Raw genomic sequence first — 70,565 nt, forward strand, 5'->3', positions numbered from 1 at the left:
ATCCCCAGAAGGTGAGTTTAGGTAGCTCTGTTGAGTTACAATCCATGAAACATTATGTTAACCTTAACCCTATGAAACTTAATGGACTCCTTAATTCAGGGTGACTTACAATATGTCCAAACAGAACTGAATATTTATCAGCATCATTATCATTCATTAAAAATAAAGTGGTATTAAAGACAGTGACAGTGACACAATAATGCTGTTTTTATTGTTTTTCTGGGGGGGTGTTAACTACTGCCTCTTTCACAAATTTTCTGAACTGCTTTGCCTGACATCTTCCCCTCTTTTCTGTAGCGTAAGGTGCGTCTGCGCTACAAGCTGACCCTGTTACATGGAGACCGACAGCTGAGTGAGACAGCAGAGATAGAGAACTTCCCCGACTGGGCCTCTTTGATGGGCCTCTAAACACTTCATAGAACATTTTGCTGTGAGAAACCTCACACCTGTACAGGATGTAGACCTGAAATCTAGATTCTGAATCCAGAACCAGTAGGTGCACCCAGTGATGTAGTGGTGAATAAAAAGGTAGGTAAACTATGACCTGACCTCCAGTTGATCATCATAAGGCAAACAATCTCCAAAATAAGCAAAAATTGGTTATATTTTCGGAAAGGGTGTACCTAATTTTTTTTTTATTTTTTTTTTTATATACCAATATTATTTGTGTCTATGTCATGCTGTGTGAGACGCATTGTCAAGGAACCTGTTTTAATAAATGTTCGAAAAAAGAAAGGGTGTACCTGATAACAACTGAACAACTGAATAACTGAAAACAAATATTCTGTTGCTTTCTCGAACTGCGTGCAATTGCTGCCTCCTGCCTGTGTGTTTGTGTGCATGTTCAAGCCCGTGTTTGACTGTGATTATACAGCATGTATAATACAGCATGTATAATCACATAGTGCTATTTCTGTTTCAGATAGTACGTTTGTGTGTTGCCATGTAGCCGGTCACATGTCTGCATATGATTATTGCTATTTATTTGCCTCTGTGCCTTTGTGGCATCCAAAATTTCCAAAGAGCCTTGAGATACAAATGTGATGCCTTTTAATATGTATTTATTTAATTAGGTTCTGTACCTCAAAGGTGCATCATATGCTTACCTTGAGGAATGTATGTGTATATGTGAGAGACCCTCACACATTTGTATTTGCTTGTATTTATGGTGTTTTTGATTACAAGTGATAGTTTTCTTGTTTAAATATGGTGTGTCTGATGAGAAGTCAGTGCTACCAGTGCTCTGATGCCAAATGACTAATACAGGTGTGAAATAGCATCTTGACTTGAGCCTGTATTCTTAAAGTAAGGTAAAATTGGAGTGTTCATCTGGGACCAGCGTTAACTCATTAGTAACAGTTAAATTCACAGTCATGTGAACAGACCAGTGTTGCCTGGTCAGTAGTCTTATTCTGTGAAGCTTTATTCAGTTCAACTTGAGAATCTACTCTCTGGGGACTTGTGAACAGTTAAGTGTGGATAAGAACAACCTGCAACAGCTGGCTTATAGCTATTACTGTCAGATTTATACAAGTTCACAAAGGATGGCACTTAAGGTTGGTTGGAGGACTCTGGATGTCTTAAGCCCAATTTTAATGTCTCATTGAATGCTTGTCTGTCTGTCAGCTGCTCTGTACCATATGAATCTGTATGACTTTATCAATAAATAAAAATGCTGTCTGTAACATTTTGAGACTAACAGTGATTGTGGCAACACCTGTAAATTTTTATTTTAATTTTAATTTGTCCACACTAACAAGGTGGACAAAGGTCAGCCTTTCTGTGTCTGCCCTATTAAGTGCTAACCAAGACAGGAAAAAAAAGATTTATGGAGATATAATCACCTATAACTATTGTCTTCAACAGACTCTCATGCATAATTCAATTTCAAGTCACTCAGTCTTTCAGTGAAGTCCTCCTTTGTCTTCCATGCCCTTCTCAGCATGCATTAAAAGAGAAGGGCCCTTCTAACACCCCCTTTCATCAGGAAGGCATAATGGTAGCCAGGTAGCATGGAAAGATCTGAGACCTGCTAGCGAAAACAATGTAACCAGCAACTTGTATTTCATTGATCAATCATATTTATTGTATGACATCAGCAGATTAAAATACATGTTTATTATGTACATATATGTAACAGGGGTGTTAGATAAAGTGCCAAATACCGTTTTTACAAAAAAAAAAAAAAAAAAAAAAATGGGAATGGTGGAAGACCATCACACCCCCTACCCTGGTCCCACAGTACATTGCTTCATGGACAAGTAGCCAACTGGCTTTGAGGAAGGGTGAATTGCTAGGTGCTGGTCACGGGACAGTTTGGCATGATCCATCCTGGAATCACAGTCACAATCTGGGAGTAGTGAGACTGTCATGACCATCATAAGACTTTGTTGTGGGGGATGAACACATGGGGTTCCAGCATGAACCCACAGCGGCACATTATGAGTCAGCCTCTTAAGCTGCGCTGCAGATCCAACTGGTGAAAAACATGTTGGTTCACGCACCTGTGTTGTTACAGTACTCCAAATGACAACAGATTCAGAAATCCAGCACTGCAGCTTTAAGGTTAGTATGTGAGGAGTTTAAACTGTTCCTAGACCAGAGCCTGAAGGTGCAACTGTACTCTGCAATCCTGTTCCCAAGTGAAAACAATTTATAGCAAATATAAGAGAACAGACTACAGCTTCCAAAGGTTCAAGACTTTTTTTGCTTTTTTTTTTTGTTTTACTTTTCCGACAAAAATGGAAGAATAGTTAACATCCTTTTAACAGTTGTACAAGAGTCTTGAGTTAATGGTCAGTGTAGAGTTATCCTCTATCTTCCTTATAAATATCTGTGTGGGTGTGTGTGTGTGTGAGAGAGAGAGAGAGAGAGAGAGAGAGAGAAAGAGAGCGAGAGAGAGAGAGAGAATGGGTAATAGTCCATGTGATCAGGAGAACAGGCATGCACTTGTTTGCATGTATGTATTTCAGGTTTTAGATTCTAGGGTGCTACAAAACGTTGATAAAACAGGTTCCCCTTTATCCCCAGTCCCCTATGGCAGTGATTGATGTACAGATGCTAGGTGATGAAGACTGTAGTCTTTTTATCACTACCGATCGACCTGGAAAACACTGCTTCAGAATCGTTTGTAATCCACATGGTGCAACAATCTGGCTGTCTGGGAAGGCAAACGCTCCAGCAATGGTATTTGAAGGGATTCCAAATACTGTAAGACTTTGTTTTGGTGTTTAATACTGTTCTGCCTCAAATGTTTCTCTGTGAGCTGTGAAGTTGGTGCTGTTTAAGACATCTATAGCTGAGCGTACATTGGCCTTCCACCAAGAGGGTCTTATGATAACATGGTCTGAACACGTTATCTGGTAGAAGGCGGAGGCTGTTTGCTTCTTCATTGTCTTTATCCTCGACTCTTTATCCTCTTTTACCTACAGGTTACACAATAGTCTGCTGTGTCTGTCATAGCCTCTCTCTGGCTCTCTCTTTATTCACTTCCCTCCTTTACTTCTCCTGTCTTTAAGCTTCCATACCCTCATTTCCTGGGTTAAACTGTCTTTCTCTAGTCATTTTATTAACTGTGTTTTTACACCCAACTAACTTTCCTCTTCCTCTTCCACTTCTTCCTCCTCTGCCTCTCCATCTTCTGTTTGATCCTCATTCTCTTCATCTATCTGCTCCTCTCCCTCTTTAACTAGCGCCTCCTCCTCTTCCTCTCCCTCCTCCTTTTCCCCATCCTCCTCTGCTTCCTCCATTTCTCCTTTCTCCTCTTCCTCTCCCTCCTCCTTTTCCCCATCCTCCTCTGCTTCCTCCATTTCTCCTTTCTCCTCTTCTTCTCCCTCCTCCTTTTCCATATTCTCCTCCATCTCTCCCTCTTCATTTTCCATATTTTCCTCCGTCTCTGCCTCCTCGCCCTCCTCCATTTCTCCATTATTTTCCCCCTCTCTCTCCTCTATTTCCACATCTTCCTCCCCCTCTCCTTCCTCCTTTTCCATGTTCTCCTCCTCCTTTCCCTCCTCACTTTCTCCAATCTCCTCGCTTTCGCCCTCTTCTTTTTCCCCATGTTCCTCACCCTCTCCCTGCTCCTGCTCTCCATCCTCTTCTCCTTCTCCTTTCTGATTTTCCCCATCCTCGTCCTCCTCTCCCTGCGTCTCCTCCGTCATCTCCTCTCCTTGCTCCGTCTCATCATCCTCCCTTTCTTCCTCCCCTGCATCATTCAGCTCTTCTCCTCCTTCCTCTTTGTCTGTCCTCTTTCCCAGATCCTCATCTTCCTCTATCTGGCTCTCTCCATCTTTTTCATCCTCTGCGTTCTCTTCTTCCTTTTCAGCGGCCTCTTCTTCTCCCACCAAATCTCCGCCCCTCTCGCCGCACCCTTCGTCCTCCTCCTCCTCCTCGTCATGGACACCATTCTGTTCACTGTTGTGATTCTCCTCATCCTCTTTCTCAACCTCTACATGGTTCTGCTCCTCGCCATTCGGTTCCGCTCGGTTGTCCTGTATTCTGTCCCCGGCGCCGTCGTCGCAGTTGGCGTTGTGGCCGTGCGCGCTCCTCCCACCGTCCACGTTGTTTCTCAGGTGTATGTGATTGTGGTTATTGTGCTCCAGGTCTTCCAGCGTGAGCTCGAACTGGAAGCGGTCATGCTGGAGGTGTCTGTCTGGCGGTGGCGAGGGCGACTGGGGCATGGTGTTCTGATACCACTCCCTGTTCTCCTCCAAAGTGTCCAGCAGTTCCTGGGCGTCCGGGTGCACCAGGTCAGCCCACGTTTCCCACAGCGGGTGGACGATGTAGTCGATGAAACCCACCTTGAAAATAAGAGGAGACAAGCCAGTAAAGCACTTGGATATATCTGAAGTGATAAAAAATGAAAAATTACTTTTTCGTCTTTTTTAACTTATTTGACTTATTATGCCAAAAAAATGCCCAAAAATATTTTCTTGTATTTTTATAGAAAGATCTCATTATTTTTACTTCCTGGAAAACAGAAAATCTTTAGTGGTGACTTCATTGTGTAGCAGGAGGTGTACATAGAAACCTCAAAATACCTATAAAACCATCAGCCATCATGTAATTTTTGAACAATCCCAACCCCCAATCAAATAAAAACCTTTTTCTCCCTAACTGATATCATAAGGTCCCAGCCCAGATTCGAACTGTCCTGTTTCAACATCACATGAAGGAAGCAAGATGCTCTTAAAATGCCGTTTCACTGTGACTTTAAACAGGTAGAACTTCTTTAACGGGTGATGGTGGTTGATGTAAGTGAGAAAGAGAGAAAAAAGAGAGAGAGAGAGCACTACCTGACTCTTCTCCACAGAGGCGGTGTGTTTGTCACACATAGCGCTGATCTCCATGCCTCTTTCCCTCTCCTTGTCACCCTGTCGAAAGAACTCCTCCATGATCCTCTCTGTCCACTGCCTGTACACCGGCAAAGGCTTGGTGGGGTTGCTCAGGTCTGCGCAGTGCACCATGTTCCTCAGTACCTACTCACACACACACACACACACACACACACACACACACACACACACACACACATATATACAATGCATACACACAGGACATGTCCAACTTCAATGAATCAATCAATCTTATTAACCCAGTCAGGAGATTTATTGTGCAGTCAATATTTCTCTGCAGGGTGCGGGACTTCATTCAAGTTGTGCAGTCAGGTAAAAACAACAATGAACCCACTACAATACACATATCTAAAACACATGAAACATAACACATGGTGACAATCTATACAGTATTTCCTGTATGCACGCTGTCAGAGCCATAGATGACTCTGTGCTCTGTAATGGTCAAACAGCCAATGCATGCTGGGTGATGCATTACCTGTATGCGTTCTGTGTAGTGGTCCAGGAGCAGAACGCCGGAGCTGGTCACCTTCTTGGTCTCCACCATGGTCTTCAGATCAGCCATCAGGGTCATGTGTTTAGACATATCTGTGGCCAACACCTAGAGGGCGGGAGGGAGGGAGGGGGGGAGAGAGAGAGAGAGAGAGGGAGAGAGAGAATGAGTGAGGGGGAAGCACAAAAAATCTCTACTACCTCTCTCCTTAGCCCTTTTTTTCCTAGAACTTCTCTCTTAAATTACCATTCTATGGTCACAAAAATATTTCACTATCCTGACTACTAGTTACTACTATTTGTTGCCTGTAATGATGGTCTTTTAGGAACTGACACTCATTCTACTGTTGCACTCATTGTAAGTCACTCTGAAAAAGAGAAGATGGTAGAGTTGAAAGTAGGGAAGGAAAAGGGGAAAAAGGTGAGTGAGGTGAGAATCAGGGCTGAGATCAATTCACTTTCAATTCAATCAAATCACAATGAAAGTAGAAACTGCAATTAATAGAGCATTAGGCTGGGTATTTGGCTGGGTAAGTTTTTCCATATATCTGTTTTGGAGAAAATCCAGTGCATGAACTGACCAAGATTAAGCTAACCCTAATTCAACAAAACATCTGAGATGGGAGGAGCTCACTCACAACCTCAATGATATACCCACTCTCACATCCCGCTTTCCTCTAACATTCAAGCTAAGTTCCTGCCAAGGTGCTAACCCAAAACAGCAGAAGGGACAGTTACATGAGATCTGGAGCATTCATTTGTAGTGTGACTGGTATTGTACAAGTTGTGATAGTGAAGTTCCCTGACCATATCGATGACAAGCTTGCGAAGGCTCTGGCGCTGGCGCTTGGTGAGGTTCTGGAAAATGTCACAGTTGTCCTGATGCAGCAGCTTGAAGCCCACAGCCAGGTGGTGGTTCTCCAGGACTGACTCATCATTATACATCAGGGCCAGTTCTGAGTCTGGGGGAGCGAGGTGTCATGATGGACAGTGAAGAAGGAGAAAAGGAAGATATGGAAACCTCCAAGCATATTTACTGTGTGCATTGTGTGTGTGTGTGTGTGTGTGTGTGTGTGTGTGTGTGTGTGTGTGTGTGTGTGTGTGTGTGTGTGTGTGTGTGTGTGTGTGTGCGTGTGTGTGTGTGTGTGTGTGTGTGCACTCACTGGTGTTGATGAGGAACTGATTGGAAACCCCAGGATGGTCTACGTCATGGATAGCTGCAGCAAACAGAGCGGCGAGGATCTCCAGATCAGTGAACACAGCCTGAGAGGGGTGGGGATGGGAGAGGGATAGAGTGGGTACGGTGTACAGAGGGAGCAGCAGGAAGAGGAGAAGAAAGAGAAGAGAAAGAAAGAGCAACTTAATGACTTTCAAACACATCATATTTTCTCTCTCCCTCAGGAAGATGGAGATGAAGATCTTGGTTAAATGAGGTTTAAAAAAACAAAACATCTACAGTTCCAAAGATCCTCTTCCCCGATGTTTGAATGAATGAATGAATGAATGAATGAATGAATGAATGAATGAATGAATGAACGAACGAATGAATGAATGAATGAAAGAATGAATGGTCATCTGTGAATATCATGTGCTGTACTGTTTTGCACTGACCATCAACTGTGATGTTACTGTTTTGCCTTGTACTGTGTTGTTGTATTTCATTGTGCCTAAGGTGAGGCCAAATATGATTTTCCAGCCTAGGTTTCATAAAGTTCTATTCTATTATATTCCATTATATTCTATTTTATGTTTTTGTCATTTTTTATAGTATAGTATATAATATAGATTAATAAATTATATTGTAAACCTAAAACTGCTGAGCTATAGATAAGGCTTGACAGGAGAGGGAGTGAGTGTGTGTGTGTGTGTGTGTGTGTGCGTGTGTGTGTGTGCGTGCGTGTGTGTGTGCGTGCGCGCGTATTCTGTGACATACATCAAGGGCAGGTGTGGAGAGGAGGACATGTGTGGACTGGGTGACATCTGCAGCATGTAGGCTGTTGTGGTACGCTACGTTTCCATGGTAATGATCCTCCAGGGTCATCACATAGGTCACAAAGGTGTCAACTGGGATACGGAATGTCTTCAACAGCTCTCGCTCCTGAGGAGGGAGGGGGTGAGACAAAACTTCACATATACTAATATAGCCAGCATGTACATCAGCACACCCAGAAGTTCTTAAGGTGGGAACAACCTTACAGAACACATAAGTGTGCAGGTATGCCAGCATGTGCACACACACACACACACACACACACACACACACACACACACACACACACACACTCATATTGTTTACCTGGAAGATGGCATACATGATGCAGCTGAGCGGCCTGTTGTTGGAGAACTCTGCTACTCTGAAGATGTTAAAACTCCACTTATCCAGATCCTCCAACTCCTGGTCACACCACACACACACACACACACACACACACACACACACACACACACACACACACACACACACACACACACACACACACACACACACACACACACAATATGAATTGTTGAGTCACAAACCTTGAAGCAATAACCAGTAACATTAAAAAAAAAGCATAATGGTCACATTCCACTAAATCCTTCATTGAATGCTTGGAACACGCTTTTATGCACAGGCTGTCTCCTGTCTCACCTTATTCCCACACTCACACACACTCATACACAGCTTCATCTCACACACAGGACATTAGAATTCTTAAGGAATCATGAACAGAGACGGCACCACCGGGGTGCATGAAGGGTGTCAAGAAATAATTTAAATGTGCTGGGTTTAACAGACACTCTCTCTATTCAGCGTTTGCACATGGTTAGGGCGTCGATCACTGAGGTCTGCTGCCTTTGGAACAATGATTTTCAGAGCCAGATTCACAGCAGACATCCCTCTCATGTCACTCAAGATAACCTGCGTCCTGTCCATCCAGGGGACAGGTGCTGCGTCATACAGGGTGTCTAGAGATATTGAGAATATTTCAGGCCTCTTTGTCCAGCTGCCTGGTGCAGGTCTTAGTGGAAATGCCGCACCAAATAACATTTATATCTATATCTAGAATATTTATTTCTACATTTATGTACTGATGTGCAAAAATGCATGACATGGGACCATTTCCATCATATTCTGGGCTTTTCTAAACATCACTGGTGCCATCGACTATATGCAGTTGACCATCAGGGCATAAGGGCATAATAATAATAAACATAGTAATAGGGAAAGACAACATTCCATCAGCATTCAATTGGTATGTGAAGCAGAAATTGACACAAGTGAGTTATGAGTTGAATAGAAATCAGCTGTCATTCATCTTGTCAACTTATAAAAGTTATTTTTGATATGGAAAAAATTATTTCTGTGATTTCTTATCAGCAAGAATGCAGAATAGCGCATTCATTTCAGATTTTGTGTAGTATATTTTTTGTTTTTATCCAATTACTGTCCCAAGGGCATACTGCCATTTCAATCTTCTTGTGACATTGTCCTAAACAAAACTGAATTATAGGTGTAAGACATTAAACAGAGAAAAGTCAAGGGCCTGATTTTTCCACCATACAGATGGAAAGGACATAGAAGCCAAGGTTTTGAGACAGACAGACAGGCAGAGGGATAGACAGATGGATAGACAGATGGACTGACAGAGACAGACGGATAGACAGATTGACAGACACAGACAGACGGATAGACAGATTGACAGACACAGACAGACGGATAGACACAGACAGACAGATAGACAGACAAACGGATAGACAGACAGATGGATAGAGAGACGGATAGACACAGACAGACAGATAGACAGACAGACGGATAGACAGACAGATGGATAGAGAGACGGATAGACAGATTGACAGACACAGACAGACAGATAGACAGACAGACGGATAGACAGACAGATGGAAAGAGAGACGGATAGACACAGACAGACAGATAGACAGACAGACGGATAGACAGACAGATGGATAGAGAGACGGATAGACAGATTGACAGACACAGACAGACAGATAGACAGATGGATAGACACAGACAGACGGATAGACAGACAGACGGATAGAGAGACGGATAGACAGATTGACAGACACAGACAGACGGATAGACAGATGGATAGACAGACAGACAGACAGATGGACGGACAGACAGATGGACGGACAGATAGACAGACAGACAGACAGACAGACAGACAGAAAGATGGATGGACGGGCAGACAGACCTTGGCGAGCTCGTCCTCCTGGTCTGTGTTGACACCGAAGCGAGGCATTGAGGTGCTGGAGAGGCTGGAGCTGTGAGACAGTTTCCTCACTCCACTGATGTGACTCATAGGCTTGTCCTTCAGAGTAGGAGACGGGATCTCCACCTCGTTCTGCTTGTCTATAGATTGACGGACAAACACACACACACATACGCACACACACACACACACACACACATACGCACACACACACATACACTCACAATGATTTATTGTAGATGGTTGGAGAAGGTCATGTAGATGTGGCAGGGACAGGAGTCAGATTCCTGCTGGACTCACCCAGGAAGGTACTGGAGATGTACTCGGAAACCTGGTTGCCAGAGCGACTCATCTCTGACAGGTGGGACAGCTCTCTGTTCAGCATCCTCTTGAACTTTGGCAGAGAGAGAGAGAGCAAAAAATAGATATGGGGCAAGCTGATATTTCTGTGCTCATTTGTTGTTTGTCTCAGATTTGGGCAAAGACTGTTCCTCTCCAGGGGACATTGAGGGGTAATGTTATACAGTAGTTTCTTTTGGATTTTTTTTGGATTAGTAAGCCATATTTTTCAAGGTTGCAGTAAAATTGTTTCTTTGTTGTTATTATGACAATAACACCGGTCACCTCGCTTGTGGTGAAATGCTTCATACTGGTGTTTCTCTGTTTAACATGCATTTTGTTCTAGTTATGGTTAAGTGATGTTTGCGTACCTTGTTGGAGGCCATGTCGCTGACAGACCGGTGTGTCTGGATGGTCTCCAGCTGGTCCAGGCACCAGTCCAGCTCCTCCAGTGTGTCCAGGGCGAGCTGCTGGTACTGCTGCTCTGATAGGGTGGCCCTGGGACTGGCACACACTCCACCCAAGGGAGACCTCCTAAGGGCACAGCAGTTAGTTAGAGTTGCTGTAGGTTGAACTAACTAGCAACAATAGGACAGACAAGCAACAGTTAGATACATAACTGGTACACAACAGCACAGTGGTTCTCTCTCTGTTTCTTGTGAAATAATGAACATTTGCATTGTCTTTGCTTCATCCAATAATTCAGTGTGAAAAGAGTGAAATCGTCTGAAATGGGAAAATAAAAATTCACATTTCATGTCAAAGTCCACTATTGTGCATGACTGAACAACTGCAGTAGTAAGACTATACAACACTGAGTTACAACTACACAGCATTAATACAGCCACACTGTGTGCATGCAGACAATGTGCCATGTAAGCTTATAATGATAGGTAGTGGTATCTCTAGGTGTCATTTACTGTAGTAAAGCTGATTGCCCATGGCCTTAACAGCAGGAACTACCTCTTGTTTGCCTAATTAAATGACTAAGACATACTAAGATACAGAAGACTTTGAGGGACATTTGGGAGCAGTAAGTTGGTACTGACTTGACTGTTGGCGTGGAAACGTTGGCAAGAAGGGTGAAGTTGCTCCGCACTGATCGCAGACTGGCCAGTACCTAGGTCATTATACAGTATCACACAATGACCATGCAGTTCATATGAAGACGAGGAGAGAATTAAAATATCTTAGCAGGTGCTGAAGCGCAGTAGCTTTCAAGGAATCACGAAAAAGGAGAACAATGCACACTGCTTCCAATGCTCCAACATACTGTATTTATTCAACTATTTCACATTTTGACTCTTGGCCTTCACCAGAACATATAGGGTCAAAACGTTGGAAGATAGTTGAACAACTATGTGGGAGCACTGACAGCAGTGTGCGCCGTTGGCCCTTTTCATCATACATTCATCGAGACAAATTAATATATATCTTTAATATAAGACTCACTTGAGCAAAAGGTGTGACGATGAAGTCCTCTGCTGTGTGTCTGAGAGAGAGAGAGACAGAGAGAGTCGAGAGAGAGAGAGAGAGAGAGAGAGAGAGAGAGAGAGAGAGAGAGAGAGAGGAAGTACAAAATGATATTTCTTCTGGAAAGGTCTACATACAGGTACACACATATATATGAATGCAAGCTCTCTGCCTCTCACTCATTCCCTCTGTCTCTTTCTCTCTCTGTATGTGTCTCACCCCTCGCTGGCCAAGGAGGAGTTCCGCGAGACGGTCTTGGGCGACATGTCATAGTCAGAGTCGGAGCGGTAGAGGAAGGACTCCCGTCTCTGGCTCTGGGGGAAAGAGGTGTTCAGGGTGAGGCCCGGGCTCTGCAAGCCCAGAGGGGTGTGACCGGGGGACACGCCATTTTCTGCCTCATAACTGGAAAAACAGGGGAGGGGAAAAGGGTGAGGATTAGAGAAGGACAGGAGCATCAGTGAAATATCCTCTCTGCAAGGTGAAATAGGTGGCTAGAAAGCAAGTATATGTGTGTGTGACCTGTCAGCGTCTGCGTGTGTGATGGAGATGCGAGGTGGGATGCGGAGGGGAAGAGTCGTGGGACGCGGCACATTGCTCAGGACCTCTGGTGAACGAGTGCGGTCTCGAGGGCGGAGCCAGCAGGGTACCTGTAGAGTGAGGGCACAGCTGAGCTCAGAGAGGAGAAGTGCAGGTGCAAGGTGCAGTTTGTGTATTCCGCCTCCCCTCCTCTCACTACCTGGAGACTCGACGACAGTCTTCTGCTCCTCCCTCTGCGTAGCTCAGCCCCCAGTGTGGCCCCAGACGTATAGGATCGGCTGTAGCGAGATGACTCCGCCTTCTCCCCAGCACCTATTATATCTGTTTCATGGCCCTGTAAGACAGGGAGGAACAGAAAGAGGAGAGGAGAGCGGGTGAGGGAAAGAGATAGACAGATGGAGTGAGTTACATTTCCAAAGAAAAAAACACTAGATTTATTTTTTGTTCTTTGTAAATAAAAAACAATGAGAGGTATTATGTATCTAATAATAACGATACAGCTCAGGAATGGAAATTAAAGGACTTGGGACATGTAGTTGTCATTTTGCCTGACCTTACTAAACCACGTCCATTTGCCCCATTGAAATTCTGGTGAGTTAGGATAATTTTACAGCAACACAGAAAGACTAAAAATGATCAATGTGTGTGTGTGTGTGTGTGTGTTGTGTGCACGTGTGCGTGCGTGACTGTCCGTGTGTACAGATGCATGCGTGTGCATGTCTGGGATACGGCCTCTACAGACTGAGCTCTTAGAGGCTGATCTGCACTGCAGTACCGTAGCAACAAAACACTGGGGGAATGGTAGCAGTTGCTAGGCAACAGTGCCGTGTTGCTTCCATGCTGCGTTTGATGTCGTCCAGACCCAGATGTGGAAAGATGCTCACATCCACACGCGCATATACAGTACACACACACAAACGCACCCAGGGCACCCACTCAGCATAATCAATAATAGAGCGCTTGAATAATGTCTCTCATTATGTCCTTCAGCCAAGACTTTACCTTTAAAAGAGATACAAACCTAGATGTGGATCCATGACTCCTTAGAACAAATCAACCTTTCACTGAAGCTCATTTACATAGAGCACTACGACCGACTGAGTGGTTCACACTGTGTGAGAGGAAGCTGGAGGATACAGATTTTCTAGTGACTATACTGACTGGTGTCTACAGAGCTTGACGACTAGAACAAAGGGAGTCTGGGATGTGTGACAGTCACAGGGTTTGTATGTCATGGTAGGCTTTCATCGAAGGCTAGTCACACACCAAGCATGCACTCACTCGTGTATGTGCATATCAGAATGCACACACACACACACACACACACACACACACAGTCTTTCCCTTCAGTCTCCCAACAGTCCAGTCTGACAGTCTCCTCTTCCAAACATGTACTAATGAGAAAACAAATGACGGCTGAAAAAATGTTGGCTGATTTCCCCAAATTGATTTCAGAAAGCACAAAGCTCCCCCACTGTGTGTGTGTGTGTGTGTGTGTGTGTGTGTGTGTGCGTGTGGATGTGCGTGTGTCATTGTTGCCATTCTCCCTCTCACCTCTTCTCCAGTCACCGACAGCACGCTGCGGCTCTTCTTCATCCTGATTGGCTCGTTCTGGGCCCCAGGGCGGAGCGTTCCGGAACCCAGGCAGCAGAGCAGGTGGAGAGCCAGGACCGGAGGTCAAAGGTCACTGCAAGGTCAAACCGGGGTCAGACCGGGTCACAACCGGCCCCCATCGGAGCTGACTCAGCCAATTGCCTCACACTCCGTCCACCTCAGACTTCAGATGGCTGGAACGGTGCTTTTTCCTGCCAAAAACGCTGCATTCAGGTGCGGCTCGGAATCTCCCAGTTCAGTCGACAGTTATTGACCTTTTGTTTTGACCTGTTGTTTTTCACGAGCCAATGTTGGAACAAAACTGAAACCAAGAGAAAAATCTCACTTCATGTTAGTGTTTTCCATCACTTTATGGAAATGATGATGCCTGCCCGCTTTTCGCCTTGCTTTGGCTAGACGAGCCAATGGCATGTACCAGTCAAATGTCATGATGTCACTGTTCAGATACACGCTTGGAGGAACGTTCACATGAAGTTACCCAGTTGTAAACCTGACACCACATGAACGCACGATTTCCCAATAATGGTAAATTAGAAATCCCAGATCCAGAAGGATTGTGGGAAAATCTGCACCAGTCCCATCTTGTCTCAGGTAAGTTTTCCACGGTCTGATTGGTCGGCTGGATCCAGATGCTGCATAGGGAGAGGTGTTATGCTTCAGTATGGTTGGTTCATCTGAGAAACTAAAGTCAGGATGTCAAAACTCCAGGAGTCCATGTTTGAATCGGCTAGATTGTCTCCACCTCAGGTTACATTCCTTGTAAAAAAAAAGAGAAATTGTAGTTAGTATGACAAAGGATTCAGAACTCTTCAATTAATTTAAGTAATCTTTCCTTCCCCCTTTTACAACTCACTAATATGTGAAATCTGACTGTAAATCTGATGTAACTGTCAAATATGCAAAATTGTTTTCCCATTCTTCCCTCCTGAAATCATGCAAAATCACCATGCAGATATAGTGTTTGCAAGAAAAAAACAAAAAAACAATGTTAATTGTTACTATTTGTTGTCATACCAGAAATTTACCTTTAAACATTCAAAATGAGTAAAGACTTGGCTGACTAAAATCCTAAAACGTGATTAGCTGTCTAATTAACTGAGAGAGGGCAGCCCTAACTAAATATTTTGACAATCACAGCCTTGTGAATAGATGCAGGAGCTGTACCTAGAGTGTGGCTAATTCTGAGCAGATACTGCAACACCAAAGCTCATAGATGTTATGTAATTACACTGAGCAGTCAGAGCTGACCTAATTCCAATGGATAGGACAGATTCAGTATATCAGAGTGTCTCTGACTGAGCTGGTGCGCACAGATAGTGGTGGAGACGACTTTTCCCAGGGTCACCAAGAACACACCCACTGAATGAAAGGAACACTCTGTCACACAACAGTCTGCACACATTAACAGAGCAAAGAAGGGCTGTGTTGAGAAAATGACAAATGCATAGTGACACAGTGACATAGATACAGACAATGAGAATCTTGAGCACATACACACACACCATAGCTGCCACCAACACCACCACCACTAGAGACAGATACAGCAGCTTATAAAACCAAGCAGCAATGCATCAATATGCAGCTCAACTAGCAGCCCGCTCTGCTGTTACAAAATAACAAAACACATGAACACACACGCTGAAACCTGGTATACATGAGGGCTGCCCTACCATCACGCCTGTCTGCACATGCATTGCAAAAGACATGTGTCAGTCACACACACACACACACACACACACACACACACAGAGGGAGAGAAAGGCTGCAGCGTGTAAGAATACAACACACTCACCTTGATTGCCTCAAGATCAATGGCAAGATGGGCTGTGCCTTGTCTTGCTTTCACTGTCTCTTTCCTTTTCCTCTTCCCCGCTCCCTCTCTCTCTCTCTCTGCAGACGAGCAGTGTGTCACAGCGGAGAGAGAGAAAAAACACTTGGCGTCTTCATGAATATCCGTGGCTTCACCAGCTTCCCTCCCTCCCTCCCTCCTCTCCTCTCCTCTCCTCTCCCCTGCCACAGTGGTCTCCCCCAGCCACCCCCCACAGCCTCCATGGAGAAGCCCATCTCCCCTCCCTCCTCCAGCACACACTCACAGTATGTCCATTAATCCCATACAACAGCCACCGCTCCTCCTCCTCCTCCTCTCCATCGGTCCCCCTGGCTTTATTTTTACTTCTTATTAGCACCCACACACCAGCGCTTCGCTTCGACAGTCACGCATCATTTCTCACACAAACACCAGATTTTTATCTCAATGCAGCAATCATATTAAAGAGTCACATTAAGTCTGCCCCCCCTCCTCCTTACTCACTCCCCCTCTCAGACACACACACCTTCTCTTTTTTCCATTCCTATTGACTATGTCCTTCTACAGTCATTCAAGGACATACATTTCTCTCTGCAACATGCTGTGAGTATAATTCATTGAAGCAGAGTGTTGCTGCAGACCCAAAATGGAAAATCATGCTGCTCCTATTATCTTGGATAGTTTAGTCCAAGTCTATGCACAAATCTCTCCCAAAGCTGGAGACAGCAGACCAACCACCTTTGTTGGTTGTGCTTTGAAGCAACACTTCCTGGAGTTGCTCCATTGATAATAAACGGGAGATTGACTGTATTTGTGACAGTGTTAGTACCCAGGATAATAACCAGGAATCTGAAACTGTGATGACTTTTCCTCGGGGGCTTTGTACTATGAAATATCTATTCAATGCCTTTCAAAATCAGTGGAAAGCAAGTTCACACGTCTCAGAAGAGAGGACTACTTGGCTATTAGTGATATACTGGCCAAGAACAAACAAAAGCACCCACACACACACGGCAGTATTGCATGAAGTTGGGATGCCATTCGGTTTCTCCCCCCTAGGCTTTTATAGGCATTACGTAGATTTGATTTATGACCCATGCCTGCACCGATTGTTTTCTATTTACAAAAGTGACTGCACAAAGAAGCTTTGCCTCAAAAATCCTGGCCAGACCACTAAATCAAACCCACCAATTAATTATGAAAGAGAGACAGAGAGGGAGAGAGGGAGGGAGGGAGAGAGAGAAAGAGAGAGAGAGAGGGAGAGAGAGGGGTGGGGGTGGGCAGACAGACAGAGACATGACAGAAAATAAGTCAGGCTTAACTAGGAAAATATAAACAACTCTTAAACAACAATAAATATGGCTTGCTTTATTAGACAATATCTGCAGTACAGGCTAAAAATGTACATTATCTCATAAACTTTTCAAGGATAACACAAAATAAAACACTTATTTCCATTGTGGTTCTTAAAAAAAGTCTTAAAAACCCTAGTCAAGACACAGACAGGACTCATTAGACAACACATTATGACACAAGTCAATAACCCATATTGTAACTTATTTTCCTCATCATACCTAATCAACAAATTAAAAACAGACAAATAAAAACAGCAGTTTTGGTATATGCAGGTCTTATCCCGCATATACAGTATGCGAGTATTGAATGTATGAAGCATTACCAGCACACTGTAGATACATTTTGACATGTCAATTCTGTCAATATAGCTTTCAGATACAGTCAAGGAAGTGATGTCAAAGGGAGGCATTTACATACAAAAAAAATAGATATAAGATGAAGGGGCATAGACAAAGGAATTTGATATCGGAGAGGTGATGTAGGTCAAAGCTAAGGTGAAGGAAGGAAAGGGGGGTAGGAGTTCAATCGATGACACCAGAGACATTTTCCCACTCTAGCTCTTCATTAGGTTCTTCTTTCTTTTTTTTTTAATCTTCCTCTTCATCTTCTTCATCATTATCCCCTCCTGAGCCAGGGACCCAGAGTCCAGAGTCAATGCACCTCATCATATGGTATTTTCCTTCCTTTACAGCAGAGAAACATAATTAGACAGGTTCCAGGCACAGAATAAATAAACAAATTAATACAAATAAGTTCATATATTAGGGATGGGACGATATGCTTATCTCACGATATGATTCGATACATGATATGGGGTTCACGATTCGATACAACCGCGATACGATGTAATGAATAGAAGTTCAGTGACAACAAAATATGACTATGCAGAATTATGTTTATTTCTTAGCCTTCTTTCTAGCATTGACTTTGGCTTTCTAGAATGTAAACAATTTAAAAATGTCATTACAAAGTGCTAATAATATAATTTGGATGGCGAGCTTATGAAATTGTGATGGGAAAGCCCTCTCATCTGTGTTTACTACAGCAGAATAAAATGCAGCTAATATCATGATTCATTTTTCTACCCCACGATATTTCTTGTCACATTTGTGTATTGCGATATATTGGATTTCGATATCGTCCAATCCCTAACATACATACATTCATAAAAACTGTCCATATTTTGTGCATCAAAAGACACTGTCTGTCCTTCATATCTATCCTTCATTTGCTTCCATTTAATGACTGGAAAGCATTGTTTTGGGTCTGTAATGATAACAGACATGTATACACACATGCACACCCCCACACTCACCATGGGGTCCAGTTTGCTGATGGCGTCCTGCAGCATCTGAATGTTCTTCTCATCAAAACCCCTCTGCATTTCCTATGAGACAGGAAGTGTCATTAAAGTGCAAACATGGCACAATGGCCATGTTTGTGTAAATTGTGTGCTGCCTACTGATGCGCCAGCACTTTTTTAGCATACTGAACGGCAGTGAGTTTAGTAGGCCAGAATGCTTTCATAGCCAGTATATGTAAAATGTCATGATATCATTGTTTTTACATGCACCGTGGACGCCAGTGTCCATCAGTTCTAATTCATACTTCAATACTCAGTTTTCCACAATTCTATTGAGTTTGGGCTAAAATTTATTATGCTGAAATGTTCCACATCACTGAAGAGACGCTTAACTCTATGCAAGCTGTGAAAGCAGATGACACCATTTACATTATACAGAGAGTGCATGCCTGACTGGTGGAGTTTCATTCTGGCGAGCTCTGATCGTCCAAATGACAATAAAGTTCATATCAATGGACTGTGCAAAAAATGAACTTCAAAATCTAATAATGGCATTGATATTTTTGAAAAGTTATTTTTAATGGGTCTCTAGTACTAAAGGCTTGTCAACCTATGAATTAAATCCTCCAGTTCAACAACAGCCATATTAATATTCAGGTTGAGAGCCATGAAGAGGGTCTGATACCTAGGATATTAAAAACAGAGGCATTTTTTTCAAAATAGACTATAAAGACAACTAAAATGCTGTATATACAACATACATTTACAGCATGCGTAGTATAAAAGAATAAATAACATTGATATCAATGTAATGTGCTGTTTCTAATACCCATGAGTGAGGGTTAAGAGCCAGTTTAGACAAAGAAAAAGTCTCACTGATCAACAAAGGAGAAAATATTGCTTGGCAACATCAGGACTTAACTATGAAAGTGAACTAATGATTTTGCCTGACTGCTGACAAAATTAGACAATTTTAGCAATTCTTTTAGCAATTAACTAAAAATTGGAGACTTCAAAAATTTAAAAAAAAATAAACAAATAAACAATCTTTTAAATTTTTCTTTTGAGGGAGAGAAACATGTAGTAAAATACATATATCGTATAATATCTCCCACAATCATTACTGGACAGCATTATGTGGAACCTTTATCCTGGATAGCATTTCCTGGATAGTACTCTGCTGGTCATTTTAAGTGAGATGATGCCGGAGAAATGTTTGCCTACTAAATTGTTATAAATTCTGTATATTATACAGTATAAGTCTTCTGGTTAGTATTTGCTGCATTAAGTTACAGAATTAGTTGGACATAGCCCCATTCTACATACAGTATATACATACATGTGACTATTACCGGTATATCGCCCACCAGGGCTACTGGGGAACTTTGTAGTTGAACTGGGCATGCTACTCTCAGCCATTCCTGAAGATGGCACCCCACTGATGGGGGGACAAGAATATCCATCTTGACAAACCCCAAGCGGCTGACTTTCACTTCTGTCCTCATTTGACCTCAAACAGGTCTCCACCGCTTCCACACACAAAGCGGGCAATACACTCGATCTGATTGTGGCTCGAAACTGCTCCACGGCAAATCTGACTGTCACCCCCTTACATCTGTCAGACCACTTCTTTATTCAATTCACGGTTTCCTTACCGGAACATCCTCACGTTCTGCCACAAATGGTCTCCTTCAGACGAAACCTCCGGTGCCTCACACCGGCTCAGCTCTCCAATGAGGTCTCGGCTACCATGCCTCCTCATAATGAATTCTCCTCACTCCATGTCAATGAGGCTACAGACACACTCTGCTCCTTGCTAGCTGCCTCTCTGAACAATCTCTGCCCTCTCTCATTCAAACCTGCTCGTAACACCCCCCCTAGTCCATGGCTCACCGGTGTCATCAGAGAGCAACGGGCGGGGCTCAGAGCAGCCAAGGGAAAATGGCACAAATCCAGAGATCCCACTGACCTCAGTGACTATCAGACTCTCCTATCTGCATTCTTCTCCCATCTAAAAAGTGCCAAGACCAATTATTATCAGGAGAAAATCAGCAGCGCCAAAGACACTCGGAAATTATTTTCAGCTTTTAATTCACTCCTCAACCCTCCACCACCTCCACCCTCAACTTTGCTCACTGCTGACCTCTTCGCATCCTTCTTTACTGATAAAGTTTCTACCATCAGTAATCAATTCTCTGAGCCTGACCAACTCAGTATGCTGCCGCCAGCTAACAGGGCCTCACTCCTCTCATTTTCCCATCTCACCGAGGAGCAAGTCTCCAAACTTCTGCTTGACTCTCGTCCCACTACCTGTCCGTTGGACCCCATACCCTCCAACCTCCTGCAGGCCATCTCGCCCACTCTTATCCCTGCAGTCACGCACATCATCAACTCCTCACTTACAACGGTTGTGTTCCCCACTGCTTATAAGCAAGCCCGGGTTACCCCGCTGCTAAAGAAACCTACACTCAACCCATCTCAGGTTGAAAATTACAGGCCGGTTTCACTCCTCACCTTCCTTTCCAAGACACTTGAGCGCACAGTCTTTAATCAAGTCTCTGAATTCCTTTCTGAGAACAACCTGTATGATCCTAACCAGTCTGGCTTCAAACGCGGACGCTCTACCGAGACTGTGCTCTTGTCTGTAGTGGAAACACTGCGATCAGCTAGAGCTGCCGGTCAGTCCTCTGTTCTAATATTGCTTGACCTATCAGTTGCCTTTGACACGGTTAACCACCAAATCCTCCTCAGTCTCCACACTCGCTGAGCTTGGCTTCTCAGGATCTGCTCTCTGCTGGTTTGAGTCCGACCTCTCAGGGAGATCCTTTAGAGTGTCTTGGCGAGGGGAAGTGTCTAAATCCCACTGCTTGTCCACAGGGGTACCTCAAGGGTCAGTGCTTGGACCCCTTCTCTTTTCAACACACACCACCTAACTTGGTGCAGTCATCCACTCACATGGCTCCTCATACCATTCATATGCTGACGATACCCAGCTCCTCCTATTGTTCCCGCCAGACGACCCCACAGTCTCGGCACGGATATCGGCATGCCTCGCCGATATCTCGGCATGGATGAAGAGACGCCACCTTCAGCTTAACCTGTCAAAGACTGAGCTACTTGTCATTCCAGCCAGTCCCTCTGTACAACAACAGATCAGTATCCAGCTCGAAGCAGCTCAACTCATTCCCGCAAAGTCTGCCAGACACTTGGGTGTCATGATTGATGACCAACTAACCTTTAAGGAGCATGTGGCTTCTGTTGCTCGGTCATGTCAATTTGCCCTGTACAACATCAGGAAGATCAGACCCTACCTGTCTGAACATGCAGCACAACTCCTAGTACAGGGGCTTGTATTATCACGCCTTGACTACTGCAACTCCTTACTGGCAGGGCTCCCGGCATGTACGCTCAAACCTCTGCAGATGATCCAGAACGTGGCGGCGCGTCTGGTCTTCAACCAGCCCAAAAGAGCACATGTCACTCCGCTGTTCATATCCCTCCACTGGCTCCCAGTTGCTGCCCGCATCAAGTTTAAGTCCTTGATGCTCGCCTACAAAGCAGCAATCAAAACAGCTCCGACCTACCTGAACTCCCTCATTCAGGTCTATGCTCCCTCCCGCTCACTACGCTCTGCCACAGAACGGCGCCTGGTGCTGCCACCACAACAAGGCCCTAAGTCACTAGCCAGACTCTTCTCTTCTGTGGTTCTTCAGTGGTGGAACGAGTTACCAAACTTCATTCGATCTGCAGAGTCCCTCTCAATCTTTAAGAAAAGGCTAAAGACCCAGCTCTTTAGTGAACACCTTCTCACCTGATGGACTGTGTAATCCAAACAAAACCAAAAAAAATCTTTATCTGCCTCTATACACTCTATGCGTTATCTCGTAGCACCTATGTCCTGTTGGACCAGAACTTATCTTTATGGCACTTACTCTCATTGTTCTCTCTCGACTAGATCCTTGCTTGTGTTGTATTATCTCATATGTACATCCCTTTGGATAAAAGCATCTGCCAAATGGGAAATTGTTATTATTACACTAACTGTATGCATTGTAGCATGGTGAACACACAGTACATGCTGGTGCGTTCAGCTTACTAATTCTGTCAGTACAGTTTTCACACAATGTTGATGCAACAATGCTACACTCACTTAATACACATAGGGCTGTAATCATAAATAAGTTTCTGAATTCAAAAAGTTCACTTCATTCCAGATGGTAATTTGGAATGGTTTGTCCACTTGGCCCCGACTTCTCCTGCATAGAGAGTTTGGCCTGAGCCATCAGGGAAATAGCAGTCCTACATGTAAATCATTGTTGAAGATAAAACTTGAGACCTTCAACAATAAATTAGGAAGTTTGGAGTCTTAATGTGTTTGGACAAACACTTTAAAATGAGTGCCAAGATGCAAGGCTGCCCCAATTATTACCCACATATGGTGTGAGAGCAAACTGCACTACCACTACATGGTGTTAAATTATGCTGTGGTTTGTCTTTCATGCAGTAGCTTGTGTCAGAAAGTCATTCTGAAGTCTTTGCCATGTGAATGGTGGGATTCTGTGGAATGTCAGGTGCTGTGGTGTGTCACCTATGTGTTTCTCCATATAAATTTGAACATATAGTTGGAGATGCACACACAAGGAACATATGAATGTGAATGTAATGCGGCACATGAAGCTGCATCTTTAGTTTGATTCTATGGCAGAAATAATGAAACGTCTGATAAAAAAAATACAAACAAAAAGTTAATTTAAAGCGTGTGTATGATTAAATCCATGTATGTGTGTATGGATTACCTTAGGCAGTGATTGGTAGACCTCTACAGGGTCTAAACCACCCGGGCCCAGTCTCTTCTGCCTCTCCTCCTCCTCCAGCTCCTTCAGAGCGTCCTCTATGCGGGCCTGGGCACGGTCGCGGACACGCTCCTTCAGAGACTCAAGCTCGTGGTTGAACACATCTTGGTACGGCTTGTCCGCAGTCTGAAACAGTCACACAAACACACTGAAATTACTGTAATCCCACACACATACAAATACAGATAATTTTGTCAAGGAAAGCTACCACACAGACAAAGATACAGGCATACAAAGTGAACTAACGTTCTCCTACAAACCTTGATCTGGGAGAAGAACTGTCTGAAGCAGCCTCGAGGGTCGACCTGCAGCGTCCGAGCCAACTCCAGGATGAACTGCATCACTATGGTCTGGTGGGCCACCTGCTCCATCAATGCATGTTTCTAAAGTAGATACACACAGAGTTTTCAAGGAATTTCTGAAGCAGATATACTCCAAACAGTGTATACACACATTACACACACGCACAGTGCACTCACCTCTTCCACCTCCAAGTCAATACACATGACAACAAGGCAATTAGCCGTCTCTTCACACACCAGATGTGGGTTGTCCGACAGGTACTTCTGACTGTCGTCCCAGCGCCGCATCATGCCTGGCACACACACAAACACAGGTAGCAAAATAAATACATTTTGGCATAAAGACAAAACCGACAGGTTTAAGGATATGGAACAGAGGGAGTGGGAAAGACAACAAACATACTATCAAAGCCATATCAATCCTAAAAAAAACCTACCAAAGTGTTTGATTTCCTTCTCATACTTCTCCACAAATGTCTGGTGTTTCTCCTCCTTTTCCTCCTCTGTCTCCTCCTCGGCTGCAGGCTTGATGTTGAGCACACTCTAGAAAACAAGACAGGAGGAGACATAAAATAGAGCAATAAGGATATTAAGAAGTCACACATGCCCTTGTACCTCTGAACTTTACAAAGTATGTAGCCTTCGTCTTTGCCTCACCTTACTGAAGCCATCTTTGCTGAGTGTGTCTACATTCCAGGGCAGTTTCTTTTCTTCTCGCCGGTATTCCTCCATCATTTTCTCAAACTGCTGTTCATCCCTCGTCAGTTTTTTCACCTCTGCCCGGGCTTTACTCAGCTCGGCCTTTCTCTCATCCTCCTCCTTTCCCTCCTTCCTTCCTCCCTCCAGCTCTCTAAGTCGTCCCTGGGCCTCCTCTATCCGCTTCTTGCACTCTGATAGGTTATTTTCCAAATCTTCCCCCCTCTGCTGAAACTCGGCCATTCGCTCCAAACGGGCCTGTTGCGGCAAGGCCAGAGTGGGGGCAGCGGAGAGATAAAGGAAAGATGAAAAGAATGAGTGGCTTGTCAAAATAAGACAGAGATGGCAGGGTTTTGAAAATGAGGGATGACCAGAACAAGCGGAATGGGGAGGAGAGTAGAAGATGGTTTGTTTTGATGTTACATGAAAGTGGGCACTAATGGAGAGGGATGCCAAATATCCTGTGGATGACATTTATTCTTGTCACGTCTGACACTGGGTCATGATTAGATGGTTCAAAATTACCTGTTCAGCCTCATTTGATCATCTTCTCAAAAGAATTAGTAGATGACCAAATATATGCACAAAGAAACTGAAAGGGGAGATGACACAGAAGGGATTTTAAACACTATGCTCCTGTGTGCCTAGCCTTAACAGCAACATAAAGACAGTGCCACCCACTGGTTTTATTTGGGGCTTTCCCCATCTTGGCAAGCCTTGATTCTTCATATTCTACAGATATGAGATTTGGGGAATAGATACGCAATGAGAGGGTGCAAGGAAGATTGCAAATCACTCCAGGACCTTTCACATAGTAAGTCACGTGACAAACAGCTAGACACCAACCGTCAACTAAGCTAATTACCCCTAGTCCCAGAGCCATACATAGTCAGAGCTTGGCCAATGCAGTTACCACAGTAGTTCCACAAATTAGTAATGCACTTTACAGTAACTTGTGGTTTTATGCCTGGTGATTTGGCCATCTAACCACAGCGATGTCGAGGATGTCTTTGTGAAATTTGCAGTTAGCGCCTCACTGCCCTGGAAAAGCGGCAAAAGCAAGCCTAACCCACAGTTCATACTCCTTCTGTATTGACTCTTCTGACTAGTAGGTCTAACAGTCAGCTCTACTGCTTACATTATCTACTTCTAAGACACCAAGTTTCACGGCTACAAGTTTCAGGGCCAACCCGATGTCTCATTCTGTATAAACTCGGCGTGTCGACGTGTGGATGGGTCACATCTTCATCGTCTGACACATAGATGTGATCCCACACGCTGTAGTCGATGCCCGCCGTGTTCGTCATCTTCTCGCTCTCTGCCTGGATTTCCTCGCAGACCGTTAGCGCTACAGCAACAGATAAATGTTTGTTTGGGGGAAAAAGGCTACAACGTCGCTTGAAGGACAGAAGCGTTAAGAACAGAAAATGATAGTTTCCAATCCTCTTAGCAAGACTGACAGCCACAAACCCCACCCCAGCTTTCCAACGCACTAATAATGCGTCGGGTTGCACCGGCAGAAAAAGGATGTACGTCATTAAGCATCGCGGGTTTGTTTGTTTTTTGTTTTGGGTTTTTTTCAAACATTGTTTTCTTCTACAAATGTAAAAAAAAAAAAAAGAAACACTCAAGTGGTCAACTATTACATGATATTCGGCTAAATAGGCTAATAAAGTAGGTTTGAGGTTTTTGTTTTCATTTTAAGATTTAACTTTGTTTCTAAGTCAGTTCTTAAATATGTGACGTTAATTGTAGAATAAGAAGGACGCGTCTCGAATGTAATATTTTGCTAAAATATTAACCAGGTCAATATATCTTTTGCTGTCGGAAGATTTGGGACTATTCAAATATGTAAAATATCACTCTCTATGAATTTTAGGTAAAATTGAAAATTCATCCAAAATATAACATTAGAGGAAATATATGGGTGATGAACAACACGAGATGTGCTGTTTCAAGTTTGTTCTTAGGAAGTTTTCTTGTTTAACTCTAAATGCAAACACTCTAAAAATGGAAAGGAGAGGAAATATTTAATTGAGCTTCTTCATCTATCATATATCTTCCAGAAACTCATTCCAGTAATCTGAAATCAATTTGGAAGCAGTGGGATAATTGTGCTCATGGCACCACTCAGGCAGCAGGGGTCGCTATCTGACTATGGGAATTGAAATGAAACTAGACAGGCTGTGATGAATGTATTCAAGAGCAGAACTGAATATCTGGACTACCTTAAACCCAAATAGCCCACATTGCAGCATACTTGGTTCACTCATGATATGAGATCATAGGCCATACTGTCTTCTGTTGAATGATGCCAACTATAACAGAGAAACACTCTAACATAATTTAATTGGTAACGAAAGGAATATGAAGATGAATTGGCTTGTCATAAACTGGGAATGGTTTACATTTTAGGTCAAACGTAAAGCAATAGGCCTAAAAAGGGGTGAAAAAAACAGAAAGATATTCTGCGCAAATTCGTTTAGGCCTCACACATTGAAAACATGGAAGATTAGAAATGAGGGGGGGGGGGGGGGGGGGGGGGGGAATCACAACCATTTCGCTCGGATTACGTCAAACTAGATTTTCTACCCTTTCCCTGTCACTTTACAGGGCAAATGACGCACAGACAGAACTTCTGCAGAATTCCAGTGTAATACTTCCATGGTAACCTAACCATGGTGACAATGCACTGAGATCACTTCCTCAAATCTCCTGCCCCACCCTTGTGTTGCTCCACAATCCCTGCAGTAGTTGGATGTAATGACTGACTTCCTCACAGTGTGCTTCGGAGTAGTTTCTTTTCATTTTTATGTATTCTTTAAATTGACAACTGGCAGACTGAAAGCAGGCCATTCTCACATACCATCTCAAAATTATAACAGTTCTGTTTTACATAGGATTTACATGGTGTCTATAATCAGGTCTGGTGATGTGTAACTTACCTGAGCATCAACATGAATTTTATTCAACAGCCACACTGGTAAACATTCCCACCAAAATTACCTACTGTATTTCAGAAATTCCCAATATCTGGAGTGTCATCTTAGTCATTTGAGGCACATCTGAGTGATTCCTAACATTTTAATATTTTAAAACATATCATTTTTTTTACTCTACTTAAACTAGTGTAGCAGACTCATCAAAATAAGGTGCCATCCATTTAGATTTCTGGATAAACTACATCCATGGCAGTAGGCCTGTAGTTCCCTGTAAAAGCCCCAGGAGCTGAGGAGGTGAAGTCGGCCTGTTTTGGTTCACCTGGACACACAAACCAGACAGAGACATTCATTTATTGGATAACTGGCATCCAAGACATCTCTGTTATAAACTAATATTATAGCCTAGGTTTATGATAGAAAGATGGTGTTTAGAAAAAAAAGCTGTTAAATTTAGTGTTTTGAATCTATTAATGAATTCATATGGTTAATATTTTCAAGCCCCTTGTACGTGAATTACTGTTGATAGCTTACCAATTAGCCTATCTTGCTTCATCAACAGAGTCTACTGTTTTCATGCTCAACTGCATTGGGATTAATTAAAATTGAAATAAAAAACATAAAAATCACCCAAAAAGAGAGAAGGTCTTGCATTGTATATTTATAGAATATTTTATAATATATATATTATTGAATTTTTGACAAATATACTGTATGTGAACCACAGTCTCTTTATTTTATTATGAAAGGCAAATATTACAGGCAAATTCCATTTTATATATACAACACTTACACTACTCTACTCTACTCTACTCTACTCTACTATACTATACTACACTACACTATACTATAGGCTACTATACTATACTATACTATACTATACTATACTACACTACACTATAGGCTACTATACTATACTATACTATACTATACTATACTATACTATACTATACTATACTATACTATACTAAACTGTACTATACTATACTTTTCTATACTATACTACACTACACTACACTATACGATACTATACTACACTATACTACACTATACTATACTACACTATACTATACTATACTATACTATACTATTATATAAATCATGGCATTAAAGTTGAATTTGAAACATTTGACATATATATACAATTGCCATATATTCCATATAAGTGAAAGTAACGATTTTGAAAAAACAGGAAAGTCAAGCAGTTGAATCTGGCAATACCAAGGAATAACAGTTTCTCACACATTTAAAGGTTATATTTAAAATTAGAAATGTAAACCACTTGAACAAAGCTGATATTTCCTGATTTATATTCCAGTGTGCCAACCATATTGTGTGGGCCTACAGGCTCATATTTCTGTACATTGACTGCCAAAACACACACACACATACACACTACAAACGCATACACAGGTAATCCAGCCACGTCTCTACATGCCGCTCTACAGACTGTGTATATTAGTCGACTCCGTTGGGCACTGCCACGTGGGTGCTCCTGCGTAAACGGAAGACGTCCTTCAGTCTGTAGTGTCCCATTCGGGTGTGTCTGTAGTGGGAGGTGTAGACAAAGCAGGAGACGCCCATGATAACAACCACAGCCGCTGCCACCAGGCCTGCAATAATGGGCAGGAGGTCGACTACAGCGAGTCAGGTGAGGGGTAAAGAAAGAAGGAACAGACAAAATTAGAAGTCACACCAATCCCAAAAAGTCACAAGACTCAGTGAACTTCCTTTCTTAAAGCAATATTCCGCTTAGTTTTAACATGGGGGTTATTCGGCACTTGACTGCCATGAAAACCATAATATATACTACTCACCAAGATTGGATGCAGTTGGGTCGAGTTTGTAGCATTCAGATTTTTACTTGCCATTCATTTGAATGAGGCTGCGAAAATAGCCTGAAAACTCACATTTAAGCCAGACTCAACAACAGATCCTGCTTTTTACACAACAAAGCAGTCCTGGGTTCGTCCTCATTTTGCATTTTTATTCGTGGTTTACACTAAAATTAGTATTTAAAAATAAAAATAGATCCAGTCTCCCAAACAGGAACTATCTCTCCTAAATGGTATCCCTCCGCTATGTTCTCTTCTATCAATAAAAATGCTATTTGGAGAAATGATGTTCTAAAACGTTGGACCCACAGTCAGTTGAAAATCACAGTAGTGGGATCTGTTGTTGAATCTGTTCACCAACGTGTTAAATGTACGTTTTCAGGCTATATTCGTGGCCTCATTCAAATGAATGGGAAGTAAAAATCCGAACGCTACAAGCTCCTGCCAGCTGCATCCGATCTTGGTGAGTAGTTTATATTGTGGTTTTCATGGCGGTGTTAAAACTAAGTGGAATATTGCTTTAAGTTGCCAGAATTATATAGAATCAATTCTCAACTGCTGCAAGCAAGTGATGTTTGCTGTTGCTCTTTAGTGATTCACTTTACAGTCAATAATGTGACCGGTGGGACAGCAGTTGGAACTTACCTTGGACATCCACGTTAAACATCACCGTGATATTTCCCAGGTTGTTGCTGGCAACACAGATGTACTGCCCTTCATGGTCAAAATCTACGGAGTCGATAGTGAGAACGCTTTCATTGGAGGGGGAAAGAGCCTTGGGGAGCGTCCAGCTGTAGGAGGGGCTGGGGTTACCCATCGCTGAGCAGTTCAGTTGTAGAGTGTCTCCTGCTGTGATGCTGATCGCATGTGGAGATGGTGCCTGCTTTTCGTGAGCCAGATCTGAGTGTGTGTGTGTGTTGGGGAGGAGGGGAGCATGGGAAAAAGAGAAATAGAAGATCCGTTACTACAGCAAGGAGAAGTGAAAAATGCAAACAACTGCGCAAGGAAAAATGAAGAATAAACAAATGGTCCATTATTTGTGTATACACTGTAAAAGAGACCAATAATATGACTAGTGATCAGCTGTTCCACCACATTCTCGAAAGACTGTGAGACATTTAATACCGTTTTTATCCCTGTAATATATACAGTATGTCTTAGTATATGGTATTTTATTTGGGGTATTTTATTTCATTTTCTGGTATTTTATTGCTTCTATCTTATGTCTTACCTTGTGTTCTATGTGTTTTAAGTGTTTTACGTCTTGTGGTCCATTTTTTAACCATTCTTTGTCCCTCTCTTTCTGTCTGTTTTAAGTGAGCTTGCCACAACAAATCGCAATCAACCGCGTTGAGATGAAAGTATTGAACTAGAACTTGAGAGTGCTTGTTTTGATAGTCATATGACAGCAAGATTTTGGCACCTGGCTCAATACATTGTTAGGAAAGGGTCAAGGTGTGTTGGTTTTATCGTCAGACTCACAGTGGACCGAGGTGGTGAGTTTGTTCGACTTCACCACATGAGGTCCTTCAGGTCCCTGTGGTCCCTCAGGTCCCAGGTCCAGCTTGGCTTCACACCAGTACTGGAGTCTATCATGTTCTCTACTGGGGTTGATGTTCAGAGTGAAGATCTCGGTCACCGGTGTCTTCTTTGTGTTATTCCTGGACTGTGGAGGGCCGAGCGCCGCCTGTCCTCTGAAGAAAGTCACAGCGAGGTTCTGAACAGGAGCGACGTCCTGGACGTTACACTGCAGAGTGTACTGATGACCCTCAAGCACTGGCCCAGAGTGATTTACATAGCTGATGGACACACTGTCTGGAGGCTCTGGGGAGACGGGGAGAGAGACAGACAAACAAACACACACACACACACACACACACACACACAAAACAAGTTAAAGGCTGTGTAAATAGCAAATGACATATTATGACTGAGCCTAAATGCCTTTAACTGTATATTATACCAAAAACTAAGATTGAATCTACCTTAATCTGCCCAACATGCTATATCATACAAGACATTTTAATTACATACACCATAAAAGTGTTGAGTAGTTGCAGCATTGTGTTCAACAGTAAGGTCACTTACGGTATATAGTTAAGGCCAGAGTGCTGCGACACTGAATAGTGTCTGTGTCTAGTGTAAGAGAATAATAGCACTTGGGAGCCGATTCCCATTGGGTCATATTGTCAACCTTCCACGATATCTTGGTTCCATTTTTCGTAATCTCTCCCACAGACACTTCCAAACCAGTTACGATGTCATCATGCGGGCAAGCATGCTCATATACAGTGCAAATGGCAGAGGCTCGGTCACCGTGCCTCACTATCAGTCTGGATGGGTTGAATACCGGTTTGTCTGTACATTTAGGATCTGTGAAGCAGAGATTAGAGACAATGAGTTAGATTTTACATTGTGGATAGATGTAAAATTATCCATTTGGCACATTGTAAGCACATATAAATGTTAGTGCTCTTATAACCAGTTATATCACTCATTCTGCCCAGTGCCCACCCTATCACACATTTTTTTTTCTTTCTTTCTTTGTTAAGTTTTGTTTTTATTTGGCTTACTGCCAAGAATGGTCAATCTCTCCTTACTGCCTTATTATGTTGCCAGGCAACCTGATATGGGTAGTATTCTCATATATAACTGAAATAAGCAATTGTCCTGCTTTTGTAAATGTATATATTTGTGTACGTACATATATTTTGTATATTTTGGTTTTTGCATTTTTGTAACATATAGACAGTATTTTTTCTCTGAAGACTTAAATGGGCTACTTTCAGGTGGCAATCACACTTTTGAATCAGGAAAAAGTGAGATTTCCAAAATAGTCACTGTAAAACTTGAACAGCTAATTTCTATGATAGACAGTGAAAAAAAAATGAAAAAAAAGATTACAGAGGAATGCCTAGTCCTTAGCTAGGACAAAGACACAAGGACCATTATGGTAAATGGTAAAGCTTTGTCGGGTGGTGCAAGGAGAACCATCTGCAGCTCAACATCAGTAAGATGAAGGAGCTGGTGGTGGATTCTCATCTGACACATGTCAGCATCCCGAGTGAGAAGGTGGAGATGCTGCAGCACCTGGATCTGCATATCAACAACAAACTGGACAGGTCTGACTACACTACTACACTGTACAAAAGAGGGCAGAGTAGACTGTTCTCCTGTTCTCCTGTTCTTGTTCCTGAGGTGTTTCAGGTCTTTCAATATATGGAAGCAGCATCAAGGGGGGGGGGGAGGGGTGCAGGCAGTGAATAAACAAATTGACATAAAGTCTGGCTCTGTTGTAGGACAGAGCCTAGACACCCTGGAGGCAGCAGCAGAGACTGAACGTCCTCCGCCTTTACTGAAAAACTAGCCTATGTAAACTATCCTGCATTGCTTCTGTTTCTATTTCTGTACATTCTCTGCACATGAGTCTGCGCATATCTCAGGACAGTTTCTGTAGGTACACTACCACTATCCATAAATGTGTTCTGATAACAATAGCGATACTGAGAACAGACAATAATGCACACATGCTTTGCACATTGTCACTTTTTCTGTACAGCTGGCAATGCAGATGTTTTCAACATCTGTAATTTCAATACACTGATAAGGTGAATAGTCTTTTACAACATATGTCTACATGCCTAGACACTCTCTGTACATACTGTATGTATGGCCATCTATAGACCTGTTATTATGAATATGATGGTGCATATTAACACATCATGTATATATGCTGTAAATAGACATAGCCTATCTGTTTTCTTCATATTCTCATATGTTTCAAATGTATTATATATTGCAAATATATATTCCACTTATTTCATACTGCATATATTTCATATTTTTGGTATATATCATACATACTATGCTTTTTTTGGTATATATCATACATAGCTACTATACTTTTTTTTTTTTTTAATTAAGCACCACTGCTGTTATTTTCTACAGCTGTAATCCAAACTTTTCCACCTACTTTTCATTCATACATTGTACTTGTCCACACTTTTCACACCTACTTTTCATTCATATATTGTACAATAATTGTTCTCTATACAGTTATCTTTCATTTGCCCGTCTCTGACAATCAATCAGATTCAATAAAGTTACCTTATTTAGGCTAATACCGGGGTCTGACCGGGTCTTCAGTGATTTCAATAGCACACATCTTTTGTGAGATAAAGGGCTGAATGTGGTATTTTTAAGTGAATAGGTTTACACCTATATAACCTACTAGTGCGGGGTTTAGAATTGCCTATTGGACTTGACCAGCTGTGGGTGAATGATTTGAAAAAGCTGCCCCCCACTTCACAGCATCCAACATAATCCAGGTGCGCTAGTGCTTTCTAGGTGGAGGGGGTTATGTAGGCTATGATTGGAATGAGTGAAACTGCGCTGAAAAAAGCTTTTAAAAACTCCTTAAAAACTAACAAAATATTGAATTAATGCCTTGAATAACTTAAAATAAAAACAATTACTTTATTTAGCTAGCATTTAGCCTATCTGAAATGAGAGTTTACAAAATGCTTAACAAGGCGCCATAAAATCACATAATGGGAAGAAAGTTAAACGGTAACCAATAAGTCCGCTGCTTCTAACTTACCACAGCCAGATACATGGAGGGTGCGCAGAAACGTCAACAAAGAGACAACAAAAAGTTTAAAAAACATTATTTCCAGTTCTTAGCGCCGTAGAGCCAATATGGTTTGCCTACGATTGTAATCGTTGAACACAAAGGAGAAAGTGAAAGTGTAGAGAAGACACACACATCCCTTCAGCTATAGCGGTCAGTGGAAGGTAAGGGGGTAGGGGGTGGGCGGTGGGTGGAGAGGAATTCCTGTCATTCTCTCATTGCTCTATCTTCATATGTAATAACAGTGAATTAAACTTGTCCTCAGTTTGCTGGGGGAACTCTGAACCCTCCTCAAGCACCCCTAGGTGTCCCACACCCCACTTTTAGAACCACTAGCCTAGTAAGCAAGGCTCTTGGGAATTTCTATAAATATCTGTATTGTCAGACCACGTTGCCTGACACATAAACACAGTGTATTAACTTTGACCCTGTTGGTACTATGAGAGAAGAGGCGAACACCCCAGGAAAGTCATTCAGTGTGACAAAAAGCCAGGAGAGAGAGAGAGAGAGAGAGACATACAGACAGACGTAAGCACGCACGCATTAAACATGTAACGTGTGTACATACGTCTGTATAGGTCACACATAGCTCATAGCCCACACACCAGCAACACAGCTGAATGTTTGAGACTGTTGGTAGAGAAAGTGAGGAAGTTGAACCGGTGGATAGGAAGCAGGACTGAGCGCAGGACTGAGCGCAGGACTGGGAACAAACATTCCTGGGCTTCCTGGGGATCTTATCGCTCTGTTTCCTGGAAGGCCTCCCATGCCTACTAGAAAGGCTTGAACAAGAAAAGCTCTACGTATCAATCAGACAGCAGACCTCCATCTTGACTCGTTACTCTCGTACTCCTCTCTCCTCACACTCCCTGTTTCTTCCCTGCTCACTCCCTTGTCTCATCCTCTGCATTCATTCTTAAGCTTTCTTATCATTTACTCTCATTTATTCTTCCCAGATGCATAAACCACAGCATTTTCCTTATATGCTTTCTACCTCTGTTTTTACTTCAGCGTTCCTGGCTCCCTTCCCCCACTTAACCAGAGGAAGGGAGGACTCCATATCAGAAAGGCCATGCTGTAGATATTTCCACATACTCAAATGACAGCTGGTGGGAGTGTTTAGAAAAGAACAGCAGAGCCTCACAGCTGGGTTGGATGGAGGTGCCATGTAGAGTCTGTCTCCCACCAACCTCATAGCCCATTAGGGAAATTGTGGGATTTATGTCACTGATTGACTATGTACCATCTGAACTACTGAACATACCATCTGAACCAGTCAATTACCTTGCCACAAAATGAAGCTGTGCTGACATCAGTTAGATGTACCAAGAGCCATTACACATCAGAAAATGTAAGCTGAGCTGAGCATATGAAGCTTAGACATATTGTACACACACACACACACACACACACACACACAGACACACACACACACAAACACAATTCTGCTGCCCTGTCTGTTATTGCTTTAAGTGTTGAATGTCATTTGTCTATCTGAACTTTTTTTATCTCCTCCTCTTCCCCCTTAAGAGGCAAATAAAAATTTGCCTGGCTATCAGTGATACTTTGTTCTTCAGTCACCTCCAGTTAAATAAAACCAGTTAACCACTCTATCATCATTAACTGCCATTTAACATTTTTTTCCATTCAACATCAGAGCAGAAAGTGTCGAGACAAATGGGAGGGAGGAGATATGAAGCAGATTCAAACCCCCCTGTTAACCTCACGCATTTACTTCAGTTCTCATCAAAGTTATATTTAATCTGCATTATTTCTATATACTGAGGAAGATGTGCGAACTGGCCCACCTTAATAGGTTGTTCCACCTTGAGAGGTCTCCATTCAAAAGTAGGTCATACTCTGTCTTGTCTGTCTTTTTATTACTAACTAACTTTGGTCGCTGTCAGTTCTTTCTAAATATTTACCAAAAAAGAAAAAAAAATTGTATTTGGAACCTGGTGTCAGCTCATTCTTACGGAACTTGAGTGTAAAACTAATTCTTTAGGGGAATATTCCCAAGGTGGTATGGTCAGGTGTTTATCCCAGAGACCATTGTTAGGTAATGATTATATTTGACTTCCTGCCAGTTTGAAGCACAAGATAAACAAAGACAGGGTAACTGAGGACGACTAGAGATATTTGAGTCCACTTCCTCCCCCATGCAGACTTAAAATGATGTGATACGCTGAACCTGGAATCACGTGGTAAAGTTCACAAATGATTAGCTTGAGTATAAAGCCTCTCTTGACCCATTTACTTTATGCTCAGGTGTTTTACCTTTACATTTTTAATACACTGTCAGAAATTAGCTGCCTTTTGTTTTTACCTTGATTTAGTTGGTTATTACAGTGGGATTTAATGGATTTTCCTTTCACGTCTCAAGGCAAGGAAAAGAAAAACAGAAAATTTGAAAAGGGGTGTAGAGTCTTGATATCCACTGTATCAAATGGTGTGTACACCAGCAAGAGGCATGTTTCTAGTTAAAAATCACAATCAGCAATGACTTTGCACACTTGAGTTTAATAACCACACCACATCAACCCCCACATTTAGCCATAAAAGGTTGGTGAAATGCATCCAGCTCATCCGTTTAGAATTACATTTCTCATCTCTATGTCAGCTCTCCCAAGAAAACAGAAGTAAAACTTGATGAGAAACGCTTACTGTGAAGTTGACCCTTGTGGGTGATTAATGAGGCCCAGAAAGAGGATATAGGAGGGGTGGGGTTTTTTTTTTTTTTTAAATTTATAGTCATGTAATACAGACATGATGACAGCAATTTCAGTATAGAGGATTCCCACACACAAAATTCACCTCTGCTGTGTACTTCATTTCCTGGGGACATTTTGGTACAAGACCTTTACCAGGACATTTCTCATGATAATGGTCTTGTACTGAAACGTCAACAGGAAATAAGTAGCAGAGGTGAATCTTGTGTGCGGGGATCTTCATTTTTTTTCTGTGGGTGATTTGATGGGGATCTGGATCTTTCCCAGCACCACTGGAGTGGAGTAGCTTAGTCGTAATTGCTGCATTTTCAACAGTTTTCCCACCACAACACACAAAATGACCATAAAATATGTGTGAGTGGTTATTAGGGTTGTTGATCGATACCAATAACTCAAAGATTACTTGGCCAGGTGCTGAGATTTCTGGCTTTCGAAACTCACTATGTGAGTGAGAGGGGATGTGAGAGTGTGTCTGGAGAGTAATATACAGTATACCGTGTATGTATATATCTATATCTATATCTATATCTATCTATATATCTGTATGTATACACACACACACACACACACATATATGTATATATATATATGTATGTATATATATATATATATATATACATATTCATTTATTTATTTATTGACCCCCATTTGCTAAACTTTTGTCCCTGGGACCATCCATTTCTGTTGTTAGATAAGCTACTATTTATCAAAGAAGAACAAGCTACTTCCTGGTGTGTGAATGTCTGCAGATGAAGAACCTGGGTGTATCCCAAGGGTTCATTCCATTTGGTAACGATTTCTCCTCGTCTCCTCGCCTCGCGTCTCTTCCTCGACTCCTCGGTCAAAGGTCACGGAGGAAACGAGGAGAAGATGGGAGGAGGCGAGTGAACCTGGCTTGTCAATTGGAACGTCCTCACACGCGCCATATTGAACTGACGTATGAAGCGTTGCGTTGAGGCTCCTCCCGCGCAGGATGACAGCTGTCTAAATTATTCTAAGGCTCATGTTTTATCCACATAAAAACGTTTAACGTTATTTGGGAATGTATTTATTTATTTACATGTATTCTTATATTTTATTTTTTAAAGTTCAGATTAATGTTTAATTCATCTAAATTATGCCAGCCTCTAGTGAGCCTTGTCTACCTCATGAAGGTAGAACACTTAAAAAAATCCTAATGCCTAAAAAGCGTTTCTGTTTTTATTCAGTTTTTTTGTTATTCTGTTTGCTGTATGCTACATTTTAATTTTGTGAAGCACTTTGTAGCACTGATAAGAAAGGTGCTATACAAATTGTCCAACTTTTATCCTTTATGCGACTTGGATTAGACAACGATCATGTGGCTGTTTGACACTCACTGGCAATGAACCAAAGTGCTTTCTTTTTATTCCTAAATAAATAAATTCCCAAATAACCATAGATCTAGATGTTAATGAGGTTTAGTAAGAATTTATTCTCCCGAAGAGAAATTCCATGGCAACACACACAAACACAATTCATAAGCATGATGAACACTGAATGAGAGACACATCAAACAAATGCAGCAAACCAACTGGTGATTCAGAGAAGACAGAAGTGATTCCAGCAAAAACATACCGGCCTTTATGATGAAAATATGTGCTGTCATGGCAACGGTCATTACGCACCGTGACCAAGGTTATGAATATGGTGAGAATGGAAACAGAGGAAGGCTACGCCTAAAAGGCAGAGAAATTTGCATTTTATTTATTGTTTTATATTAAAAAATTAAAATAAAATGGTCTCTAATATAGTTGAAAATCGCTCCGTCTGCTGCTCAGCCCGTGCGTCCTCGGTCACTTCCCGGAGAAACCCCAGCAGCGCTCCTTCTCCTCTTCGCCTCTTGGCTGCCGGGGGACACGAGGAAGCCGCGGAGGTCACACATGAGAGCGGGCAGCAGCATCTGATGGCCCCGGTTGCTCATCAGGGGGACTAGGATCGGGGCTAGATGGGGAGCGCACAGCGGCTGACTTCGGCTGCTGGAGAGGAGAGCAGAGAAGCTGCTCCTGCGTCTCCAACAGCGGAGGATGCACAGGTGTATCCATCTCAGAAAGTCTTTTCAATTTTATGGGAGGGGTGACCTCACTGTGAGCATGCTCTCCTCTCCTCTACTCCAATCTTCCTCTCCTCCAAGTTAGTGCCTGGTAGGAGAGGAGTGGTAGTGAAGGGCGGGAGGAAAGGAGAAGTGAAGAAGCTTTGGGATGCACCCAGGGAGAGGACTAACCCTCTGCCCATGCGTATGAGCGCCCACTGTATTTCCGTCGGGCCCTGCCCGGCCTAAAGAGCGCATACCGTAATTCCCCTTAGCACTGCGCATTGCAAAAGCTTTACACGCGAACAGACTCTTTATGAGTTGCTCTTAAAAATATTTGGCCGCAGGAAGATCTCTAATACACGTACCGCACTCACAAACATTTTCTCTCTTGTAAGTAAAAGTTTTGGCTTCTTCATATCATGGACTCTTGATAAGGATCTTCCATTTTGAGCGTTGGTATGGTTTCTCCTCGGCGTGCCTCTGTGGGCGACCCTCGTATTTTGTTCTCATAATAAACTCTCTTCCATAATAGGATTAGTGGGATATTTTGGGAAAAAGTAGGAGAAACTTTTCCTGCAGTCATTACAGTGGTACGGTTTCACATCACTGTGCATGTGCTGGTGGCTATTTGAAAGCGACTGCCTGGGGAAGCTCCTCTGGCTGCAGTGGCAAGGTTTCTCCCCAGTGTCGCAAAAATGGTAAATCACCAGATTCAAACGAAGTCTCTTCTGTCAGTGTGATCAAGGGTAAATTCCCATGGGTCATCCATACCTGCTCCCTGCTCAGGAAGGTGTTCCTGGGCTTCAGTATGGTTTAAATGTTATACTGCCCTACATCATATTGATATTTTTCCACATATTGTATGCTACGGTATACCGTTTGTACAGTAGGCTATTGTGTACAGTAAAACATTTGGCCACAGAGAATGTCTACATTTGCATATGTTGGTGGGACATAAAAGCAGGTTCTAACTTGCAAAGCCAATTGTCAAATATTGCTTCAACAGGTATACAACCAATCTGATTGGTCAAAGATGAGCTACTCCACAACGTATGGCTGTCCCATGAATTACCATTTTTTTAGTATGCAAATGACTTGGCCCAAAATCTGTTTGACGTCAATCATATTTCATCACGGCTTCTGTTTTTTTATTGCCCCCTCCTCAATTAATCAGTAGTAATCAGTTGGGTTATTATGCACAAGTCTGATGCCCACTGTTAATCTCACAATACTCTGGCCATAAAATATCCTTTTAACCAGAGGAACTTGTCCTGAGCCAATTAAAAAGCTGACATACATTACATTACACTAACCCTAACCCTAACCACCTCATGAGGTCTTTAAATGAACACAGTGCTAGTAGTTCTGGAAGACACATGAAAAACATCAACATTTAACTATTCAACTGATCCACTTTCCTTCAACACAAACATAAATCATGAAGTAATGTCACGTATTTTTATTTACAGTTTAAAGTAAATACCTGTACAAAAGAATGAACACAAAAATCCAAATTAACACAATTAAAACAATTAAAATAATAACAAAAGCATTCACAATTGAAAAAAACCCCCATACGAATAAAGAAAAAATAGTACAAAGAAATCCTTGTTCTGTAAAACCAGAAGTGAACGCTAATTGGACTTATTGCATCTGTCAAAGATCTCAATGAGCTGGAGTTCATGAGAACATTAATGGAACTGGCTGATCTAGGTATCACAACTGTCCGATTGTGGCTAGAGCTTTTTTCTAAACTCCAGGTTTGCGAAGGCTCAAGATCATTCAAGAGTCTTTTCACACACCCATGTGATACTGGGATTAGCCAGGATAGTGCAGGCCAAGCAATGTCCATGAATAGTGTCACTGGATAAACTGGTTCCAGTGAGGTTCGTTGGGTAACACCTGAGCGAGCTGCAGGCAGCAGCTGATGGTGGGCTCATAAAACACTGTGTCTGGCTCCTCCATCTTCACTCCGGCCTCGCCTCCTGTCCGGCCCATGGAGCGGGAGAAGAGTGAGGGTTTAGGACATCTAATGAGAGTTCGCTTCGTCACACAGCCCATGTCTATTAGTGCCTACAGAGGAGAGAGGGGGTAAATAAAGAGAAAGTAAAGACAAATATTAAAGAGACTGTTGAGCATTCTAAGGGTAACTTTGGTTCAAAGGATGAACAGTTAAAAAAAAAAAAGGGAATGAGCAGAGGAGGGTAAAAAATATGCATTATGTGCATCACTTTCATGAACACTTTCAAGTTATAAAGCATAAACTACAGACACATGGGAGCGTGGAGAAACGCAGTGAGAGATGTAAAAACCGAACACTTCCAAGGGAGTCTCTGTTCTCCCAGCGGTAAAGTCTATCAGTTGACATCCAGTTTGTGATGGGTGTGTGATTCTTATTTTGATAAGATCACCTGATGTACCATCTTTTCCCCCCCAACTCATCAGTTGGTTGAACAAAAGGTAGTCCAACAACACTGTATATAAAAAGTGTTTATGTCTTTATTCTAAAACAGATTCCCCACCCCAATTATTTTCTAATCAAAGATGACAAGTCTGCATCCCTGACATCTACAGGAGAAGCATTATCTCTGTATTGTTCCACCTCTCTGTGTGTGCGTGTGTATGTGAGAGTGTGAGTGTGTGTACCTGCACGAGATCCAATATCGCCATTGGCTGCAGCACATCTTTATAGTGTTCCACCAGTGTCTGCTGTGTGAGTCCGGGCCGGGACATGATGTGGTACAGAATGCCCTCCAGCATGCCTTTACACGCCGGCCGGTTCAGCTTGCCGTCTACCATGCGCCACGGCCGGCTGATGAAACACAAGTCTCCTCTGTGTGGATGGGAAGTTGGGCATAGACGCACAAAGATGAAAGAGAAGGCAGAGATGACACATTGGAAAAGGGAAAGCATGCACAATCAACTCTGCAATAGCAATAGTTATAATTATAATAATTCTAATTAATAATTAGGCTATCAATAATTAAATGAACTCCCTCCCAGCTCACTACTTACCCATCATTAGTATCAGCTGGTCCTGCTGGGGGCGAACATGCTTCATCATCCCTTTCCTTCTCTTTCCTTTCCTCTTTGTCCCTCTGCTCCCCCCCCTCCTCTTCCAGCCTAGCGCATTTTTCCTCAGTTTCATTCTTCTCCTGTGCTGCCTCGTCCTCTCCTTCCTCTTCAGGCAGTGTCTGCTTCCCTTGCTCCTCTCCTTCTTCAGGCAGTGTCTGCTTCCCTGCCTCTCCTGAGTTGAGCAATTTGTCTTCACTTTTCTCATCTTCCACCTCTCTCTGCTCTTCCAACTCCTTTCCGTTATTCGGTTCCTCACCCATCACCTTGCTCGATAATCCGTCTCCTCCCCCTCTCCCCTTGTCCCCTTCTCTGTCCTCAGCCACCTTTTTTCTGGGCGGCTCCCCTTCCTTGTCTGGGGCTTCCATGCATCTCTTGCGCATGAAGGGGATGTTGTGCTGATTCTCCCATAAGGGAAGCAATCCGTCCTGGGTCAAGCGCGATTGGGACCAGGGCTTGGAATTTGTGGTCAGGAGCCATGGTCCAGCATGCTGCATGAGTACCCAACGCGGACCCAAACTCCCAACTTGTAACACCTGGCCTTCTTCCTGTAACTCCTGGGATGGGAGAAAGTCAGGACAGGCACACACACACACACACACACACACACACAGAAATCAGACACTAGGAAATTCAGACCAGAGAGACAACAAAATCACCACAGCATCTTTTGCGGCTCTAAGAGTGTTTACCTGGATATACTGCTGTAGGCTCCTGGTACGACCGGAGTGTGGTTCTGCCAGGTGAATGTGCGCCTGGTACAAGTCGTGTATACCCAAGCTATTCTCGCCGGCCTCATCTAAGCTCCTCCTCAGCTCAGCACATGCTTCCATGTCCTGAGGAGAGTACCCCCTTTGATGAATCAAACGCACATCACACTCCTCCACACAGGAGGGAAAGGGAGAGGAGGAGGGGGGGCGGACAGAGTGAGTGAGGATGGAGGGGAGCAGAGATGGACCGCATTTAGATAAGTCCAGTGGTGGAGAATCTAAAGCAGAAAAAGAGGAAGACAAAGGGGGAGAAAGAGTTATTTTCTGCGGATCGGACTGTATTTGTACATGTCACAAACGTATGCGTCTGTACCTACCCTCCATATTAAACAGCTGGTGAGCAGGTGTGTTGCGCAGCTGAAACCTCATAATACAGGACTCCACCACGATGCTGTCATTGGTGTTGAGGTTACGTAGTTTGACTAGAAAGAAAAATAAAGTTTTAGTAACCCATCTGAGTTCACAATAAAAGACCCACAACTGAGATGTGGGTCCAACAGTCTAGGATTTCTTTGTCAATTTAGGATTTCTTTGTCAATTTTGATTCTACAGAAGATCAGCCCTTCGTTGCTAAATAACTTTTTGCCTGCCATTCATATATTTTCAGTGCAAGGAGATAATACTGTCAGTCAAAATCATACACCTCATTGGAAACCAAAATGTACTTTCTGTCTATAAAATGAGTACAGGTGGGACACGGTCACACTTGCATTCACCTCTAGATAACATTCATCTATCAGAAACGAATAGTTATGACAAAAAAGTCAAACACTACCTATGCCAGGACAGCAGAACCCTCGCATCATCAGGTAGTTGGTGTGTGACGCCTGGTGGGCCTTCACCTCCAGCCTCTTCCTCCCCTCACACTCCTCAGCGTCATCGTCATCATCCTCCTCTTCCTCCAATGCTGCCATACTAAAAAGCCACAATTTAGTTTGATTTTAAAGAATGATACTTTTTTTTTTTTTTTTTACTTTTTTTAAACTTAGGTTGTCTTCTCTTTTACATTATTCCCGTTGTCTGCACACAGTCAGCCTAGTTGGAGATATCAGGGCTTGTTTTTCCTTCCTTCAGAATAAGCCATTTACTGCCATTCATTTTTGTACAGTATGAAAAACAACTTCCACACAGATAGGTAATCCATCACAGTAAACACGACGCCTTAATTTGGGTTTGTCTGAGTTTCTGTGCTATTAATATTTCATTTTGCCCGGGTTGAGTGTTTTAATATCAATGAGCATATTGTGTCACCTGACACCCACAGGAAGAAAGTGAAGTCTTGAAGAAGAAATTGAAGAAATAATCCCTCAAAAACATGTTGAATTACAAACTTTATAGTCACATCTATGTCTTTGTATTTAGGGCATCTTTGGTAGCCGGAACTGCAGTTAATTTCAAGCTAGGCAAGTTTGCATTGCAGAAACGATGAAAAACAGGCAGATGTAAAAAAAAAAAAAAAAATCTAATTATATTTAGAATGCACTGCAAAATGATTGGGGGACATGTAAGCTAGACGTAGACAGCAGTAAATGGAATATAACTCTAAATGACACTGGTATTTTCCTTCAAAAAATGAACTTCAGGGATTTTTCAGGGACATACAGTGTCTGGAAGGTTTGGGAAAGTATGTTTTTTGAGAACTGAGCTGTAGTGAGAGAAAGGAAATGTGAATACAATAACAAGCAGTGACCTAAGGTTATTGCTTACAACAAATCAGCTCACACTGCATGTTCATACAAGTATGTATTATGTCTCACCTCTTGACTACTTCATTGTCCACCAAGTTGCTGTCCACCACCACCATCTGTTTAGGTATGGACACGTGTACAGACAGCAGTCCGAGACTCATTAGGCTGAGACAGGCCACACAAGCTCCCCCTGGGGAGTCTAGAGGGAACCGCATCATGTCAGACACATCCGGAGGTTCCTCTGAAGCTTGAGGTACGGGGTTTGATGCGGGACCCTCTCCTGTCTGCTCTTCTGGGGGCAGAGGGCCCTCCGTCGGCTCCCTGGTGGACGGTTCCTCACTAGAGCCAAGTGTGAAGGAGTCTTCTGGGTTTTTCAGGTGATTCTGTACTTCTGGTTTGCTCATGCCCTCTGCTTTCTCATTGTTCAGTTCCATCTCCATTTTTTCTCCGTCCTCTTTGCTTCGGTCATTCTCTCCTTCCCTTGTCAAGACATTATTTCCTTTTTCTGTTTGTTCCTCTGGCTCACCCATTACTATGTCATCTTCCTTTTGTTCGCACTGCTTCTCTTTCATCTGCTTCTCCTCTCCGTCTTCTTTACCCTCTTCTTTCTTGCCTTTTTGACTCCCCTCCTCTGACCCTGCTCCTGTCTCCATCAATTCCCTCTCGTCTGTCCTGCTCTCCGTTTCATGGTAGAATGCAGTGAGAGGTCTGTCCCTTCCTGTCCCATTGTCAATTAGAGTCCTCAAGAACTGGAAGACATCTGTGCACAGCGCAAAAGGAAAACGCCATGCAAAACACCTGTCAGTAGGGAGTGGGAAAGTCATGGTCAAAAAGCTTTGCAATCACAGGTAGTGTGGCATGGATTCAAACACTGATGCTGTCTCCCTGGTGATGGTAATAATACAATCACTAAGCTCCTGTATATGCAATAGTGCATTAGTAATTTATATGAGCAGTAGACAGATGCAATGATATACAAGTCATCTGAGTAATGACTGGTTGCACACTAGCTTTCATCCAACAATGCCTGTACCTGTAGTAGGACTGGGACAGCTGGTAGGACATGGGCAGGATGGGCAAGGCTCGGTTCTTCTTTGGCCCATAAGACTTGCTGACACGACGGCGGTTGACCAGACCCCTCTTCCTGCATTGTATGAACACTTGGCACAGCACTTCCTGACTATACCTACTGTACATATGGAAGGTCTAAAGGGGCAGACAGATGGACAATCACAAGACTGCATGTTGGTGTGCGTTTGTGTGTGTGTGTGTGTGTGTGTATTTGTCGGCCTGGAAAGGTAGGAGGGGAGTGGAGGAGGGGAGGAGAGTGGAGAGGGAGACAGAGGGACACCTAGAGAGACTTTGTGAACTGTGTTTGTGTGTTTGTGGGGAGAGGAAAATCTGTGCAATTAATACAATTCATGGTGGCTGTTGCCTGTACCTGAAAAGATCTGGAGGACTTCATCTGAGAGTTGGACATGACCAGAGTGCTCTGGATCAAGTTATTTAAGACTATAGCGTGGATGTCGTTCGTACTGCAATGCACAAACACATGGACACACACACATGCAACAACTTTAACATTGTACATATTCAAACTTATGCAATGAAAACTTAGAAAATCAAATTAAATCCCTACCAGTTGACAGTGTCTTTGAAGGACATCTCTTTTCCATTGTCTATTGTGCAAACCTTAAACCTGTAATACACGGAAAAATACATTTCACACCATAGAGCCACAGCTACAAGTCATACACTCAGTTTCTTGTTCCATCCATCACTCTCTACTTTTAGTCAGCACTAATAGGAATGTGAGATCCTCCTCCTCATCTCCTTACCGTGAGAAGAGCTGGTGTTTCGTGTTGGGGATCATGATATCACAGGAGGTCACAGCAGTGCTGAACTTCTGTCTCAGCAGCTTGGCATACTCCGAGAATGCTTCAGCACAATCCTAAAACACAGACAGAAATATACAAATGTGCAGTCAGAAAATCCATTTTCATTACACAAGATACATAATATACACTCCAGCATACACACACACTCCATACACTCCAGCAAAACCATAAGATGCCCACACACCTCTGGTTTTTCTGGATCGGCGGGTTTCTTTGTCTCCAACAGTTTCATCAGAGATTTGTCCTGGTACACCTCAGCCAGGCAGATCCTGCAACACAGTCATAAGGTAAATAGCATTGTGTGTGTGTGTGTGTGTGTGTGTGTGTGTGTCCGTGCATGTGTATTACCTACCTATAGTTCAGAAGAGTCTGAGGATTCTTGAGGATGTATCGTGTGCGACGTCCGACAGCAAGAGATGTTTTATCCATAGATTTCTCAAACTCTGCTTGGAGCAGGTCCCTCACCACACAGTAGGGTATGAACGGCCTTTTTAACTATAACACATCAGCAGTGGACCATTTCACACCATACACTGAATACATACGTCTGTTTGTGACTATGTATGACTTTAAAAAAGATCTGAACAGTTCAGTTGTACTGAAAAAATATAACTATTCAAAAATAACAGAAAATAACAGAAAATAACAGAAAATAACAGAAAATAACAGAAAATAACAGATTTTCTTGGAAAAAAAATGTTAGAAAGCATGTTCTAGCCTGTGTTTTAGACAACAATAAGGTCTGGCAAAAATTACAGGATTGCATATTTGTGTGTGTACCTTGCTGTTGAGCAGGTGTGAGGCCACACTGCAGAGCATCATCAGTGAGTCCTCCTGTAGCGTCCAGTAGACACGCTGTCTGGTCATCCTCTTTAAAGCTCGGTGGTCGGCCTCATCATGGGCAGGGGTGCGTTTCTTTGGCTCTTCAAGGACAAACACATGCAAACACACAAAGACATGCAAACACAAACACACGTACGCAATTTGTCAACCATCCATCAGCCAAACCTTCAATCCCGGATTCATTTTAATTAGTTTTAATTGCCCATACCTTTCCTCTTCTTGCGTGGGATCTTGACAACCTCCTTTTTGCTTCTCTTCCTCTTCTGTCGTTTCCCTCCAACCACCTGCTGGTTTCTGCTAGCAGGCTCTACAGCCATCTGCTCACAAGGATACAAGAGTGGGCAACTGTATGTCATTGTTGTCATGTACAGAAAATGTGAAAATCTTAAAACTAACCATAGTCATTGTGTCTGTAATATTTTTTGTGCGTATCCTATCAGTGGAACAAGTGGCAATAAAAATATATCTGTGAAAGGTCAGTTGGGACCTAGACGGCATGATAAAAAGTTTAGTGATTATCTCTTTTTTTATGTCGATTAATTGCTCACATTGCTGTATATTAAAGATGAATGTTATGTGATGTAATTTTCAACAAACCAAAATTGATGTGATTTGTACCTCAACATTTTCCTCTGTGACCAGTGGTCGCTTGGTAGTCACATAACGAGGCGATGTTGATCCTCCTATTGCACATAGATGTACATGCATACACAGACACACACACACATGCATATGCACACATACATTCATTGATGAACAGGAATACAATGAAAATTAATAGGTGCATTTAAAGCCGCGGTAGCTAATTTTGAAGAAAACCAGGAAGGCTAAGGAAGGCATCATCACTGGACAAAGAAAGTGTGTAATGGGAGCAAATAATTACTGACACGTTCCAAGCAACTCACCAGCTTTGAGTGCAATCCTCAGAGCATTTTTACTGAGGAGGCTCTTCAGTCTGATTTTGCCATCAGTCATCTCTCCACCACTTGGGTTCTGAAAACACACACAAGCCACCAAACACCACAGGCACATAGATAAGGGAAAGTAAAACTATATCTATGCCTAAAAGCAAACAAAACAGAATATTTTGCATGTGTGTTGTGTGGGTACCTTTTTGACAGCGAGTAAGTGGTTGGTCCACAACCAGTTGCGTTTAAGATGAGCAAAGAATTCAGAGTCCAAACCTCCTGCTCCTTTACCGTCCCCTGGTATCGACCCATCATCACACACTTCACGACTGCCCCTGTGTGTGTACAGGCACAAATACACACCAATTCTACTTTAATACACTTTGGTGCTGATTTACATTTGTACTGCACTAACTTGTTTTTTGTATGAGTTATTAAAATGCATTTAGGTTCTTTCCTGTTGATTCCTCACCCCTCTGAGAGGACTTAGCTGATTTACGTTTTTTATGTACAGCTACACAATCAATATATAACTGAGGGGGACACATAGATAAGTCCCGTGAAGGAACACAGCTATTTAAATAGGACCTCTGCATATTATTGTTGTTCTATGTTCTATATTTTGTTCTCCGCCTACTTTAGCAGGTCTGCCATTCCTAGGAAGTTTGAGCGTTCCTGCGCCAAGGGAATGGCTGGTTCCTCCTCTTGGCCCCCTCTCTTGCCACGGATTACTCCTGAAAATGCAAACACACACAGACACAAGCACACATTGAAAGTCAGTATAAAAGAGAGCAAGTGTGTTGACACATCAACACTCCAGTGATACCAGTATATCTGCGTTTATGTTTGTGTATGTATGTACCCAATGGCGTATTGAGGCAGACGCACAGCAGGTCAAACCAGTAGTTTTCTACATCTTCGGCAGTGGCGAGTGTGTATTGCCGCCTCTCAAATGGTTTGTCAGGTGACTCTGTGACCAGCCAGTAGTGCGGCTCAGAGCTGGTGGTGTCAACAATTGTGGCATTATGCCTTAGGTACAAAAACACCTGGACAGATAGAGATACAGAGAAAAGGGGTAGGGAGATACATATCAGAATAATATTGCTGAGGTAGCTTGCTTGATTTCCTTTGCCAAAGTAATCTTCATTTCTGATGTACCTGATTTTTGGCTTCTGTTACCACACATGCTGTAAATACTAAAATATTAAATTTTGCATTTTTTGCACTCACTGGCTTGCTACCAAACAACAAGACAAAATGAAGGATAAAATTGGTCTGTACACTTTGTCGATTTTTCAAACATCTCTTTGATTTTTGGCTATTCAAATGCAACTGATTAACAAATGGCTTCAACAAAAGTTTGTGTGTGGGGAGGGCATCAGGGCAGCAGTCACAAAGACGCAGAATCATTTATTGATATATTATTTTTGTGTAGTGTTAATGTAGCATTGATAGGGTAGACTATATGAGGTTCCTGTGTACCTGGTCTTTATCCTGGAACTTCTCAACAGGACCAAACTGCAGCAGACCCATATAGGCCAGTTTCTGCAAGTTCTCATGGAAAGTGAAGATGTACCTCCTAATATGACAAACACACAAATACATCATTTTAGAGTGTGTGTTATGTGTTAGAGAGAGCGGGAGAGAGAGCAAGAACAAGAGAGAGACTCACCGTTTATAAAGCAGCTGTCTTCTCATTTTGGATGGTAGGGCTCTAACAAGATAGTGCTGCTTCACAGGATCGTTCAGATACGTCTCCAGTCCATCTATCTGTGCGCACAAACAGAGATGAATGAGCACATGCAAATCCATTGTGTCCAGAGACAGTCGAGTAGTCAAGTCTGCTGGCCTGGGATCGAATCTCGCCAGCACTTTGTCTCCAGCGTCTACCCTACTCTGTCTCCCTATCTGCTTTCTGCTTTCCAACTGTCTGGATAGATAATATGGATTATTTTAGTCTGTGCTCACCTTATAGTTGATCTGTATGACCTGTATGAAGAGGGAGAGAGGCAGGCAAAGCAGCAGATCGCTGACCAGGGCCCAGCCGAGGCCAAACTCCTTGTGGACAGGGATCGGAGGCATGAACCTCTTCCATGAATCTTCATCCGCGTACACTACAGATACAGGTGGTAGATTATAGAAAAAAGCAAGGTGATTAGTGAGAAAGCACAAATTTGAACACCTAGCCTGAATTCATACCACTGCTCAGTCTCACGTTAAGGCAAACACTCAAAAACAAATAGGAAGGCTCAGTAAAAACACCGGCTCGAATGATTTACAGAATGGAAGGCATACCAAAGTTTAAAGTGCTCAAGTCACATTGCCCACCTCACCTTTCAGATCAGATTGAATTTGGCCAATTCTTGATGAATCCTTCAACTCCTCCTCTTCATCACCGGATGATGTCGCCTCCAAGGCAGGCAGGGCTGACTCTGCAGTTTGCTGGTCCCCAGCGCTGGAGGCGAGGTTTTCAGATGATAGTGTTTGTCCGTCTGTGTTTTTGGAGTTGTGTGTGTCTTTGTTGGGGCCTGAGTGTGAAGCAAGTGTGTCTGATTGTGTGGCATCAGGATCGGAGGCGTTTGTGTCTGTTGGTGTTTGTTTGGACGTGTGGGCGCCGGTGGGGCTGTGTTGGAACGGGTGCCCATATATAAGGTACCAGAGGAAGTTATGGACAACACGCAGACGATGCATCTTAGGCTGGAATCCCAAAGACCTGCTCAGTCCTTTAACTATAAAGAAGAAAGAAAGAGAAAACAAGGGGCATCACAATGAATATATGGGAGTGGTGACCGAAAGAAAAAAAATCTAATTATGATTTTCTTTGAGCAGAACATATACAGTCAAGAAGACAGCTATATTGTATGCAATCACACAGAACCTGTTGTGGGTTTGAACTCCTCATATTGTTTACAGCCTGTTCTCTTTTTGTCTGCCTTGCTCTTGTGGGCTTTAATTGTGCTGGCAGTCTTCCCCTTCAACGCATTTCCTTGTTCTTTGGCTTTCTCCTCAGCCTGCTGCATACTGATGGACAGAGCAAGAAGACAGAGGAGACATAAGACAGTGGAGATAGTGAGCAAGGGAAGGAAAGACAAAAGACAGTTAAAAAGATCAAGAAGGATAGGTTGGGTCACTCAGTGCACCATAATAATGGGCAGATTGACTCATGACACACAAGTCTTGTAGTTATACATGTTTAGGGACAGAAACAATTTTGATTAAATGCAGGGAGAAGGTGACATGTTGAATACAGAGACTACTGCAAGATTTCCACCACTTGGCCTAGTGGAGAAGAGCACCTCAACAGAATCTATAATTTCTTCCTTCTATTCCCCATCACAATCCAACAAGACTATTGTCTCAAGCATTTGTCTCAAGCAGTAGACTCCTGTTTTTTTTACTTTTACTACTGCTTGGTAGCTCTTGGCTCTTCCAATCATGTGCACACTAATGCTCATAGAAATTGCAAATGACTGATAACAATAGTTAGGCAAGCACTCATCTATTGATCATAACATACAGGTTGGTGTAGTAAAATGAAATGGTAAGCTGTAAAAGTTGACGTAAGCAGTGTCAGCTATAGCTATATAGTTTGTGGAGCAATCCTGACAGCTATGCAAAGAGACTTCCAATTCCAAGCCATCATGAAAATGTGTGGATGTGGGAAGCCTATTCTATAGACCGAAAGTGTGGTCTGGTCCATGCTGAAAACAGAAGAATGTTATTACAAATGATGCAGTACCAGGCAGTCAATTACAATTTGACTGCCTGCAACTGCTTCTTCTGCAGATCAGGAGCAGATATGGAATGCATCTTCACGTCAATCCACATGGGTGTGTGTGTTGCAATTAAAAGCAATTATAGCAATTGGCTGCGCTCACCGTGCAACAGAATAAGAGCTGGAGATTCGGAAGCGGACCTGGTCTATGGCTCTCTTCACTACATCATCATTGGGCTGAATGGAGGGATGAACCACCATCTCAACCTGCATACAGGGGAACATCGGAACAGAGTGGAAAGAAGGAAAAACAATCAATTCAAAAGTTCAAATTTTTGTTCTAATCCTGGGAAATTCACCTGACTCTCAAGTCCTGGTGTGTGTGTGTGTGTGTGTGTGTGTGTGTGTGTATGTACATGTACATGTACCTTCTTGCTGATTCCATCCTGTATGACTGTGGTCGTGTACATCTTAAGCATGCCTTCTCTGGACAGACTGCGTATGAGACGTAGAATAGACTTCTTGCAACACTTTGTGCTGACGCCATCCTGCTTCTCTTCCTCATTGATCATCCTCTGTAGCCTGGAGAAAGACAGCGCGTTTATATTTATGTTCCTCTCATCTTTATAAATTAACTGATATGATGTTTAGGACAAACTGACGTGTAGAGTCCCTCTATGATCTTGAGACTGCGGACAGCCTCCACAATCATGTTCTTCCTCCTCAGGAGGCGGTATGTCTCATGAGGCCGCTCCACCTGATTGGATAGAGACCTTTTGGATTGCCGGGAAGAAGCCTGTACCAATCAGATGGGGGAGGTGGGTTGAGTTGCAACTTTCTGACACCATCAATCTTGATCTCTAGCACTCAACTACTCATCCGAATTATATTAGCTTCAACCAATCCTGACTGGAGAAAAACCAACCAGTCAGACTAACCTTCTGCTTGGGAATATCCTCAACAAGCATAATGATGTCATCTGCTTTGTCACTGGATGCATTCATAGCCTCACTCTGATGCAATGAGATGTCAGGGCTTAAGATGGATTCCTCCCCCTCCTCAACAGGAGCTTGCTCTGATGGGAAACACACTGCTTATTAAAGAGGAGTAAAACAGTTATTCCAGTGGTCTTGGTCAGTCTGGATTTGTGAACATGAACAGGTCTCTCCCAATGCTTTAATTGACAGAACCAAGACTCTCCTGATGATACTGTCAAGAGACAAATCCTGGACTGGCTGTGTTTACAGCAAATATAAGACCGAACAAGTGAATGCAATGTGCACTGTGGGATAGATGCATACTTCTGGTTTGTAACGGTTATCAGTTTGAAGTTCATATGTAGGTAAAAGCTCAAACAAACATATATCCAGCAAGTCATTCTCCAATTCAGTGTCAACAGAATTGGAAAAGTTATCCTTTTTGATGGCATCACATCTTAGAGACTTGCTTCTGTGGTAAGATTAGATTAGGTTACATTTGGTTAGATTGGTTCATGTTCATAAATATTGATCGAGCTGTCCAAGATCAGAACAATAACATTCTGTAGCAGGGCATGTTTTCACTCTGAAAGCCTACACATGTGTGTTCAATATGTTAGATTCCTGATTTTGCTTCTGATGAACAAACAGTAACAGTAACAGTAATACTTTATTGCTGCTTGCAGGACAACTAGCTAGAAAATGAAGTGCAGCTGTCCAATCCCAATTCTCACCTGTTGTGGCAAAAGACTCAGACAAAGACTCAACAGACTTCTTATTGGTCCTGGATTTTCCATGAGCTGGGGTTTCACCTGAGGGATCACAGAAAGCAAATTAAGTTAAGGGAGGAGGGAAGCAAAATTGTTTGAGGAAAATAAAAGGGACATCATTTCCTATTAAACAAATACTTCATTTGCTTATCATAGCTTGTGGCTAGGATGTGCAGTTTGGCTTGTGTTATATCTACAGCCCTGCATAAAGTTACTGTTTTGAGTGTACAGGTGATATGTACTCACATTTAACAGGTGTAGGGTGTGTGATGGGGATGTCAGGTTCTGTCTGTGTTGTCGTCATGCTGTCTTTCTTCCCCGCTTTCTTTCCTCTAGCCCCTGCTTTTCCTCTTGTAACTCTGCCTCCAACCAAGCCTTCGTCCTCTTTATCCTGCCCTCCATCACCACACATTGGCTTGGCCTGCTTTCCATCCTCCTCCCCTTCTCCATCTTGTTTCTGAATTTCCTTGACTGGAGGAGTTTTGGTGCTTTCTTTTGCTTTGGACCTAGAGGCTGACGGTGTTTTTGGGGTGGAAGGTGCAGTCTTGGAGTTTCGAGGTGTGACTTTAGGGCTTGCAGAGGAACAGAGTAGCTTGTTGCGCTCCTGCTCCTTAGCAAATTGTTGTAGGTGGTCACTCACACCCACACACCTATCAAGAGATGTGACCACAGAATTATATAACGTAATGCTATTTGATATGAAGTGACGGAAAATAAGAAATTCATAAAAATTAATTAGATCCCCTAAAAAATACACACTTGTGGCTGATATATTTTGTCGTCCTCTGCCGACCCACATCCTCCATGAATCCCTGCAGGGTAGAACAGTCACACATAAGCACATTAGCATTAGAGCCTTTAGCAGAGATTAAAATGTTACTGTCACATCTTCTCTACATCTTCTCTCTTCTTAGTGCACCAGTAACAACCTGTTTTAGATTCAAACACCACTTTCACTAGATAATTTGGTACAAATTAACAACCTAGGTCTTACCTTAATCATACCTTCCCTCTCCAGCTTTCGGCATATCATACGAGCTTCCAGCTTGCCGACGTTCATCCTTGAGCCTAAAGCACTCTGGGAAATGCCCCTTGTACCAGAGGAGATGACTAAATTAACAAATAAGAGAAGGACAACAATTGATAAACAAGTAAATTGAAAGTCAGGAAAGCATGTGGATAAATATATCCCAAATATGATTTGCTTATTAGCTGTTATGCTGTATGCAACTGGAACAACCTGCCAGAAGATCTTAGATGTGCCCCAAATGTAGCAATTTTTAAATCCAGGTTAAAAACATTTGTTTTCATGTGCCTACGATTGAGGGATAGTATGTACTTTGTATTTTCTTTTTATTACTTATCTTTTAATTATATTACTCTCTTATTAACTACTATTTTATGTACTTTGTAGGGATAGTATGTACTTCGTATTTTCTTTTTATTACTTATCTTTTAATAATATTACTCTCTTTTTAACTACTATTTTATGCACTTTGTACTTTCTTTTAATTATATATAGATGTTCCTTTTGCTTTTATGTATGTAAACCACACTGAATTGCCGCTGTGTACGAAATGTGCTATATAAATAAACTTGCTTGCTTATCTCATTTCTATTTGCTGACAAAATAAATGTACTTTTGACAGGAATATGAAGCCTTGTAAAATTAACCCATTTCATTCAACTGAAACTGATGATCCCTAATCTCCTGTTCAGTGAGAGGAGAAGGAAGGACCAAACGCACCAATATGATAGGCCTGTAAGAGGAAATCCCTCTCCATGATTCGCCCCTCTGGAGGCACAGTTTTTCTTTTCACTCCAGTTTCATCGTCCTCATCATCATCGTCGTCGTCATCATCAACAAGGAGCTCCTTTTTCACATATGGCTTTAGCAGTTTCAAACAGCGCACAAATACTTTAGTCCCTGGAAAACATAAGATAAATAATGTGGTGTGTGTGCGCATAGGTATGTAGCAATATATAGTCACCAAAAAGTAACAATATGCATCAGTTATATGCATAATTGGCTGTTCAAGTTTATCTGTCTATAAAGCATATGACTCAATGGGAACAACATTGCAGTGGCCAAAATCTACAGCTCTGTAATTTGAACTTCAATGGCACCTACCTTTTTTGGTGGTGCAAGGCCCAGCGCTAGGATTGAGCTCCTCCAGAGGATAACGGATCAGCTGAACCAACTTGGCAGCTTGCATGTATTGATGTACGCGCTTTAAAGTCCTCTCATTCACATTCTACAAGAAAACAGACGAGCATAATTACCACAAACAGAAAGACAACCACACACAGACTAACAGACAAACACAGAGAGATACTCACAAGCTGTTCTCGGAGTGTGATCATGGAAGCAAGCTGATGAGGTGAATCCTGTAGGATGTTGGACATGGTCTCCATCAAGATGTCGTACTTACTCCGCCTGGACAGAAAGGAGGGGTTAAGGACAATTTTTCATACAACAACAGATATGTTGAGAGAGAGAGAGAGTGACAGTGAAAGTGCACCAAATATGAAAATGTGAGAGAGAAATATTTCTCCAAACTCCAAAATATGTGTAACTTCGAAAAACTTCCTCCTGACAAAAAACTCCTTTATATCCTTGGAGAAAAACGTGAGTGTGCCACACTAGCTGCTGTTTATATCACATGCTGTGAAAACCTGAGACAGGACAACTGACTGAAATATTTTCAATTTTTTCCTTTGTGTGTGATTGAATAATTGCAACTTTCTATTGTTCAATTATCTTTGTTGTTATTATTGCTACTTTTTCTTGATTATCACTGTTTTGCTTTGGCAACAGATACTGTTGTATTTAATGCCAATAAAGCTCATTTGAATTGAATTGAATTGAGAGAGAGAGAGTGTGAGAGAGAGAGAGAGAGAGAGAGAGAGGGGAGTATTAGAGGTTACAGAGTAGGAATGTTTCTGAAGCATAAATAACGCATTTGACATAAAGATTTGTTCCTTCCAAATTTTTCTATAGTCAAATTGTCTACAGTCATGGAGAAATAGTCAACTGAAAAGAACTTGACAGTTTTTTCTCATTTGAAATGAGAAGACAAAGGTGCCGTGTTTGTGTTTCTCAGTCAGTCTGCTGGTGCCGCAGTGGAGAGAGAGAAACGGAGAAAGAGAGATTTGCTTGTTCTTAAGCTTTTTGTTTGCCTGGGAACACTCCAATTGTTTTGATTACCAATTTGGCATTAATTAAGTCAGTTTTTCTCTTTTTCTTGCCCTGGTGGGTCTGCTCCTCTGCTCTGCTGATAAACTTTATGAGGGAAATTTGGCTTGACTGGGAGGATTTAGAGTCCCTGTCCTCTGAGTCTGTTCAGTACAGCACAGATGTTTTGCCTCCCCATCACTCTACTACTACACCACACTACTGCTCTTCACTAAATACAACTTAGAAAAATTTGAGCTGGGGCAAAGTAGCCAAACATAAAGGCTTTTAACTTTCTTCTTAATTTGTATGTATACCAGAATATGCAAATTAAACAAAACATAGAGGTAAAATTAGAAATCGTTGTAAATTGTTATGGCTGTGGTTGTTTACGACTGTGTTAATAAACTTTCTGTATGTATGCATGTATGTAGCTATCCATCTATTTATCTGTTAAATTCATTTTCCTTTGCTGCCTCATTTGCATACAACCTTTCAAAACTCCACCCTGACTCTGCCCTATGCTGCTTACTTGTCTGATGAGGCTTTGTGCAATAAATCATACTTATTATATAGTACATAAATCAAGTGCTGTGAAACACTTTGTAACTAAAAGAACTAGAAATAGTGTGTGTTATTCTATTATATAAATATGATTTAATATATAGTAACTATTTTGGAAGATGACAAGGAAAAATCAGCAGGCATGTAACCATTGTGTGTGTATGTGTGTGTGTGTGTGTTACCGACCTGTTTACGTGAAAACGTTTGAGTAGCAGAAGTATAGAGTGTTGCTGTTGTCCTGAAGGCAGTCGTATGACATGAGACTGCATTGTTATGAGACCATGTCTGACAAGAGACTTCCTCATGTAGTGCATCTTTCCAGCATCTGTCCTGTCCAATCAAAACAGTGGTTGTTACAAGGCGAATAACTGAAGCCCAGCTTTTAACAAAGACCAAATAAAGTACAGCAATTAACACTGTGCCCAGTTAAAGTGTGTGTGTGGGTGTCTCATACTTGAAAGAGCAGGTGTGCAGGTCCCTTTGTAGCTCTCCTTGCCAGCGAGCCCGGCCCAGTCGTTCCAATATACAATAAGAGTGGTCACTGAGTTTCAATTCGGGATCGCTCTCGACGCCGATCAGAGCACGGAATCTCAGCGCCTGAGATGCCACAACAATAAGCTTTCGGCCAAACCTGAAAGGTAGTGCAAGGAGGTTAGGTGTAGAAAGAGAGGGAAATACAATATGACACATATGATCAATATAGTGTTGCTGTGAACTGATATGACCTTTTCTAGGGACATTCACTCGATTTGGTTCGACCTAGGATGTGATTATTTCCCCGTGAAAGATATGTTTGTGATCTTTACTTCATATAGGTATTTGCAACCCTTTGTTTTGAAATTCCATAAAGCCATGTTGACTCTACAATGTATATCAAGAAAACATATTACCTGAAAACTAGATTTTTATCCTTTACAGGGACTTTTTGTGGAATGCCACTTCCATTTACATCAATCAGCTTTAATTATCACAAAACAAAAAATTCCCATAGATACCTACGGTGTAGCTACGGCACAGAAGTATAACATGCCCTTTATTATTTTTGTTGCCCCCATCTAACTTTCACGTATCCAGTCCTGAAATACAATGCATTGACTAAATATAAACACAGACAGTGCCTGTAAAAAAATTGTAAAACTCAAAGTATGTGTCTCAAGTTTTGAAAATGCCCGTGAATACGCTAATTCACAGCATCACTTTTATACTGTATGTCCAAACAACCCTCTGAAAGTGTAATGAATATTGAGGTTTTCTGAATACATAATCCACATGTAGCATATGTGATTTGGTGGACGCTTTGATCCAAAGCTCCTTACTGTGCAATGAGTACATCAGTTTTTAGTACAGGTAGCCCCAGTGGGAAGCAAACCCCTAATCTTGGCAGTGTTAGTGCCATACTCAACCCATTACAGGACTATGTACTGGAAGTACATGTACTTGGAAATTAATCAAAGTAACATATTTAGATATAAAGATGCGTACATGACCTGTATCTTAACTGCACTACTCTCATAACTGCATTAGGATTTAAGAACTTGTGTCCATGTAAACATTGCCAATAGCAAACATGATCCTATATATTTGAAGTCATGTAACAACTTTGGAGTTCGACAATAGGAACAGAAATTAGTAATTTGAGAGCAAGGACCAACCAAATTGAACACCACTGGTGTTTTTGCCTGCTTCTTTCTGCCTCTTCATTGATTACTGATTACAAACAAAAGGAGTTCAAATAACACCCCACTTCATAGGCAAACAGCCAGCTTTTATGCTTTGCATGTGACTGAACACATCAATCATCAATGGAATGTATTATCTTTGAAGGTAGAATTCTCAAATTGCTGGATTAAATATATATTTTCACATATTTAAAGAACTGTCCTGTGTAATCACTAGTCTATGTAAGGTGTGTGACAGTTTGAAAGAGCAGTATAGGTATTCAGTGTGGTTATTTCCAAACACTCCTTCCCTCCTTCCCTTCAGCTACCAACCTTTTGAAAGCCTCCTCCAAGGAGACCAAGCCTTTGAGGGCTTTGGAGCGGACATGCGTAGTGACATCTCGCCTCTCTTTGAAGAGCACACACGAGCCCTGTATCCCATCCTTGTTTTCTAGAATGATATGGACCGGGTAGACGTCTTTCTTCGTGTCAGAAAACCTCTCTGCTGTTTGAATCCCTGTGTCTGGGTCTATCTCTGTAAACCTGAAAACACACGCGCACACATATACATACAGATACAAGAACACATCACAAAACGCACTTTTGCACATATTGTAGCCCCACCCAGCTGTCAGATTTGTACCAATGCTTATAGAGATTCATCAATACCAATGCTGGTATTTGAATTTCGCTAATGCTAAAATGTACTACCAAGAGGCACATGTACTAGCCTGTATACTGCAAATCTATAAAGTTTAATAATTTAGTACTTTGGCAGTGTGCAAAGTGGTATTAGTGAATACTTACTTGTTTGCTAAAGAATGCAATGAGTCTAGATTACTTCACATGGTCAAAAAGCTCTGTTGCAAATTAGCTTTACTGACTCAGTTACCATGGTGTACGATAACAAGTATAACAGTCTGTGGGAATTGATCAAGAAGGAAAAACAGCATCTAAGTGATGTTTTGTAGCCACAATGATGCAAGTCAGAATGAGATAGTCACCTGTCAAACAGCACAACGTCCCCCCTCTCCTGTGGAAGTTCATAGAATTTCAAATCAATATTGTTTACAAGTGACCTCCAAATAAATTCCTTGGTGTGCGAGTCGAGTTTGAGGGGAAACTTGGGGTTTCTATTTTCAAGTCGTGTCCACAGAGAGGGAATGGTTATCCCGTCAAGTCCCTCTAATGCCACTTCATCTTCAGCTATACTCAGCGCATCCATAGCATGGCAGTGGCTAGGCTAACGTCGTTAGCTAAGTTAGCATGCTAGCTTTCCAACAGGTATACAGGCTAAAGTGGCGCTTTCGAGATCGCAAGTAATCGGGATATTAAAAAAAGAATCTATTCACGTTACTGACTTGCTTTCGAAGCGGTTCATTATATTTGTCAAAAGTATTAACAAGAAAAACTTGGTCACAAAACGCTTACTGCAAGTAGCGAGTGCGTTCCGACTGTGTGTACTGTGAGCGTCAGATTTCAACTTTGACCTTACGTTGCACGTAATTCCTGAAAAAAAGAAGAAGAAAAACATTCCACAAGGTGGCGTACACGTAAAGTCTATCCCCACCTGGAAATTATTGTTTTGAACAAGTATCCTACTGAAGCTCCATTTCAGTCGTATAAACTTGTATTTGTAACATATTTGATAAAAAAAAGAAAGACTTACATAGTATTGCATTTTGACCTAATTACTTTTTGCTCAGAAATATATTTTTTTTTATAAAGCCTTGTATGACCACACAAGGGGGACTAGCAACTATCAGTCCTTTTGGCCATGAAGCAAATTAAACACAATTAAAGGGGAAATGTAGATCTATACTCGTAGATTGACTCAGTCTCATGTCTTATGTCTAGCACCAGCTTTCGTTGCATACCCACAGCACCGCAGAATCGATGTCCACACTGGATGAGAGTCACTGCAATGGTTGTTTCACTATTTATGTACATTTTTTGAGGATTTAGGCAGTCTGATAATGTGTAAGACTCAGTTATACACCCAGCTTCAGGATGTTTTCTGTCTGTTGCCTCCAAAGAATCGTCTACAACATCGCCAGGGGGAGAGGGGGGAAGTATTTTCAGGACCCTTTTCCGAGAAAGATAATAGGTAAACACTTATATGTAATACAGTCTTCGATTTAGTCAAAGTAAAATCACATTCAGGTCCACATCCACAAGCATGCATGCTTATCATGTGTGGCTATACGGGTTATACAACAAGGACAGATCAGGAGGGTATCTGCTTGTGCAGGCCACATACACTCAAACACTGCCATATTGTATATTTGGAGGTAGACTAAGAGTTTAGAGCAGAACAAAGTTTACAGTACAGTGAGCCTAACAAGTGTTTTGTAGTCAGGCACATCATCCTAACTGTCAGTCTTCCATCTAAAGACTACACAGACGTCATCTCAGAGGACTTATAAACAAGTTAAAAAACTGCAATGACTGAAAAACAACAAAAAACAAAGCTGTGTTTAGGAGGCCAAAAGGCACTATATAACCGTATTGCAAACATGTGGGAGAAGGTTGGGAAAACATTTTATGTTGCATGTGTTTCTTCAAGAAGATATGTAAGAAAAGCAGGTGAACGAAGGAATACACACCAGAGCAATAACAGAAAGGAAGGGTTTATTCAACATCTTTATTATGAAGTACCTTTTTAAAAGAAATGTACAAGTGGAACCAGCACAGTGACATCTTGGCGTTTACCTTTGAAAAACAGAAACACCATGAACATGTGGTGCAGGTTTGAAGACACGTATGAAATGATAATGTACATATTTACAGCAGAGGATCTATCCAGAACAGAAGTGAGCGAGCATGGTGTTAGCTAAAAATACAATGGGACTGATTGAAAATAAAAACTTACATTAAAAGCATGGATTGGTTCAATAACATATTTAGAATGATAACATGATAAAGGCACTGTGTTTCACACAAGTTGACGACACAACAGACATAGTTGTTGGTTTTGTCCATCTCAGAAGAAATAATTATAATAATCACAAGAAACAACTCTTACAATGTTGTCATTCATTCGTCCCTGGGCATTCTTTCTAACAAAACAGATAAAATATACCAGAGGGCCATAGCAGTTTGCAACTAAACATTAGAACAAAATAGAGGATAATTCAACTCATCAGGAAAACATTCCATATAAAGAACATGCTTGGTGATTATTAAAATTACATTTTTTTGTATAAACAAATACATATCTAAAATTTAAAATTCCATATTGAAGGCATAATGGGTTGAAGTAAGGACAAATATGTTTTCCAATCCTATGTTTTCCCTTACTAGGCCAAACCCAGGACAAATTTTATTTGACATTCCTGCAAGACCTAGGACCTCTTCACCTTCTTGGAGCACAGTCTGAACTATCAGTATGGATAACGCAAAACACTCAATCTGGCCAACAGCTAAGGATCAAAACTCAAGACAGGCATAATGACATGACCAATGAAGTGATTCCTTTGAAGACAAAGAGGGTGCAAGTAAGAAACCACCCCTGTTAACATCAAGCTATCAAGGTAACATTCAGCTTACATAGCTGGTGTTTCGTCAATGCACTGTCTCTGTTCGGTGCTTTGACTTTCTGGCCTCGAGGCCTTTCAGCAGTCCACTGAACTGGTGTGAGCAGTTTAAGATTAGCTGTAGAGTTTAAACTGAGTGACAACGTTTGAAATTTGTGAACCTGCGAGACACAGAAGAGATTTCATTGTGCTCAAGCTGAAACATTACATTTGATACTCATGGACTTGGACTGCACAGACAGACACGCATGTAGGCATACAGAACGCACAATATGCTCTTTGGCTGAGTTCAGGCATACACAAACACAGGCTTTCACACACACAAACACTCTTAAGTATAAGCATTCTAGATAGTAATGGCACTGGCCAGGCAGGCAGGCACCTAGACTGAGCTTGGAGTTAAGTACACAGGGTCGTATAGTAGAAAGGTACAACATACATTAGGGGATAGTGTGGCCAGTGAAAACAATAGATACCGTGGTCAGAGATGGCACGCCTATGGTGTGCACTACTCTTTTCCATGGGAATTAAAGAATGGCACAGATAATTGGGCTGGGAAAAAAAATCCTATATTTAAAATCCATTGTGGGGTAGAACGGTAGAGCACAACTGCACACACAAAGGTAAACAGTATAGAGTTGGGATACAGGGATCTGGTATAGAAGGGAAAAAAAACAAACACAAAATGGCTGCCCTGAAATGACTAACAACTAGCTTCAAAACATACACAATTATACAACATTAAGTTGAGATATGACAAATTTGTAGGCTGCATTAATACGTAATAGTACCTGCCTTGGACATACACAATGCAAATAAAATGAGAACAAGTAGTTAGGATACTTGTCATATCAAAAATACGTAGCTTTGGTAAACAAGTTATGTAGAGAACTGTTGTCATTGAACACAATGATGTGAGAAATCACTACATGACATCTAGGAATCAAGGGTGAGCGAGTTCCTGTTTTGAGGCTATGAAGTCGACAAGAGGAGAAGCAGGCTAAGTTCCATTCCAAAAATCCTTTGTCCTCTCCCCTTGCCACCAGCTGATGAGGAACAGAGAGAGCGGAAGGCAGCAAGACTCCAGAATGGAACGTAGCTGCATTCTTTACTGTCCCAAGCACCGTTTGAAGAGTTTCCGTGGTAATGTAGCAGCATCGTAATGGTCTGCGGAGGAGGGTCCCCTCCAGAGCAGAGGAAGTGGAAGACTAGTTAACCTCTCTCCTTCCAGCAATCCCTAATCCTTTCCATCCATAGTAGTGGAGGTGGAAGACTGGTTAGACAATTCGCTTTTAACAGTCCTCCTTGAATATCCACAGTAGAGACAAGACAGGTGAAATAAGTTGTGTTCCATTCCTCCGCTCCTGTCCCATGCGGCCAAGCCTCTACTCTGTATGTAGATTTGATCCAGGCATCGACACAGGTATCATTTCATAAAAACAACCCCCTCCTTAATACTTCAAGCCTAGCTTCTAACTTGCAGCGTAATCTCCCGTCTGTCATACATTCCTGCTTCCATCTCTCTACTTTCTTTCACTCTTTTTCCTCTCTGCTGAATTTTTATATCCATCCCATTGTTCTTCACTTCCCATCTCCTCTTTGCAAATTATCTTCTTTTTCCAATTCTGTTTCATCTTCCCATTTCCTAATTTCAGTCAACCTTCTCCACCTTCCCAATGATCTTCTCCTCGAAGATGGGCAAGATGGCGTCATCATCACGCACCTCCTCGAACACCACGCCGCAGTCAAACTCATCGCTCACTTTCTTAAAGTAGAACCTACACACAAATGAACAACATGCCAGTCAGATTCTTTGTTCTCAACGTAAATTTTTTCTGTAATATATGTGTATCTTTATCAATTTTGAGCCAACCAATGACAAAAAGGTCTTCTAAATGGTAATATTCCCAACACACAATGTATTTCAAGACATATGGGTCAGACTTTCTCACCTGTAGTGGCCCTTTTTGGTAAGCAGCTCCTTGAACTGGCCTAAAGTCACCACACGGCCTTTGACTGATGTTCGGTATGGGATTGGCTCTCCACAGAAGTAGTACGCAACCGTCACGTTCTCACACAGTTGCCGTTTACCAGACTTATGCCTTAGAGAGAGCAAGATGCATGTCAGAACATTCAAATGACTCTGTACACAAACACACACACAGACAGATGGGAGCAACACAAATGCACACTTACCTCTGTTTGGCCTGCTGTAGTGCGTTCCTCCTCCTCTCCTCCTCCAGCCTCCTCCTAGCCTCCTCCAGCTGGGTGAGGGGGTTGGGAGCCGGGTTGGGGGGCATGGCTGGGTCCTGGATGAAAGGATGGGAGGGTTGGACCTGGGTGGATGACGAGCAGGGGATGGGGGAGGAAACCGAAGAGGGGTTGTTGCGCAGCTGGGCTGAAACCCAGGGGTGCACGGCCCCGGGACGCTCCACCGAGGTTGGACGTGGAGACTCGTTGGTGGGTCCTGTCCTCCTGGAGCCACTGGTGCTGCCGCTGAGAAAACAACAGGGAAGACCAGAGAAAGAATGTCAGAGCACCTGCCAAAACTGACTAATAAAATATCAGTTACAAACCCCCCCCAAAATACAAAAACACCCAGCTGAATTTGCGCTTAATTTTTCCGCAGTCTAGAAATGTCTTCTTTCAAATTGCTCAGACTCATATCATAACTGTTAAGTGCAAGGTAAAATCATCAGTTCATCTTTTACTATGATAAACCAATGTATTTCTTATGGGACACTGTTCGCATAACTCACCTATGCGTGCTCTTCTTGTGTCTGAGAGCCTCTCCTTCCATCATCCACTGCAGGATCTTCTGGTTTCTCTCCAGATCCTCCAGTGGTACCTGGGTCTCCAGGCCACGCCCGCTTTCATCAACTTTGCTTGATGTCTCCATCTTCTTACAGCCTCGCCGTGATAGTGTGCTACCTTTACTACTGCAAAGCAAACACACAAACATGCACAAACAAGTTGAGGTCATCTAAATACATGAGACAACTAGGGGTGGTTCAATAACAGTGGATTCAGGCCAGTAGCACTTTGAGACACATTTGACTGTATTTTACACGCATATTTTTATTTGTGTTGTTTAAAACTATCCTTACAGTTTCTATAAGCTAAACCAGCATTTTATCATTTGGATTTTTAAGAAAAAAGTCAAATGTCTTGTGATTGATATGGTATATTAGTAACTGAAGTAAGAAGTAACGTAAATGAAGCATATTACAGTACTGTTGTCATCTCTATATATGATATTGAGATAATTTTGGTCAAGATAATCGTAGTATGAAATTGGAACAGGATAACATCTACTGTTGTCCTGGCAAATGTAAGCACACACACACACACACACACTATCCTACCTGTAACCCATGCCATCAAGTGTGCTGGCTCCAGCCCCGTCGGCATAGTTACGACTTCTCCCTGCGTACTGGTTGGCTGGGTCTCCGTTCCATAGAAAGTTGGCCTGAGACCTAGAGTTCGCCTCTTCCTGCCCTTCTCTTCCTCTGTGGTGGTACAGCTGCTTGTGGTGATGCATACCTAGGACAGACATCAATGGGAAATTCATTAGCGCATGCTGGCCACTCTCCTACACTCCCATCTCTCCACTCTCTCCCTTTCACCCCTCTCTCCATCCCCTCCCACATCCTGCTCTCCATCTTCCTACCTTTGACCCCGGCAGCAGGCAGACTGTGACCTCCTCCCCGGTGGGGAGGGTAGTGGGAGGGGGGGTAGTGAGGCGGGGCAATCCCCCCATCTGGTGAACGTGATGATTTGGGGGGAGTGTGTCGGCCTCCTCCTCCTAAGGTGGCGTTGGTTGCCCCCGGTGACTGGCAGCCCGGCGTTTTCATCACCCGCTGTACATGCTCGTCCAATATAGACTCCGGGTCATCGTCGTGGGAATCCTCCATAGCAACCAGGCCACCATAAGTTGCGACTGTTGCTGTGTTAGCAGTGGTCTCTGAGTAACGGGCACCATAGAGAGGTGGAAAGGATGAGGGGAGGGGGAGTGGTATGCTATGAGAGGACATGGAGGTTGCCATGGAGATGTCAGCATCGTCACCCTCTTCCTCCTGTTTGGAAAGGGAGAGAAACATTTGATTGGTAACTGGACACACACACAAGCACACACACAAGGGCTGGGTAAAAAATAAACACCATGACCACTTCTACTACTTCTGTACAGCAATAATGGTGGACACCATTACGTCAGTGGAAGCAAATCTCAAGGCAGGTATTTTGGCACATTTTGAAAAGAAAAAAAAAAAAAGGAGCAAAATGACCTCAATAAAAGTAGCGTCATTATTATCATCTGTAAGCTTTGCCATTTGGTATTAAAATATTGTGGTAACAATGAATTAATGCACACTTGGTTTTCAACAACCTCCAATTAAATCTGACAGAAGCGACTGCTCACAAGTGTGCGTGTATTTAATTAATTTTCATTTTGTAGGTCAAATCTGGCTTGAAGCACCTCGTGTAGCAACATCCATTTGGGGCAATAAGTGTTACTTTGAGGGCATGGATTGTTAAACTGTACGCACGGTTTACCATAAGCACGGCTTGCAAAACAGAGTATGGATTTCCCCATCGACTTGTGTTTCCACCAAGTGGCCCCCCGGTGGCTCCATATATTTCACTCTACTGCTCTGCTGTAGCAGATTCTCTGCTCTCAAATCCCGTTTATGACCTTGTATTCTCAGTGAGTAGAGCTTGTTGTTAAGTGTCACTGCACCCAATTGTGAGCTGGTGTAATGACATTAATAGCCCGAGTGTGTCTAGATCGGGCTGGCCAAAACAAATGGTACGGAAGATTAAGAGGATTAAGGTCAAGTTTTTTTTATTTTTTTAAATTATGCCAGATGGAAGGATTGGACTAAAAAAAAAATCACTTGGGCAGCCATCCTGCGTGATATGTAGGGAAAGCCCTGGTCAAGTTTAGAAACCAGTATGAATAGAGTGTAATGTTATTTTCAACATATTATATTTTAGAATCCTGTTAGCCTGGCGGGGGTTCTCTGGGGCTTTACTATGATAGGGGGAAATCCTGCAATTCATTCTCTAAACCATATCAGTAATGCACATATTAATGTAACATAATACTAAAGAGATATGTATACTGTAAAGTTTGTGTCAATTCACTGCAAACTTCAGGCATAGTATCAAAATCGCATCGTATCGTTTCATGCAGTCCTTGACAATACCCAGCCCTAACACACAAACACACACCCACACTGACAGACATCTAAACTCACCAGTCGGACTCTCTTCAACCTCTCCTCCAGTCTTTCCTGAGCCTCTCTCTCTCTTAGAACAGTCTCCAGTCTGCTGATGAGCTCAGCTGCAAACCTCTCAGGCTCTACATGGATGTCCTTTGGCATGCGGTACGTGCGCTGTATATACACCAACACAAAATATAAAGAAAATGCCATGAATTCCTATAAACATCAGTTACTATAGATTATATGCCAAGTAAATTAACACATCAACGCAAATTTACAATACATTTTGGGAGAAAAAATATATAAAAATCACAAAGCTACGGGAAACTTCCTTTGCAAGTATAAATTGATTGATTTGATAACTAAAAAGGCAATATGCATTCAAAGAGACAAAGAGGAGTAGTACTAGTGTGGGCAGACATGTATTTTACTGCATTTGCAAGAACAGTGAGAACAGAGTGGACCACATGTACCAATTCCAAGAAAGAAAGTGTGAAAGCAGGGCAGCCAAGTAGGAATCAGTACCTTAATTAATCTTAGATAAAATGCAAAATGTGATTTTGCAATTTATATATTTCTATACAGCATGTGTAGAGAAATCTGCTTTTTTCATTGAAAAAGATTTGAACATGTTTTACAGAACTGCTGGGGAAAAAATAGAATATGCCCTGTATCTCCCTTGCCCCAGTCGAGCCTCAACCATCTGATATTCCTGTCAAGCACTATTCAATATCCTAATAGTCTATATGGTTGCCAGATAGTTGCAACTTAAAGGATAAGCCTGGTGTTTTTTTAATGCATTGCTTACCGTCAACAAATCCTATGAAAATAACAAAATCAACAATGCGTTTGCTCTACTCCCGTTACTTTCTGACTTCCCACGTACCGTTTTTAGCCGTCAACCCGGAAGTCATTGGCTCCAATTCTAAGCTAAAAACCTTGAAATACAGCTCACAAAGACATAGTTTCAATTTTAAAAATCGCTAACTGTTACCACGAAAAGTCAGCTGTAGTTATTACAAAAATCAAATGGGAAAAAATTCTTCATTACGCCGGGGACTATTTTCGGTGCTATGGAACTACTTTCCTGAGATCGCACACGTGTTTACTGCCGGCTTATTAAGTTGAGGAAAAAGTCGGCTGGCCCGGTGCATCGCAATGATGAACTATGCTGCCCAGAGCAACAGCATAGCTCTTTGACGTGTTTTTAATAGTTTTTTTAATACAATGGAGTTCTATGGCTGCTGGGACAAGGCTTCATTGGGCACCGGCTACATGGGCGAGACTTGTTGGCAAAACAAAATCATTGCTGATTTTGTTATTTTCATAGGATTTGTTGACGGTAAGCAATGCATTAAAAACACCGGCCTTATCCTCTAACAGCTTACAAAAGTGTTAGCTCAATGAAAGGCAATGGATTACTTTAATGAGAAATTAATTTCTCTTGTTCCAGTGATATTGAGACTGCTAGTTTCCTTGCTAAATGATCTGCTATATCTGGTACGTTAATACCCAGATATAGTTTGAGTCATGGATCATGCAATTTCCTGCATGTTGGCTGATCTCAATGAAAAGACATTAAATGAAGTCATCTCTACCCAGAGTCGTTTTTGTACAACAAGGTCACCCAGCCCAAGCTATTTGTAGCTGAAGGGTCTTTTCCGCACTTGCTACAACCTTGATTAAAGATTCCACAGTATGGTTATAAACATATATTCTCGCCTATATTTATATGAGCATAAATAGGTAGGTTTCATGTTATCTTTACTGCTATATGAATACAGTTGTGTGTGCTGACGTGAGGTTAATTCAGTGGTATCTGTATAACTCACAGGTATATGAGGTAGGGGCACACGTCCATTGGCTTTGGCACTTTCATGCATCTCTCTACGATGCTGCTTCCGATATCTATATGGAGGAATACCATCTCTGCACAGAGACACATACAGACACACATAAATAATAATGGACCACAACTTTTGTGAGGTGAAGTATTGGTATTAAACAGGTTTATATCCAGTAACAGTGAACAAATGAATGAATGAAGAGTAGGAGTACATCTGAGTAGGTGGGGTAACAGTTTGTGTGTGTGTACTTACACACTGCTGTCGGTCAATGATAGCGTGTCTGCATCACTTGACATACTCTGTTGCTCACTGTCATTGGCGCTGGTTGCCGGAGCGCGAGCGTAGCCCATGTTCACGTAGTACGGGTTTACCGGCTCTCTCCATGGCCTGAGGGGGAGCAGAGGAATTATACATGTGCACAAATAAACACGTGGGTACATGTATACATTCACTCACACACATGCTAGGGTCAATATATAATTTTGCTAATCATGTTCCATGACATACAGCACAATTTCCATTACCAGTACATGTAAGTGTCTATATAAAACGTTTTCTTGTTGTAGCTGATTAATAACCGATTTGAACTTGGAGTTTATTTTGACTATATAATCAAGATTATTATTTGGGTTTAGGGCTGGGCGATATGGTTGAAATCAATATCACGATAATCATAAGGATTTTTCTCGATATCAATATATATCACGATATGGTTAATGTATGCAAAATCACGTTAAATAATCAAATTAATGTTCATTTCATTGAACCGAATGCTAATGTTAGGTGTGATGTGAAACAAAACAGAAATATTCAAATAATATTCCTACCATAACTCATTTTATGAGAGTTTTTAAGTAAAATTTGCTTGTCATCATCAATTTAGACAGCAGAAATGTGTGTCAAAAGATCAAAAAATATCTTCATATCATCACGATATGATTCCACTGAAAGACGATAAACGATAATATTGAATTATCGCCCAGCCCTATTTGGGTTATCATTCCTTCAAAGGTAAGAATGGGCGATATTGCCTAAAAATAATATCCCAATATTTTCTGGCATTTTTACAATGTTGATATCGATTTGATATCGATGTCAGCTTTTTAAGAACATAATAAATAAAGAACTTAATGAACTTACAACAGTGTAACACACCATTCAAATGGCTTCATTAAAACAGCTTTGTGAAACTGTTGCAAGTACATCATTCATTAGGGAGATTTTCATCAGGTACCTACTGTTTATGTACCTACATATTATGTACGTGCAATACATTTAAATAAGGCTATTGTGAAGTGTTACCAGACTTTCAATTTTCCAGCAAAGTGAGTGTAATAAGCTGACCATTGTTCCAGTTAAAAAAACATAGGTCTTTTACAAATGAAAGCAGCAGACT

At 42.1% G+C, this 70,565-nt stretch overlaps 6 protein-coding genes across 7 annotated transcripts in view; 1 reads left to right on the forward strand and 5 right to left on the reverse strand.

The window, feature by feature from the left end:
* LOC139665139 (ADP-ribosylation factor-binding protein GGA2-like) overlaps nt 1–1,676 on the forward strand; it is a 10,180-nt gene extending 8,504 nt beyond the window's left edge. For both annotated transcript variants that reach the window (XM_071544108.1, XM_071544109.1), the window contains exons 15-16: nt 1–11; nt 298–1,676. The exon at nt 1–11 is cut by the window's left edge and continues 100 nt beyond it. In XM_071544108.1, the coding sequence (XP_071400209.1) occupies nt 1–11; nt 298–408 (122 nt within the window). In that variant the 3' untranslated portion in view covers nt 409–1,676. The remainder of the gene's footprint in view (nt 12–297) is intronic.
* A 2,130-nt stretch (nt 1,677–3,806) lies between these two features.
* On the reverse strand, nt 3,807–14,002 carry LOC139665140 (3',5'-cyclic-AMP phosphodiesterase 4C-like; the record flags this gene model as incomplete). The annotated part of the gene is made up of 16 exons (XM_071544110.1): nt 13,961–14,002; nt 12,606–12,740; nt 12,389–12,516; nt 12,089–12,271; nt 11,849–11,888; nt 11,446–11,516; nt 10,768–10,930; nt 10,358–10,451; nt 10,040–10,197; nt 8,140–8,238; nt 7,777–7,941; nt 7,007–7,106; nt 6,651–6,805; nt 5,830–5,952; nt 5,292–5,474; nt 3,807–4,796 (listed from the first exon to the last, which is right to left on the reverse strand). Coding segments are annotated over exons 1-16 (2,829 nt in total), but the record flags the coding sequence as incomplete, so codon positions are not given.
* A 3,410-nt stretch (nt 14,003–17,412) lies between these two features.
* cdc37 (cell division cycle 37 homolog (S. cerevisiae)) lies at nt 17,413–25,644 on the reverse strand. The gene is made up of 8 exons (XM_071544117.1): nt 25,528–25,644; nt 24,299–24,595; nt 24,079–24,184; nt 23,819–23,934; nt 23,600–23,722; nt 23,283–23,465; nt 18,499–18,570; nt 17,413–17,866 (listed from the first exon to the last, which is right to left on the reverse strand). Exons 1-8 carry the CDS (start codon nt 25,642–25,644, stop codon nt 17,771–17,773), a joined length of 1,110 nt encoding a protein of 369 aa, XP_071400218.1. The 3' UTR covers nt 17,413–17,770.
* A 1,588-nt stretch (nt 25,645–27,232) lies between these two features.
* LOC139665143 (V-set and immunoglobulin domain-containing protein 1-like) lies at nt 27,233–33,871 on the reverse strand. Its single transcript, XM_071544114.1, has 5 exons — nt 33,712–33,871; nt 31,200–31,484; nt 30,594–30,935; nt 29,757–30,011; nt 27,233–28,913 (listed from the first exon to the last, which is right to left on the reverse strand). The coding sequence occupies exons 1-5, from the start codon at nt 33,776–33,778 to the stop codon at nt 28,735–28,737; spliced, it is 1,128 nt and encodes a 375-aa protein (XP_071400215.1). The 5' UTR covers nt 33,779–33,871; the 3' UTR covers nt 27,233–28,734.
* A 6,110-nt stretch (nt 33,872–39,981) lies between these two features.
* LOC139665137 (general transcription factor 3C polypeptide 1) lies at nt 39,982–59,916 on the reverse strand. Its single transcript, XM_071544107.1, has 40 exons — nt 59,566–59,916; nt 58,895–59,104; nt 57,358–57,534; nt 57,090–57,233; nt 55,505–55,601; nt 55,296–55,419; nt 54,912–55,091; nt 54,159–54,274; nt 53,924–53,976; nt 53,411–53,814; nt 53,129–53,206; nt 52,356–52,492; nt 52,080–52,213; nt 51,846–51,999; nt 51,581–51,684; nt 50,581–50,723; nt 50,036–50,431; nt 49,671–49,816; nt 49,375–49,472; nt 49,185–49,281; nt 48,565–48,748; nt 48,340–48,436; nt 47,905–48,037; nt 47,700–47,787; nt 47,413–47,477; nt 47,003–47,111; nt 46,732–46,874; nt 46,304–46,446; nt 46,136–46,220; nt 45,892–46,004; nt 45,693–45,752; nt 45,495–45,588; nt 45,087–45,259; nt 44,123–44,851; nt 43,141–43,280; nt 42,683–42,787; nt 42,288–42,583; nt 41,539–42,152; nt 41,170–41,356; nt 39,982–40,596 (listed from the first exon to the last, which is right to left on the reverse strand). Exons 1-40 carry the CDS (start codon nt 59,784–59,786, stop codon nt 40,384–40,386), a joined length of 6,984 nt encoding a protein of 2,327 aa, XP_071400208.1. The 5' UTR covers nt 59,787–59,916; the 3' UTR covers nt 39,982–40,383.
* A 1,275-nt stretch (nt 59,917–61,191) lies between these two features.
* LOC139665141 (axin-1-like) overlaps nt 61,192–70,565 on the reverse strand; it is a 13,857-nt gene continuing 4,483 nt past the window's right edge. The window contains exons 5-13 of the mRNA XM_071544111.1: nt 69,422–69,556; nt 69,155–69,251; nt 67,356–67,493; nt 65,768–66,173; nt 65,463–65,640; nt 64,857–65,036; nt 64,294–64,593; nt 64,050–64,199; nt 61,192–63,875 (exon numbers count right to left, since the gene is read on the reverse strand). Coding sequence (XP_071400212.1) covers nt 63,749–63,875; nt 64,050–64,199; nt 64,294–64,593; nt 64,857–65,036; nt 65,463–65,640; nt 65,768–66,173; nt 67,356–67,493; nt 69,155–69,251; nt 69,422–69,556 — 1,711 coding nt within the window. The 3' untranslated portion in view covers nt 61,192–63,748. The remainder of the gene's footprint in view (nt 63,876–64,049; nt 64,200–64,293; nt 64,594–64,856; nt 65,037–65,462; nt 65,641–65,767; nt 66,174–67,355; nt 67,494–69,154; nt 69,252–69,421; nt 69,557–70,565) is intronic.

This window comes from Centroberyx affinis, unplaced genomic scaffold (genome assembly GCF_046629955.1).
Source record: "Centroberyx affinis isolate AG114_WGS23_722 - 3 ecotype Tasmania unplaced genomic scaffold, CSIRO-AGI_Caff_v1 ptg004464l_1, whole genome shotgun sequence".
Taxonomy (NCBI): Eukaryota; Metazoa; Chordata; class Actinopteri; order Beryciformes; family Berycidae; genus Centroberyx; species Centroberyx affinis.

Excerpts from the sequence above, each read along its gene's own strand:
- cdc37 (XM_071544117.1), bottom strand. The coding sequence starts at position 25,644 with ATGACGAACACGGCGGGCATCGACTACAGCGTGTGGGATCACATCTAT. Across the intron at positions 23,723-23,818 it reads TTGACTTGGAGGTGGAAGAG|AAACATGCATTGATGGAGCA; the intron begins GTGAGTGCACTG and ends TATCTACTTTAG. Across the intron at positions 23,466-23,599 it reads AGTTCTTCTCCCAGATCAAG|ACTGCGGACAAGCCGTACCA; the intron begins GTTTGTAGGAGA and ends TGACTGTTTCAG.
- LOC139665143 (XM_071544114.1), bottom strand. The coding sequence starts at position 33,778 with ATGTTTTTTAAACTTTTTGTTGTCTCTTTGTTGACGTTTCTGCGCACC. Across the intron at positions 31,485-33,711 it reads CCTCCATGTATCTGGCTGTG|ATCCTAAATGTACAGACAAA; the intron begins GTAAGTTAGAAG and ends TCTGCTTCACAG. Across the intron at positions 30,012-30,593 it reads ACTCACCACCTCGGTCCACT|ATCTGGCTCACGAAAAGCAG; the intron begins GTGAGTCTGACG and ends ACACACACTCAG.
- LOC139665137 (XM_071544107.1), bottom strand. The coding sequence starts at position 59,786 with ATGGATGCGCTGAGTATAGCTGAAGATGAAGTGGCATTAGAGGGACTT. Across the intron at positions 46,447-46,731 it reads CACACCTGCTCAACAGCAAG|TTAAAAAGGCCGTTCATACC; the intron begins GTACACACACAA and ends GATGTGTTATAG. Across the intron at positions 45,753-45,891 it reads AAACACCAGCTCTTCTCACG|GTTTAAGGTTTGCACAATAG; the intron begins GTAAGGAGATGA and ends CGTGTATTACAG.